Genomic DNA, 72,089 nt, shown 5'->3' on the forward strand with positions numbered 1-72,089 from the left:
CTTGTGACATCATCATGAAATCATGTACCCCTCGGTCAACGGTGTGACTGGCTCAAAGAGGACTTCAATGCAACTAATCCCTGAGTGTTCTGGGATGGTGAGGTCATAGATCCGCCCTTGTGACGTCATCATGATATCATCGGACCATATCTGAGTGCGGGAGACTAGGACTGCCAAGCCATCGTTTTCTTCATCCTGGGATTGTGATGTCATCAGTTCGACTTGGGACATCACAGTGGTTTTGTCAAACCAGATTTCACTGTAGAGGGTCTAGCACTCCGAGGCCATCGCTTCCCTCATTTCTGCGGATTGTGAGATCATTGATGTGCCTTGTGACATCATCGTGGAATAATGTACCACTCTGTCTACAGGTGTGATAGTCATAAAGCACGAAGGGTACTTCAATGCCACCGGTCACCATCCCGAATGGGATTTTGAGGTCATCAATTCTCCCTTGTGATGTCACCGTTATGTCATGACACGACATATGAGTGCAGAGGGGCCAGCACTGCGAGGCCATTGTCTTTCTTATCTGAGGATTGAGACATCATCGATTCGACTTATGACATCATCATGATGTCATCAGACCAGATTTGACTGAGGGGGGGCTAGCACTGGGAGGCCATCGGTTCCCTCATCTCCGCGGATTGTGATGTCATTGATGTGCCGTGCAACATCATCATGTAGTCATGTACCCCTCTGTCGACAATGTGACAGGTTCAAAAAACTTCAATGTCACCATCGCCGAGTGATATGGGATTGTGAGGTCATCGATCACTTCTTGTGATGTCACAGTGATGTTATTGGACCAAATCGGACTGCAGAGGGGCTAGCACTGCGAGGCCATCTTCTATCTCATCTGGGGATTGTGACCTCATCGATTCGACTTGTGACGTCATCGTGATTTTGTCGGACCAGAATTGACTGTGGAAAGGTTAGTATTGCAAGGCCTTCGCTTCCCTTATCTCCGCAGACAGCGATGTCATTGGTGTGCCATGTGACATCATCATGAAGTCATGTACATTGCTGTCTAAACGGGGGACTCGTATGAAGTGTTCTTCAATGCCACCATTCCCCAAGCTTACTGGGATTGTGAGGTTATCGGTTTCCTCCTTGTGACGTCACCGTGATGCCACCAAAACTAATCTGACTGCAGAGGAACTACCACTGCGTGGCCATCGCCTTCCTAATCCGGGGATTGTGAGGTCATCGATCCGCCCTAGTGACTTCACTGTGATGTCATCAGATCATATATGACAGCAGAGGGGCTAGCACTGCGTGGTCATCGCTTCCCTCTTCTCGCGGATTGGGACGTCATTGATGTCCCTTGTGACGTCATCATGAATACATGTACCCCTCTGTCGATGGTGTGACCCGCTCAAAGGGGACTAAACATCACTAATTCCCGAGTGGTTTGAGATTGTTTGGTCATCGATCCACCCTTGAGACGTCATCAAGAAGTCATGTACCCCTCTGTTGATAAGTGGGATGGGCACGAAAGGTTCTTCAGTGTCACCGGTCACCATGCTGACTGGGAATGTGAGGTTTTCGATCCCCCTCTTGTGATGTCACTATGAGGTCATCGGACCAAATCTGACTTCAGAGGGACTGTCACTGCGAAGCCAACGCCTTCCTAATCCAGGGATTGCGACATCATCGATTTGACTTTGTGACGTCACCATAATGTCATCGGACCAGATCTTACTGCGGGGCAACTAGCATTGCGAGGCCATCGCTTCCCTAATCTCTGCAGATTGTGACTTCATTATTGTGCCTTGTGACTCATCATGAAGTCATGTACCCTTTGTCAATGGTGTGATGGGCTCAAAGAGGACTTCAATGTCACTGATTTCCAAACGGTCTGAAATTGTGTGATCTTCGATCCGCCCTTGTGACATCATCATGATGTCATCGGACCACATTGTGTGCGGGCGTTGAGCATTGCGATGCCTTCACTTTCCTAATCTTTGAAAATTATGATATCATTGATGTGACTTGTGACCTCATCATGAAGTCATGTACCCCTCTGTTGACAAGGAGAATGGGCATGAAGTGTTCTTCAATGCCACAGGTCGCCATGCCGACTGGGATTGTGCGGTCATCGATTCCCCTCTTGTTACATCACCATGATGTCATCGGACCACATCTGACTACAGAGGGGCTAGCATTGAGAGGCCATCGCCTTTCTCAGCTGGGGATTGTGACATCATCGATTCGAATTTGTGACGTCATCATGATGTCGTCGGACCAGATCTGACTGCGGGGCGGCTAGCACTGTGAGGTCATCGCTTCCCTCATCTCCGCGGATTGTGATGTCATCATGTGCCTTGTGACATCATCATGAAATTATATACCCCTCTGTCGATGAGGGGGGATGGGCACGAAGGTTTCTTCAATGCCGCCAGTCACCATGATGACTGAGAATTTGGGAACATCGATCCTTCTCTTGTGACATCATCATGATGTCATCGGACCATATCTGACTTCAGAGGGGCTAGCACTGGGAGTCCACCTCCTTCCTAATCTGGGGGCGGTGACACCGTCGATTCAACTTTGTGAAGTTACCTTGATGTCATTGGACCAGATCTGACTGCAGAGAAGCTGGCAGTGCGAGGCCATCGTCTTTCTCATCTGGGGATTGTGACGTCATAGATTTGACTATGTGACGTCCAAGAAGTAGAAGAAAGCCATGGCCACCCATTGCTAACTTCCCCGCAGTCAGATCTGGTCCGACAACCTCACGATGACGTGACAAAAATCAAATCGATGATGTCATACTTTTCGGATAAGCTCGGTGATGGCCTTTCAGTGCTAGCCCCTCTGTAGTCAGATATGGTCCGATGACATCACGGTGAGATCACAAAGTTGAATCAATGACGTCATAATCCTCAGATGAGGAAGGCGATAGCCTCGCAGTGCTAGCCCCCTGCAGTCAGATCTGGTCCGATGACATCACAGTGACATCACAAGCGGGAAATCAATGACCTCACAATCCCAGTCGGCATGGCGATCGGAGACATTGAAGAACCCTTTGTGCCCATCTGTCCCATCAACAGAGGGGTGCTAGATTTCACGATGACATAACAACAGCAGATTGATGACTTCACAATCTTAAAACGCTTGAGAATTAGTGACTTTGAAGTCCCCTTTGAGCTTGTCACACCGTCGACAGAGTACATTAATTCATGATGACATCACAAGGCACATCAGTGATGTCACAATACGCGGAAATGGGGGAAGCGATGGCCTCGCAGTGCTAGCCCCTCTACAGTCAGATCAGGTCTGCTGACATCAGATGACATCACAAGGGGTTATTGATGACCTCACAAGGTCAGACAGCTTTGGAATTAGTGTATTGAAGTCCTCTTTGAGCCGTTCACACCATTGACAGAGGGTTACATGACTTCATGATGAAGTCAAAAGGCACATCAATGATGTCACAAATCGTGGAGATGAGGGAAGCGATGGCCTCGTAGTGCTGGCCTCCCCGCTGTTAGATCTGGTAAGACGACATCATGATGACGTCACAAAATTGAATCAATGACCTCACAATCCACGAATTAGGAAGGAGGTGGCCTCGTAGTGATAGCTCCTCTGCAGTCAGATGTGATCCGATGACATCACGGTGACGCCACAAGTGTGAAATCGATGTTCTCACGATCCCAGTCGTCATGGCGACGGGTGGCATTGAAGAACTCTTCGTACCCTACGCCCCATCTACAGAGGGTACATGACTTCATGATGACATCACAAGGCACATCAAAGATGTCACAAATGGCGGAGATGAGGAAAGTGAACAACTCACAGTGCTAGCCGTCCCGAGTCACATCTGGTCTGATGACATCAGGATGACATCACAAGTCAAATCAATGACATCACAATCCCTGTTTGAGAAAGGCGATATCCTCGCAGTGCTAGCACCACTGCGGTAAGATCTGGTCGGATTACATCATTGTGACCTCAGAAGAGGGGGATCGATGACATCACAATCCCACTCGGCACGGCGTTAGGTGGCATTAAAGAACTCTTTTTGCCCGTTTCCCCCGTCGACAGAGGCTACATGACTTCATGATGACGTCACAAGCACATAAATGACATCACAGTCCACGGAGTTGAGGGAAGCAATGACCGCCCATTGCTAGCCGCCTCACATACAGATGGTCCGACAAGATCACGATGACATCACAAAGTCAAATCAATGACGACACTATTCCCAAATGAGGAAGGCGATGGCCTGGCAGTGCTATCCTCTCTTCAGTCAGATGTTGTCCAATGGCATCACGGTGACATGGTGACGTCAAAAGGGGGGATTGATAACCTCACTATCCCAGTCAGGATGACAACCGGTGGCAATAAAGAACCCTTTATGACCATCGCCCCCATAAACCGAGGGGTCCATCACTCCACGATATCGTCACAATGCACAGCAATGTCGTCACAACCACGGAGGTGAGGGAAGCAATGGCCTCGCAGTGCTAGACCCTCTGCAGTCAGATCTAGTTTGTCGACATCACAATAACGTCACAAAGTCAAATCGATGACTTCACCATCTCCGGATGAGGAAAACAATGGCCTTTCAGTGCTAGACTTTCGCAGTCAGATCTGGTTCTATGGCATCAGGATGATGTCACAAGGACGGATTGATGACCTCACAATCCAGACCTCTCAGGGATTAGTAGCATTGAAGTCCTCTTTTAGCCAGTCTCACCATCAAAAGAGGGTACATGACTTCATGATGACATTACAAGACACATCAATGAAGTCAGACTCCGAAGATATGAGAATGGCGATGGCCTCTCAGTGCTAGCTTCTGTGCAGTCATATCTGGTCCAGTGACATTACTGTGATATCACAAGAAGTGATCTATGATTTTGGAATCCCAGACCACTTGATGATAGTGGCATTGAAGTCCTCTTTGAGCCAGTCACACTGTCGACAGAGGGATACATGACTTCATAATGATGTCACAAGACACATCAATGAAGTCAGAATCCGAAGATATGAGAAAGGCGATAGCATTGCAGTGCTAGCTTCTGCGCAGTCAGATGTGGTCCGACGACATCACGATGACGTCACAAAATCAAATCGATGATGTCACAATCCCCAGATGATAAAGGCGATGGCCTTGCAGTGGTAGCTCCTATGCAGTCAGTTCTGGTTCGATGACATCACGGTGATGTTACAAGGAAGAAATCGATGACCTCACAATCCCAGTCGGCTTGGTGATTGGTGGCATTGTAGAACCCTTCGTGCCTGTCCCCCCTTAAGACAGAGAAGTACATGACTTCATCATGACATCACATGGGACATCAATGACGTCACAATCTATGGATATGAGGGAAGCTATGTCCTCACAGTGCTAGCCTCTCCGCAGTCACATTTGGTCCGACAACATCACGATGATGTTACAAGTCGAATCTTGACGTCACTCTCCCTGGATTAGAAAGGCGATGTCCCCGCAGTGCTAACCACTCTTCAGTCAGATCTGGTCTGATGACATCACTGTGACATCACAGGAAGAGATCGATGACCTGACAATCCCTAATTTCTCAGCGATAGTGGCTTTGAAGTCCTCTTTGAGCCAGTCACACCGTCAACAGAGGGGTACATAACTTCATGGTGACATAACAAGGCACATCAATGATGTCACAATCCGCTGAGACGAGAAAATCGATGGCCTCACAGTGCTAGCCTCTCTGCAGTCAGATATGGTCCGATGACATGGTGATGTCACAAGAGGGTGATCGATGACCTTACAATCCCAGTCGGCATGGCGACCAGTGGCATGGAAGAGCTGTTTATGCCTGTCCCCCCCATGGAAAGAGGTGTACATCACTCCACGTCACAAGAAACATCAATGAAGTCACAATCCGCAGGGATTAGGGAAGCGATGGCCTTGAAGTTCTAGCTGCCCCACAGTCAGATCTGGTACAACAATCTCACGATGACGTCACAAAGTCAAATCAATGACATCACAATCCCCAGATGAGGAAAACAATGGCCTCGCAGTGCTAGACTCCCGCAGTCAGATCTGGTCCGATGACATCAAGATGACATCACAAGGGCTGATCGATGACCTCACAATCCCTGGATGAGAAAGGTAATGTCCTCATGGGGCTAGCCCTTCTGCAGTCAGATATGGTCCGATGACATCACTGTGACATCACAAGAAAGGATCGATGACCTCACAATTTCAGACGGCTCAGGGATTAGTGGCATTGAAGTCCTCTTTGAGCCCATCACACCATCGACAGAGGGGTACATTGTTTCTTGATGACGTCTCAAGGCACATCAATGAAATCATAATCCGCAGAGATTAGGGAGATGATGGCCTTGCAGTGCTAGCCGCCCCGCAGTCGGATCTGGTTCGACGACCTCACGATGATGTCACAAATTCAAATCGACGACGTCATAACTTTCTAATGAGCACAGTGGTGGTCTCGCAGTGTTAGCCCCTCTGCAGTCAAATGTGGTCCGATGAAATCACTGTGATGTCACAAAAGAAGTATAGATGACCCCACAATCACAGTCAACATGGCGAACGGTGGCATTGAAGAACCCTTCGTGCTTGTACACCCGTTGACAGAGAGATACATGACTTCATGATGACGTCACAAGGAACATCAAAGACATCACAAATGTCAAAAATAAGGGAAGTGAAGGTCTCACAGTGCTAGCCACCTCGCAGTCACATCTGGCCCAATGACATCTCAATGATGTCACAAAGTTTAATCGATGGCATCAAAATTCACGGATGAGGAAAACACTGGTCTGGCACTGCCAGCCCCTCTGAAGTCAGATCTGGTCCGACGACTTCACGACGATGTCACAAAGTCGAATCGATGACGTCATAACTTTCGGATGAGCACGGTGATGGCCTCGCAGTCCTAGCCCCTCTGCAGTCAGGTGTGGTCTGATGACATCATGGTGACGTCACAAGAGGGGATCGAAGACCTCCCAATTGCAGACCACTCAATGACTACTTGCATTGAAGTCCTTTCTGAGCCTGTCACACCATGGACAACTGAATACATGACTTCATGATGACGTCACAAGGCACATCAATTACGTCACAATTTGTGGAGGTGAGTGAAGTGATGGCTTCGCAGTGCTAGCTGCCCCGAGTCAGATCTGGTCCGATGACATACGGTGACGTTACAAGAGGGGGATCGATTACCTCACAATCCCAGTCGGTGTGGGGACCAGTGGCGTTGAAGAACTCTTCGTGCCCGTCCCCCCCGTAGACAGAGGGGTACGTGACTTCCTGATGACATCACAAGGCACATCAATTATGTCACCATCCGCGGAGATGAGGGAAACAATGGCCTTCCATTGCTAGCCACCCCGCAGTCAGGTCTGGTCCGACGACATCACGATGATGTCACAAAGTTGAAACGATGATGTCACTATTTCCGGATGAGGAAAGCGATGGCCTTGCAGTGCTAGCCTTCCCGCTGTCAGATATGGTTTAACGACATCATGATGATGTCAGAAAGTCAAATCGGTGACATCACAATCCCTGTATGAGGAAGGCAATGGCCTAGCAGTGCTAGCTTCTCTGGAGTCGGATCTGGTCCCATTACATCACGATGATGTCAAAAAGTAAATCGATGACGTCACAATCGCTGGATGAGGAAGGCAATGGCCTCGCACTGCCACCCTTCTGAAGTCATATTTGGTCCGATGACATCACAGTGACGTCACAAATAGGGTATAGATGACCTCACAATTCCGGTCTGTATCGCGACCGGTGGCATTGAAGAACCCTTCGTGCCCATCTCCCCTGTCGACAGAGGGGTACATGACTTTGATGATGTCACAAGGCACATAAAAGACGTCACAAATGACGGAGATACGGGAAGCGAAGGACTCGCAGTGCTAGCTGCCACGCAGTCACAACTAGTCCAATGACATCATGGTGATGTCACAAACTCGAATCGATGACATCACAATTTCGAGATGAAGAAGGCGATGGCCTCGCAGTGCTAGCCGCCCTGCAGTCAGATCTGGTTTGATGACCTCACGGTGATGTCACAAATTCGAGTCGATGACGTCACAACCCCCGGATGAGGAGGGCAATGTCCTCACTGTGCTAGCCACTTTTAAGTCAGATATGTTCTGATGAAATAACCGTGACGTCACAAATAGGGTATAGATGACCTCACAATTCTGGTCGGTATCACGACGATGACATCACAATTTCGAGATGAGGAAGGCGATGGTCTCGCAGAGCTAGCCCCTCTGTAGTCAGATCTGCTCCAACGACATCATGATGACATCACAAGTGGGGATCGATGACCTCATATACCAGACGGCTCGGCGATTAGTGACATTGAAATCCTCTTTGAGCCCATCACACCATCGACAGAGAGGTACATGAATTCATGACGACGTCACAAGGCACATCAATGATGTCAAAATTTCGGAGATGAGGGTAGCGATGGTCTCCCAGTGTTAGCCTTTCTGCAGTCAGATGTGATTCGATGACATCACGGTGACATCACGAAGGCGGATAGATGACCTCACAATCCCATACCGCTCAGGGATTAGTGGCATTGAAGTTCTCTTTGAGCCCGTCACACCGTTGATAGAGGGTTACAAGACTTCATGATGGCGTCACAGGCACATCAATGATGTCACAATCCGCGGAAATGAGGGAAGAGATGGCCTCGCAGTGCTAGCCTGCCCGCAGTCACATCTGGTCTAACGACATCATGATGACATCACAAGTCGAATCGATGAGGTTACAATCCCTGTATGAGAAAGGCGATGGCTTCGCAGTGTTAGCCCCCCTGCAGTCAGATCTGGTCTGAAGAAATCACGGTGACCTCACAAGAAGGGATCGATGACCTCAAATCCCATACCGCTCAGGGATTAGTGTCATTGAAGTCTTCTTTGATACCGTCCCCCCCCGTTGACAGAGGGGTACATGACTTCATGATGACATCACAAGGCACATCAAAGAATTCACAAATGGCGGAGATGTGGGAAGGGAAGTACTCGCAGTGCTAGCCGCTTCGCAGTCACTTCTGGTCCGACGACATCAAGATGACATCACAAAGTCTAATAGATAACATCACAATCCCCAAATGAAGAAGGCGATGGCCTCGCAGTGCTAACCCTTATGCACTCAGACCTGGTTCGATGACATCACAGTGATGTCAAAAGAAGGGATCCATGACATCACAATCCCAGACTGCTCGAGTATTAGTGGCTTTGAAGTCCTCTTTGAGCCCGTCACACCATACACAGAGGGGTACATAACTTCATGATGATGTCACAAGGCACATCAATGACATCACAATCCGTGGAGATATGGAAGCGATGTCCTTGCAGTGCTAGCTGCCCTGCCGTCAGATCAGGTCCGACGACATCACGATGACGCCACAAAGTCAAATTGATGACGTCACAATCCCCGAATGAGGACGGCGATGACCTCACTACCAGACTTTCTGCAGTAAGATCTGGTCCGATGACATCACGGTGATATCACAAGTAGGGATTGATGACCTCACAATCCCAGTCGGCATGGCGACTGGTGGCATTGAAGAACCCTTCATGCTCATCCCCCTCATCAACAGAGGGGTACATGACTTCATGATGATGTCACAATGGCGGTTCGATGACCTCACTATTTTAAACTGCGTGGCAATTAGTGACATTGAAGTCCCCTTTGAGTCCGTCACACCGTCGACAGAGGGGTACATGATTTCATGATGATGTCACAAGTCACATCAATGACGTCACAATCCTCGGACATGAGGGAAGCGATGGCCTCATCGTGCTAGCCACCCCGCAGTCAGATCTGGTCGATGACATCACGATGACATCACAAAGTCTAATAGATGTTGTCACAATCCCAGAATGAGGAAGGCGATGGCCTCGCATTGCTAGCCCCTCTGCAGTCAGATCTGGTCTGATGACATCACGATGATGTCACAAGAGGAGGATCGATGTCCTCAATATCCCAGTCGCAATGGCGACTGGTGGCATTGAAGAACCCTTCGTGCCCATCACCCCCGTCAACAGAGGGGTACATGACTTCATGATGATGTCACAAGGCACATTAATGACGTCACAATCCACGGAGATGAGGGAAGAGATGGCCTCGCAGTGCTAGCCTGCCCGCAGTCACATCTGGTCCAACAACATCATGATGACGTCACAAGTCGAATCGATGAGGTTAAAATCCCTGTATGAGAAAGGCGATGGCTTCGCAGTGTTAGCCCCTCTGCAGTCAGATCTGGTCTGAAGAAATCACGGTGACCTCACAAGAAGGGATCGATGACCTCACAATCTCATACCGCTCAGGGATTAGTGGCATTGAAGTCTTCTTTGATACCGTCTCTCCCGTCGACAGAGGCGTACATGACTTCATGATGACGTGACAAGGCACATCAAAGAATTCACAAATGGCAGAGGGCTGAGGAGGTTAGAAGGTAGAAAACAGATTGAGAAAGACTTTTTCAAGAATAAAAATACAGAGTAGAAAATAGCAAGACAGGAAGGGAGAGAGGAAAGAGAGAGAGAAAGTAGAGAAGAGAAGGGTAGGAAAGAGAACAAAAGAAGAAGGGGAGATAAAAGAGGGGGGACTAAATTAATATTTTAAAATATATATATTATTAAAAAATTAGATTAAAATGTGATATAAAATAGCAAGATAGAGAGAAAGAGAGAATATAGAGAGTGAGGAAAAAGAGATGGGGAAAGGAAGCAAGAATAATTGAATGGAGAGGGAGTGGGGGTCAGGATAAAGAAAAATATTAATAAAATTAAAAGTACTTAGAAAGAAATAAGGGAAGAAAGAAGAGGATGAGGGAGGGAAAGAACACAGGGGAGAGAAGGAAATCAAGAGGAAGAGGAGATATTAGGGAGAAAAAAATTGAAATTGAAGAGTTGACAAAAGATAGGATGAAGGAGAGAAATACAAGAGTGAGAGAAAGAAGAGAGGGGATGGGGAAGAAAGAGGAAAGGGGTAAGAAGGGGAGAGTGAAGGGGGAGGGGAATAGATTAGAATTAAAATTTAAGTATTAAAAGATTAGAATATAAAGTGGAATAGGGAGAAAGAAAGAAAGAGAGACAGAATATTTATAGGGAGAGAAGAAAAATAAGGGAAAGGGAAGAAAGAAAAACGAATGGAGACTGAAGGGGGACAAAATAAAAAAGAAATTTAATAAAATTGAAAGTGTTTAGTGAAGAGAAAGGAGAGAGAGAGAAAGGAAACGGAGGGAAGACAAGGAGAAGGGGGAGGGAAGGGGATTAGAAGAAGGGAATAGGAAGGAAAGGGAGAGAACTTAAAATTAAAAAATTAACAAAGAATAGGATGAAGGGGAGACATGCTAAAGGGAGAGAAGGAAGGGAAGAGGATGGGAGAAAAGGAGAGAGAATAAGAAAGGACGGTAGGGGCAGTTAGAGAGAGAGTGAGAAATAGAAGAATGATAAAATTTTAACTCAATTTAACTTTTAGGCACAGTCTCTAGGTATTTTTGGTTTGTTTGTTTTTTGTTTTTCCTTCCTTCCTTCCTGCGTCCACCCTATTCAAAATTCCATGGGTTTCAAATCTTTTCTGGTTGGGTGGCTGGTTGTGGGAAGATCCTGCTTGATTCTGGGATTGCTAGTCTTTTATTCCTGGGCGTACCGCTGCTCTGCTGTGAGCTGCGTATAGTTGTCCGCTCCTGTGGCACCCTCAGCCCTCCTCAGGCTTGTCCAGCTACTCCTTCCCACTTTTGGTCCAGCCGGTGCCTGCCAGCAATCCCTGCCCTGCCTCCAGTCATGTCTCTATTCCCAGGCTACAGCTTCTGCTCTCTTCCATGTCTATATGCCTGTGCACCCTACCTCTCACCCTGTCTCAAGACCATCCCTTTGTTCTGAAGGACTCTGGCACAGTGGGTTAAAGCGCCGTGCTCAGTGGCACTCTCCTGCCCAGGACCTCTCCCCTAGTCTGGAGCTCTGCAGCGGCTTTCCCACGTGGGCTCTTCTCCTTGCCCTAAAACCGTCTTCACAAACCAGAACCACAGCCTTTGCTCTCTTCCCTGCTTACACGCCCTGTGCACCCTATTTCTCTCCTAGCCGCAAACCTGCCTTTTGTTTTGTGGGATTCTAGTGCGATCGCTCAAAGCTTCAGGGGCATGCACTGCTCTCTTGCTCAGGAGCTCTCCCCCAGTCCGGAGTTCCACAGCAGCTTTTCTGTGCAGCCTGGCTCATTGCCCCAAAACTGTCCCTTTGTTCTGTAGGGCCCTAGCTCTAGTGCTGCGTGCGCCCCGGAATGCCGAGCTTTTGGTCAGAGGTTGCAGCTGAGGAGGTTTCTCTCTAGACTCAGATCACACAGTTTCTCCCAGTCCTGGTTGTTCACTGTCCTCTCACTCCTCTGGTTTTTTCAGCCGAATCCTCTCCCTAATTCCCTACAAGAATTCACTTATCAGTGTGCTCCTAGCAGGGGGAGCCTCCAAGCAGCTCTCAGCTAGTGAGCTCTCCAGCTTGGTACTGCAGATGCACCGGGTCCCAGAATGACTCAGCCTGCAGTGTGTGGCAAACCCCTCCACCCACCTCCACGCTGCTCCCACACTCTCCTCCCTGTTCACGCTATCAGTGATCCACACTCACTCAGTCACTCCTCTCCGCATTCTTTCCTGGAGTCTCTCCTTAACAGGAGTGAGCAGAGAACACTACCCCTATTCGGCCGCCATATTCCCCTCTCTCCTGGTTAGAGTATTCTTGGTTATCGCGTTTTGCTTTTCATTACTTGAAATGTTTTTGACCATTCCTTTCTGGCTTGTAATGTTCCTTTTGTGAAATCGGTCGATAGCCTTATCAGAGCCCCCATGTATGTTACTTGCTGTTTTTATCTTGCTGCTTTTAGAATTCTCTCTTTGTCTTTGAATGTTGCCACTTTAATTATGATGTGCTTTGGAGTGGGTTTGGGGGGGCTGTTCTTCATTGGGACTCTCTGTGTTTCTTGAACTTGCATAACATTTTTTCTCATCAGGTTGGGAAAATTTTTCTGTTATTATTTCTCCTATCAGATTTTCTATTCCTTGCTCTTCTTCTTTTCCCTCTTTTATTCCAATGATCTTGATATTATTTTTTCTCATGCTATCCTGTAATTCCCTTACATCTTGTTCATATTTTTTCAATCTTTTTTCATTTTGTTGAATTGTCTGGGAATTTTTTTCTATATTGTCCTCTAACTCACTGATCCAATCCTCTGCTTTGTTTAGCGTGCTTTTGATTGATTCTAATGTGTTTTTCAGTTCAGGGATTGTATTCTTCACTTCTTCCTGGTTGTTATTAATAGTTTCTATGTCCCTTTTTATGCTGGTGTAGTTCCCTGTAAGCTCCTGGTAATTTTCTGGGAGCTGTTGGTAACTTACTTGGAGGTTGTCATAGTTGTTTTTGAGGTTGTCGAGTATATTGAGCTTCTTCACCACCATTGTTTTGAATTCCATGTCTGACATTTGGGCTATGTCTATTTTATCTACCTCTCTTTCTGGGGATTCCTGTTTTCTTTTTATTGAGATGTTGTGACTGCGTCTTACCATGTTAGATTCTTCTTGTTTGTTTTTGCTTTTTGGATTTGTCTTTTTTGACTTCCCACCTTTGTGGGATGATACTTTTTATAGGAGATCTGGGTGTTTCAGTGGTGCAGTCTCTTTGATTGCCTGAGCCTCAAGTTCTTGGGATACCCTTTATGCCATTTGTTTATGCTGTCTGGTTATATTTCAGATGCTCTTTGGTAGGATCTTGCCTCTGGCTAGTTGATTGAGAGTCACTTTGTCCACTTTGTCTTGAATTCTTTTGAGGAGATGGTGTTAAAAACATAAGCACACAGCCCAGGCAGGAAACCCACACATTCAAAAATATCCCCCACCCTCTATCCCGCTAACATCAGCAAATGAGCGAGTATTATTATAAATGTAGTGAGATTAGGGCTCTTTTACAATAATAAGAATAGATAAGAGTTGTTTTCAAAGGGATAAATATTATTTTTTAGAGAGGAGTTGATAGATTAATAATAGTAGCAAATAGTGTCGAGACTATGAGAGACAGAAGGTAATATTTACATTGTATGTTAATAATAATAAAAGAAAAAGAGGTAAGAGTGCAGAATATAGTAAGAAAGTGGGATTGTATAGTATTAGATTTGTATACTAGTTATAATCTATTTATTTAGTGTAAGAGAGGCTAAACTAGACAGACAAACAAATAAACAAATTAATGAAGAAAAATGAAAAGGAGAGATGGTATAAAACAAATTAAAGAGACAGTTTAAAAAAATTAAAAATAAATAAATAAGAATAAAAATTAAATTTAAAATTAAAATTAAAAATAAGAAATTTTAAAAAATTAAAAATAATTGAAGTACAAGTATAAAAACTAAAATAGAAATAAATTTTTTAAAAAAATACAAAAAGAAAGTTTGTACTTAGTTCAGCCTTTGTGTGTCATCTTCTTTTTCTGGATCCACAGCTGGTCTAGTGAGGCGGACCAGTTTCCTGTTCCTGACAGCAGCGATGTGCGCCCGTGGTGGCCGGCCAGAGTGCTTGTGCATGTGCACACGTGCGTGCACTCAATGGCTTTCACGCTAGCCTCAGGCCTGCCAAGCGACACCCCGAGTGTTGGTCTCTCACCCCTTGGGGTGGTGCCCCAAACACTTGTGTACAGTGGAAGCGAGTGTCTGTGAGTTGCCGCCATCCATTGTTTCCCCACTGCAGCCGCCCGCCATTCCCAAGCTCGCATGGGTGGGCACAAGCAGAGCCCGTGCAAGTGATCTGTGCTCTGGCGTGGCACCCCCTGGGGCTGGCCACGGATGTCTGCGCACGGTCTTCTGCTTGCCCAGTGAGTCCTCCCTGCACCCGTTGCAGCACCGATCTTATGTCTCTTGAGGTGTGTCTGAGGGGCACCTGGATGCGCGGCCCCACGCACCTGGGCCAGTGAATGAGGGCTTTTTGCTTTTCGCCTCTTTGCAACCCGAAAGGATCGCTGTGGATTGGGCAAGTGCATTTCCGCACCTGTGCTCCTGAAGAAAGTCCATCACTCCCAATATTTCCTCCACTCTCCGCGGTACACAAGAGAAAAATATAAAGGGAAATCACGTTCTCACATGCACAGCAGTATGCTGTTTCTTGTCTTTCAGCATCAGATGCCATCTGGCCCATTCCTGTCTCTTACAGTGGGCAGAGATTTGCTCTCCTCTGGATTCCTCTCTGGGGAAGCCTGTGGTCACCAAGAAGCCTTTGTGTATGTGCAGCTGCAGCTCAGGGAGCCACCCCAGTCAGAAATGCCATTTGGTCCCTTTTTCCTCCGCTATCCCCACCAAACAGGTCATTCCCAGATGATTTTCTCTAATCCATCAGTGCCAAGGCTCGACTCCTGCCAGTGTCCAGCTGCTCACTGAGATGTTCTGTCTGCAATTAGTCCAAACTACAGACGAGTCTCGGGAGCCAGAAAGCGCAACCTTCCCTCACTCCTCCCCCATCTTCTCTCTGTTCTGCTTTTAGCATCACTTCTTTGTATTTGAGCCCAGACACTTTATTTCAATGTGTCTTGGAGAAGTTGGTTTTCATAGCATTCACACCTATTAGTTTCATTATTTTTTATGTCCAAATATCTCCCTGTATTTGAGAACATTTTAGCCGTTATATTCTCCAAGTTAGAGTTCTGTTCACGTGACTTCTTTTTCTTGGATTCTAATGATTTTTAGCTTGATTTCCCTAATGGCATTCCATAGCTCACATATGGCTGTTTTACATTTTAATAATTTTTAATCAATTAGGTAATTTTAAATTCTGTGTCTTTAAAATGATGTTCTCTCTTTTATTTTTAAACTTTCATTCATTGTATTTTCAGCACCAAAATTTTTATTTGAACATATGTTTCATGATTTTACCTCTCTGCTAATCTTTTTTTATGTATATATTTTTGTTTTGATTTTGATGACCTCTCCTTATGTTGTTGTTATTGTTGCTGCTGTTGCTGTTGCTGCTGCTGCTGTTGTTTTTTAGATGATTGAGCTTCATTAAAACAGCTATTTTAATATTTTTAATGTGCAGGTTATAGAAATCTATCTCTTTGGGTTTGGCAAGTGGAAAATGATCAAATTTCTTATATGGGGTCATGTCTCCTTCTTTATTTTTCTCATGTTCTACGAAGTCTGTAATTGTTGTCTTCAGAGTTGAAGAATTTGTCTCCTGCAGCCTTTACAAAATTTATTCAAGAGAGGAGTGCCTTCTATCAGCACTGCTGATAGGGGTTTCTTAGATGTTTCTATTGGATACGCCTGTTCCACGTTTTTACTTTTCTCGGGCGACAGAATTTCAGCTTGTATGACTTCTCTAGATTTCACAAAGCTTGTTTGATGCTGATAGCCTTCCTTTTGTTTTCCTTGAGGCAGTGCTGAATGTTACAGTACATGTTTTTTCCCAGTTCACAGATCAGGCCATCTTCCTGCATGTGTTTACAAGCTGTTGCAAACTCAGGCATGATGCCATCAGGAGCACACTGAGAACTGGCACACAGTGAGGGGTGAGGCATGCACAATGCTGCAAGTGTCCTTGCGCATTTGGTCAGCCATCCCCAGTGGCTTATGTGCAGACCTCCCCATGATGTCCATAATGCAGTTAGTAACATGTGTCTCCGGTAAGTGTTCAAGCCTCGCTGCTGTTCTTTCAGGCACTCTCCACTGCCTGGGAAGCATTTGCTCTGTCCCGTTCACCCTCAAAACAAATCTTGGGCTAAGAAGGGCTCCCATGACACCAAGCCATGCCACATTGTGGGAGAAGTCACACTGTTTCTCTCCCCCTCTTCAAAGTTTCTAATCTCAGATTTTTTTCTTGACCCAACAATAGGTTGAAACATGTTTCCTTAACTCTTGGGCTTATACAGAGGGTATCTTGTCTATGGGTGTTTGTCCAAAATTTTTTTTTGTTTTGTATTCATTGGAGGAAAAGATGTTAAAAAAGAAATTCCTATGTTGCCATAGGATTGCATCGCTTTTTGTTTTTGTTTTTTTAAACCCCAATAATACTCCTTTTCCTGTATACAGCACATCTTTTTCATCTATTTATTTGTTGTTGGACTCTTCTGTTCTTCTGTTGATATTGAGTACAATGCTGCGAGAAAATTGGGATGCAGATAGTTCTTCAAGAACCCGAATGTAATTCTTTTGAATTTGTGAATGCAAGTGGGAAGAACTGGGATGTATGCCTCCCCTAAATGGACACACCATTCTCAGTATGAGCTCATCTGTGCCATGTCTAGATGGAAACCATTGACATTTATATTCATGTGTCACTCCATTCCTGAGTTTAGGAAACAATTAAAGCACACCTCTCAATTCTGTGTCCCCAAGTCTCACAACGCCCCAGCTGGCATGCTCATTTTAATTCAATGAGGACCTTTTGTACGGTTTTTCATTGCAGTTGTACAAATCTTCATTCCCACAAGCAGTGTACATGAGTTCCATTATCTTCACATCTTCATTGTACTTTATTGGCTCATAGATAATGACCTCAAGAGAACCACTGGTGTTACCTCAAGACCTAAATATCGCTGTCTACTTTTGTGAAACAGGTCTATGACTCATTTGACAAATTTGACTTTAAATAGATGGACAATCATGGCATGCTGGGGTTTACCATACAAGATCAATAATAATATGAAAAAATACAACTACTAATATTTTTAGCCATATTTTAGGTGGTTAGTTGCATTTAAAATTCAGTTTGTCACCCTGGGTGGTGGGGCTCTGTGGGTTGAGCATTGGAATGAGAATGGAAGGGTTACCAACTTGATTCCCAATCAGGTCAAAAGCCTGGGCTTCAAGCCCGGTCCCAGGTTTTGGGTACACTAGGGGAAACCAGTTGGTGTTTCCCTCACGCATCAGTGTTTGTTTCCCTGTGTTTGAAAACCTATAAGAAATGGACAAATTTCTAGAAACATATAACCTTCTAAAACTGAACCAAGAAGAAGTAGAAAGTCTCAACAAAACAATAACAAAGAAGGAAATTGAAACAGTAATCAAAAATCTCCCTGCACACAAAAGCCCTGGCCGGACAAAAGCCCTGGCCGGATGGCTTCACAGGTCAATTTTACAGAACATTTAGGGAAGAACTAACTCCTACCATTCTCAAACTATTCCAAAGAAAATCCAAGAACAGAAAAACAGCCCAAACTCTTTCTATGAATTCTGTATTACCCTAATCCCAAAACCAGGTCAAGACACAACAAAGAAAGAAAACTACAGGTCAATATCGACAATAAATGTAGATGTTAAAATCCTCAACAAAATATTGGCAAACTGGATTTAGCAATACATCATAAAGATCATACACCACAATCAAGTGGGATTCATCCCAAGGATGCAAGGATGGTTTAATATTCACAAATCAATAAATATAATACATCACCTAAACAAAATGAAAGGCAAAAATCACATGATCATATCAATAGATGCAGATAAAGCATTGGATAAAGGACAACACGCGTTCATAATGAAACCACTCAGCAAAATGGGAATTGAGGGAGCATACCTTAACATAATTAAGGCTATATATGAGAAGCCTGAGGCCAACATCATACTCAATGGACAAAAACTGAAATTATTCCCCCTGAAATCAGGAACTAGACAAGGCTGTCCACTCTCTCCTCGCCTATTCAACATAGTGTTGAAAGTCCTGGCCACAGCAACCCAAAAAGACAAAAAAAAAAAGGCATCCAAATTGGGAAAGAACTAAAACTATCATTATATGCAGATGACATCATAGTATACATAGAAAATCTTAAAAACTCCACTAAAAGACTACTCAATATAATAAGTTAATTGGGCAAAATAGCAGGGTACAAAATAAATATATAGCAATCTAAGGCATTCTGTACGCCAACAATAAAATAGCAGAGACAGAGACAAAAAAGAAAATACCATTTACTATAGCAACAAGAAAAATTAAGTACCTAGGAGTAATCTAAAACAAAGAGAGAAAAGACCTGCACTCTGAAAATTATGTAACATTGAAGAAAGAAATTAAGGAAGATACAAATAAATAGAAGCAAATACCATGTTCTTGGATGGGAAGGATGAACATCATCAAAATGGCCATACTACCCAAAGCAATTTACAGATTCAATGCAATCCCTATTAAAATACCAATGACATATTTCACAGACCTAGAACAAATACTCCATAAATTCATATGGAACCAAAAAAGACCCCGAATAGCAAAAGGAATCTTGAGACAGAAGAACACAGCAGGAGGAATCACAATACCAGACATTAAACAATACTACAAAGCCACTGTGATCAAAACATTCTGGTACTAGCATAAGAACATACACATAGATCAGTGGAACAGAATAGAGACCCCAGAAATAAACCGAGGCCTCTATGGTCAACTAATATTTGATAAATGAGGAAGGAACATAAAATGGAGTGAGAAAAGCCTCTTTAACAAATGGTGCTGGGAGAACTGGACAGGAACGTGCAAAAAAATGAAACTAGACCACCAACTTACACCACACACGAGAAGAAACTGGAGATGGATCAAAGACTTAAACGTAAATCGTGACACCATAAAGGTCCTATAGGAAAACATAGGCAGAAAATTTTCATATATCTCTCATAACAATATATTCAGAGATACATATCTGAAGAGAAATATATAAAAAAATATACAAATGGGACTACATCAAGCTAAAGAGTTTCTGTTCAGCAAAAGAAAACATCAGCAAGACAAAAAGTAAACCAAACATACGGGAAAACATATTTGCCAATGACATCACAGACAGGGGACTGATCTCCAAAATATATAAAGAGCTTACATGACTCAACATAGAGAACAAAAACAACCCAATTAAAAAATGGCCAAGAACCTGAATAAACACTTCTCCAAAGAGGACATACAGAATGTCCATGGACACATGAAATAATGCTCAACATCACTAGCCATCAGAGAGATGAAAATAAAAACCACCATGAGATACTACTTTGCGCCAGTCAGAATGGCCATCATCAACAAATCAACAAACAACAAGTGTTAGAGAGGATGTGGAGAAACCCTACTACATTGTCAGTGGGAACGCAAACTGGTGAATCCACTATGGAAAACAATATGGAATTACCTCAAAAAACTAAAAATGGAACCACTACTAGGATTATACCCGAAAACTCCTAAAATCCTTATTCTAAAGACATTATGCACCCCTTTGTTCATAGCAGCACTGTTTACGATAGCTAAGTGCTGGAAACAGCCTAAGTGCCGATCTGTAGATGACTGGATCAAAAAACAGGGATACATTTACACAAGGCAATACTATGCAGCAGAAATAAATAATGGACTCCTGCCATTTGAGACAACATGAATGGAACTAGAGAGAATTATGTTTAGTGAAATAAGCCAGGCTAAGAAAGGAAAATACCATATGATATCACCTAATACAGAAAACTAAAGAACAACATAAACAAACAAACTAAATAGGACAAGGAGCAGAATAGTCGTCAATAGGTGGAAGTGGGGAGGAAGAGAAGGGGGATCAGTAAGAGAAGAGTTTAGTCAAGGAATGTGTATAAATGACTCACGGACATGGACAACGAGAAGGAATATAATTGTGGGAGAAGGGGTGGGCTGGGTGAGGGAGACCAATGAGGGAAAGATGGGACAACTGTAATTGGAAAACAAAAAAATAAAATAAAAAATATTAAAAATATAATAAACAAACAAACAAATAAATAAATAATAGACGTTGCCTAAAAAAATCCTATTGGTGTACTAAGGACAGAGAGTACTTTCTGATCTGCTAATGGGTCTACTACAAACTCACAATAAACAATGTACAGTTGACCCTTCAAGAACACACAGGTGAACAGTGTGGGTTCATCTACATGTTTTCAATAAATACATACAGTACTGTAAGTGTTCTCTTATGATTTTCTTGATACTTGCTTTTCTTTAGCTTATGTTATCATAAGAATACAGTATATATTACTTAAAACATACAAAATATGTTTATGCAGACAACCTATAAGTTAAATTTCAGGAGGAAGAGTCAAAACTTTTGACTGTGCAGTGTGTGTGTATCCCTATCTCACCAACCTACTCTTGGCTTAGTTCATGGATCAACTGTTGTTATAAGTAAAAGCTTAAAAGGTCCATTAAAATTAGGAAGAGAAGCTGAAGGACCTTTGAATCTCATTACTGCACATATAATGAAAGCTCCAGCTATTTCAAAGAAACAAGGAAAATATAAGAAAAACTAAAACACACACTTGTCATCTGCAGATTGGGTGCGATCCTCCCTACTTAGCTCAAGAGAATCTACAACCAATTAGAATTAATGCCCTCCTTACTATAAGTACTTTTAGGCAAGTAAGCGCTGCCAACACTTTCATAAAAATATGATTAAATTTAAAAAAAACACAAATGGAACAGGTATGCAGTCACTTACTAGATGTAGATACCACAGCCTTGATACCCAAAGGAGAAAGGACGATTAATAGCTACTGTTCCTCAAGAATATGTGTATAAAACGATTAAACAACATATGATATTATAACTTTGAAAATAAATTTAAAATGACCAAATTGAATTATAAGCCAACACTGAAAGGACTGCTATTAGAAAATTATCATAATTCCTATGAATGGTGGGAAAAATTATGACAATTTTTGCACACGTAGGAAAAAACAAGTGATCAACTATTGTTCAAAATGCTGCTAACCAGAAGAAAGCTATATCCTGAGGCAAAGTCACACTAAACCTTAGTCTCAAACACTTCACTCATGATAATGACAAACATGCTACTCTTGTGACTTTTATTCACCATAGCACTGGAAGTTCGATCAAGTGAGAAATCAATAGGACAAAAAATAAAATAAAATAAAATCAGGCATCCAAATCAGGAAGAAAAAGTGAAGTTAATTCTGTTTGCACATGACATGATTTTATTTGTAGAAAATTCCAAAGATGCCACACACAGAAATACTGTTAGAAGAAAATTAAGGAATTCATCAATATTGCCAGATGCAAAATTAATATACAAAATCAGATGATCTCTGTAAACTAAGAAAAAACAACCTGAACAAAAAATTACGAAAACAATTTCTTTTACAATAGCCCCCAAATAGAATGCTTAGACATAAACTTAACCATTGAGGAAAAATATTTATGGATAGAATATACTGCAAAATATAGGTGGAAAAATTAAAGATAACGTAAACAAGTAGGAAGCAATACCATGATTTTAGGCTGACAAACAATATCAATATTATTGAAAGTGACCTATAGATTTAACACAATTCTGTAAAAATAGGAATGGCATTTTTATTTCAGAATTTAAACATTGCATCCTAAAATCTACATGTAATGTCAATATCTGATATATCTTGAAAACATAAGAAGAAAGCTAGCAGTATCCTCTTTTGGACTTCAAATGACATTATATAAGCTTTAGTATGGTGATTTCTCTGGGAGGGGAGCATAAAAGAACTAATGGAAAGAATACAACGAGGATTAAAAGAAAATTAAAAGAAAAATAGGAAATCAAAAAGTACGGATAGGTCTACTCCCAATTGTTTATTGAGGAGACTCCATACCATTTCCCATAGTGGCTCTACCAGTTTACATTCTCAGAAGCTGCAAATGAGGGTTCCTTTTGTTCTACATTACAATGGAATGCTAACAGACATAAAGATAAAAGCTGTTATTTGCAACAACATGAGTGAATCTTGAGGATAACTGTTATGTGAAATAAGTCACAGAACAAGCCAAGAACCATATGACTTGAATAATATGGGAGATATAAAACTGTAGGAAAAACAAACAAACAAGAAAAAACTCATAGACATAGGCAACACGTGATTCTCTGTTGGAAATCAGTAAAGGGTAAAAAAGGTCAAATATTGGGTGACAGGAGATTTAATTTTAGATGGTAGGCACAAAGCACAGTGTACATAGGATGGTTCATATAATTGTATACTGGAAACCTATATAATTTTATTAACCACTGATACCCAAATAAATTTAAATTAAAAAAGAATGTGGAATAAAAACAGAGAGATAGACCAATGGGATAGATTAAAGACTCCAGAAATAAACTCTTATTCAAAAGACATATGGTAAAACATGTTTGATAACAGTGCCGAGACTACTCATCAGGGAAAAGATAATTTCTACAACAAATGCTGTTGGGAAGAGTGCTATCCAAATACAAAAAAAAAGAAAAAAGAAAAACAACAACTCAGCTCCAGGCAGGTTTACTTTGCATTCAGTGAGACCAAAAAATGACAGTGGATTAATGAATAGGGAATTCATTCCAAGTTTATTCTCATGGTGACAGGCTAGACCCAAACACAGGGTCCACCTTTACTTGTTCTTTGTGGTGTCAAATGAGACGGAACCGCAAAGTCCACTTTTGTCTCATGGCAGGAGGTGAGGGTAGCAAGTCATCTGGACTTTCTGAACAACAGGAGCTCATATATATGTATAAAATTAAACAAATGTGGTACACACGCCAGCCAGGATCTTGATATAGCATGAGCCTTGCACACTAAGGCACTCTCTTAGTAAGGGTGACCTGGGAAAATACATGCATGTGGGGGAAGTGGTTCTGACTAAGGTCACCCTGACATGACATTCAACCTACGCAGGACTCTAACCTCATAATCTATGTGACAGTGTCCTTCCACATGGGGCCCTGTGTAAGAAAATGGGAGCAAGCATCCAAAGCCCATGGCAGCAATATGAGCTGAAACAAGAGAAGATAATACCAACTACAATGCATAGAGCTGTAATACAGACTGTATACATTCCAGAAGTTACTGAGGCCCCCCAAGCCCTCAGTAGCTCATGGGCGACTTTGGGTATACCCGCCATCTCATTCTGTAACTCTTGTCAAGCAAGAGAATTTTGTTGCATATCATGGGTATATACATAGCTTTCTGTGTGAAGCAACACACATACCCCTCCATGTGCCACCACATTGTCCAGCTGCCCAACCACCTCACTGAGAAGGAACAGGAAAAATGAGTCACATTAAAGGCCATTGCTGTATGCTTGGCCAAGGCGGTTACCTCTTCCTCTGTGACTAAGCTTGCACCTCGGGGGAAGAATATAGCTAATGGATAGAAACAACAAGGGGTTTTTTGGTGCTCGTGCCTAGCCTTGAAAATTTTGCAGTTGGTAGTCACCTGCTCCTTTGTAGATAAAATTGACCCGGAACATATGGTAGCCCCTATGTGCAGTGCCCTGTCCAATTATAGGGGAAGTGAGGCTGTTCATGGGTCCTGCACACCCACAGGGTCCCCAAGGTACTGGGAATGCACCAAGTTGTGCATTGTCATGTTTTCCCCAGTGGTATGCACTGGAGACATAATGGATTTTGTGGCACAGGAATGTGGGCAACCACCCAACACCTACAGGGATCTTGGGCATGGTGCCATTTCAGCATTCTAGACAGAGGTATGCTAACTTCCCCATCACCACCATTTACCAGACTAGCCCAGTTCTGAGTGAGTTCCCTACTAGGGGCCTGGAGTGATTCACTTGGCTGCACACTGAGTCCTTAACTTCAGTCTATGCGGTCAGCATCAGTCTAATGGTGCAGCCACTACCATGCAGAGCTGTTGACAGGTTGCACTCTCCACAGTAAGCCAGTGGTAATGTCACCTGGGCTCTCTGTGGATACCCAGCATGCCAAGGCATTTGCCGCATCCATGAAAGTGTATGCCCAATCCACATAACATTGATATAGACCTGTGGTTCTCAACCTTCCTAATGCTGTGACCCATTAATGCAGTTCCTCATGTTGTGGCGATCCCCAACCATAAAATTATTTTCATTGCTACTTCATAACTGTAATTTTGCTACTTTTATGAATCATAATGTAAATATCTGATATGCAGGATGTATTTCCATTGTTACAAATTGAACATAATTAAAACATAGTGAATAATCACAAAAACAATATGTAATTACATATGTGTTTTCCAATGGCCTTAGGCGACGCCTGTGAAAGGGTCATTCGACCCTCAAAGTGGTTGTGGCCCACAGGTTGAGAACCGCTGCTATAGAGCAACCATCATTGCGAGAAAACAAAAGAAAAGAAAAATATGTTTCATTGGTACTAGCAACAGTAGGTCCTTCCTGTCCAGTAGAATGCATGCCAAGGAAGAATCTTGAGATAACACAGTAACAGGTACAGGATCCCTCCACAGTTTTGTTTACCACAGCTTTACTTCCCTCCCCAAGAGTTACTGCAGGGGAAATATCTCAGACTACTGGAGAGGCATGCATTGGCCATAATGAAAGAACAAAACTTCCCTGCAAGATGCTCATGATTTACACACACTTCAGGTATAGCTCCGTGACCCTGTTGGCTTGAATACTTTGGCCACATGTGGTCGGAAAAGCTAACCATCTTTACCAACGTGGCAAATTTTCCAAGGATAGTTAAAGTGCACCATCTCATCTAGATTCAAGGCTGTTGTTGTGGGCAAAAGAATGTTATTCTGTCTTTCAAAACCAGGCTTCAACGCATCATCTTTGGTGCAAACTTGTGGTTGTATGGGGGTCATGGCCACTTGGAACTGAGTCAATAGAGGAGAGCACTCCTCTCCTTGGCCACTCATTGAGTCTGCATAACACAATCCATATTAACAGACCACTATGCCCTTCAGTGATGCCAGCCCCCTAAATATTATACAGGACATGAAGCTTTTATTGGATGTCCGCATTCGTTTTCAGACTTGTAATCACTTTCCAGTGAAATGAGTTCTTAGGTTGCTCTCTATGGTTACGTGCAGCCATAGATGGCCTACTGTTTTTTCTAAGGTCTTCTTGTTGGTCTGCCGATCAGCTTTCCTGTCGGGGAATGCCACCAACAGACTTGACCACACCAGACAAAGCATATCAGTAACCTTCTGAAATTGGTAAGGGACCAATGTAAGCCACTTGGCATCTAACCACTGGCACCTAGAGCTATGTATCCTCCTTCTTAGTGAAACACCCATCATTGGCATTTGGATCAGACCATACCCTTTTGGTATGCCTTTACCACCACATCAAAGTTCAATAGCAATCACCATCGTTTCACTTCTGTACATATAATGCACTGACCTGCATGAGGTAGTCATCTGTGTAGCCAGGCTACCATGTCTGAGTCCAGAGCTTCTTCTAGTCACTGAACAAATGCAAGTGTATCTGCCTTCTTCATTTCCAGGTGAGACCAATTTGGCACGCCTCGTAGCATAGTCTGCTGTCCTAATGCTCGTAAGTATTGTCACATGGTGTTGCACCTTAAGGGCCTGTGAGCCACCACCCATCTTTATTCCACCGCACATGCAAACTGAAAGACAAACCATGATATGTAGCCTGGCTGTTGGTGCTGATGATGAGAGGGGAGGGTTCTTTGGTAACGAGCCCCTATACAGCTCTTAACTTTGCCCATTGACTACTCTGTCCAGTTCCATGTTTGATCCATATGTGCCTATGTCAAGATGGAAAGCAAAGGTGTTCCATGTGTTGGGCTTCCCCTGGCTTGACCCATCTGTATGCCACACACTTTCGAGTATCACTGGGTAGCCTTCTTTATAGAGGTTACCAAGGGAAATCAGCTGAGGCATTGCCCCTTCATTTTCTTGTGTCCCAAGGTATAGTACAGGTCCCAGGATTGTTGCAGCTCCCAACTCAGGGGGCTGAAGGACAGGGTACATCACTGTTTCAAATAAGCACCTTCCTATGCAGTGTGGGGAACTGTGATTTTTCATTCAGGCACACACCCAGCCTACGACAGGATAGGTTGAGGTCACCTTTTAATGGGGCAACACATGTAAGAGGCTCTGTACCTAGCAAAGCATAAGAGGTGGTGATTAGTGCTTTTAAATTTAGGGAGTAATGAGCCTAAATCCCTTCCAAAGTTGTTACCAAAATGCAGTTGGATTTGTCTTGCCATTGCCATAGACCCCAACCATTACCTTCTGGGGGTGACATGGACCACCAACTCACAAGGTCGTGTTGGAACCAAAACACTCGAGGCCTTTACTGTTTATTTGGCCTGTTTAGGTGCATCAAAAGCCATGTCATGTTTGTGTTCCCAGTCTCATCTGACTCCTTTATGTACCAAGCACTATCCAGGTTTCAGAACTTGTGTCAAATGTGGAATAAAGACCCTCCAATAACCCAACACACCCAAGAATTCCTGTAACTGCTTGACCATTTGGGGGATGGAAATGCCTTCACCTTATCAATTATTGCCTCCTGTCTCACCCAAAGAGACAACCAACCATCAAGAACTTGACAGGTAAACCATGTCTCTGTATCATATTTGTGTTTACTGTCCATCCTCACTGCTGCAAATGCTTCAGCAAGGCAGGCACAGTAGTTTCTACACCCATAAAAGAGCCAGAATTCAGCATGATATTGTCAAATGTAATGGTAGGTTTGCACTGCTTGGAGCTTTTGCCAAATGGCAACACCCTGTGCCACAAGCTCATAGCACAGTGTTGAACTGTGGAGATATCCCTGTGATAACAGTGAAGGTCCATTTCCAGCCATCCCAGCTGAAGGTAAATTGGCCTTGACACACAGCTGCTAAATCAATGGAGAAAAATGTATTAGCCAGGTCAAGAACATGATTGATAGGTTACAAAGTCATTTCTCAATTTATATATTGAATTGGCTATGGAGGTCATGGCAGCATGTAATCGATGGATTACCTTATTTAATTCCCAGTAATCTTTTTTTCAGTTTCCATGGGCATCTGGTTTTCTCACAGGTCACACAGGGGAGTTATAATGGCAACGTGCTGGATGAACTACTTGGACATTGCACAGTCCCTTGACAGTTTCTCTTGATGACCTCCATGGAGGAGGTATTGCTTGGTATTTGGTCACTCACCATGGTTCTGGCAAAACCAGTGAAGGAGTTTTGACTTGACTCCTAACAACAGCCTTCACAACTTGAACACAAAGGCCAAATTCTGCAGCAGTAGAATTCTGCAGAAGAACCATGGCAGTAGTAGTGAGCCACAGCCATTGTAAAACAATTCCTAAGAAGTACCTGGGTATTGGGGAGACATCAGCCACATATTCCTGGGGTGGCAGGGGCCCAATCCCCAAGGCAAGGGACACATGCCTCACCCATTTGGCAGTACCCCCATATCCTTCTATGTGTTCTCCCATGCCAGGGAGGTGATTGATGTTTTCTTGAGAAATGGAAAATACACTGTCGTGTCTGTCTGTTGTACATTTGGGGGAACAATAAGCAGTAAGCTGTACATGTGGCCTCCTGGTTTTCAGTTCGTCCTGTTAGGCAGGTCCCTATGCCTTGTCCTCAGTCAAAGTGGAAAGTACAATGTGATCATCAGGTGAATCCTCAGCCATATTGGAAGACTTCCCCAAGTAATTTTGCAATACATTCACAGCCTGCAGTAGGGGTGAAAATTCCCTCTTATCACTTGCTCTGGAGCTCCCTCTCTTTCTTTGTAGTGGGCGAAACTCTTGCTCTGGTTTTCAACTTTGCCGCAGCTCCAAGACAGCCTTGTTAGGATTTCCATTTAATTTCTCCCTGTTGGCTCCCGCCTACACAGATCAACCCACATCTGGGTTAGTGACATTAACAGGTCCCTTTACTCTCCTTACAGATCCTACTGCCCACACTTGTTTTCTCTTCTGAACATCGTTCCCCTCCCCTAGGACAGCTATAATTGGGGTCACCACATTGATGGCATGGCCTACATAAGGGGCAAGAATAGCTTCTAAGGCTCTTAATAACAGTGGTGGTGCATTTTATTAGACAACATCCTTCAGTGCAATGTGAAAACTTCTTCTTCAAGTCCATGAGTATCTATATAAGAATAACAATCCTCACTTATGGTTCTCACAATACCTGTTGTAACTCAGAATATGACTTCCACCTATTGGTCATAGATGGCAAATCTTTTGTGTTTGCCCTCATAATGAGAGTGACTGCCATGATCCAGTCTGGTGTGCATTCTGAAGCTGCTATCTCAGTGCCATGTGCAGGGACTGGTGCAAGCTAACTGATTTCCTGGCCAGAAAGCAAAATGTCACCCATCCCTATATCTCATAATGTGAGCAACCAAGTCGCTAAATATTCTGATGCTTTTGCTGGTATTTGCTCCCCAAATCCTTCATCTGCCCTTTCAAGAAATGTCTCATGGTGGAGAGCTTTGTAACTTGTGGAGGCGCTGGCCCTTGGTCCTGGGCCATTTATCTTCAGTGTTACAAGCAGTCTTGCCTGAAACAGGGCAGGGTCTGGCCCGCCCTATGATCCTTATCCTCAGAGGAGTCTATGAACTGAACTTCTGATCCTGTCATGGAAACCGTCTCAACCTGGGCTCTCATGACAACTACTTCCACCTCTAACACCACCCATGTTTTCTCCCAGGCGGTTCTCATTTCATGCGTCCTGGTCATGTCCTCTCAGCTCTAAGATTGGTCTCCAATACGTGTCTTCCAGTCTTCTTTATGCGTAACAATGAGAACTAGCCATCCTTCAAGCACCAGTCCTCTCCCTGGCATTTCTTTTCTCTAGAGAGCCCCCTTTCTCTAGCAGGGTCTCACTATTGACTTAGGGGTCATTAATACACCTTCTCAAATTAGTGGGCATGCCCAGACCACCAGTATGGCAGAGACGGCAATTAATTCACTCACATGGCCTGTACAACAGGGGCTCCTATATATATGAAATTAGACAAAAGTGGCATGGGGCCAATCACTCTGAGAGAGCATGACTCTTGTGCACTAAGGAACTCTCTCTTAGATAAGGTTGACTTGGGGGAATAAATGCACACAGAGGCTTGGGCCCTGCCTACGGTCACTCTGACAAATAATGTAGGCCCTCATTTGATTTACCCTGGACTATTTCACAATTCTCTAAAATTCAGCGTCTCCATCTTTCGCTTTTTTTCTTTTTGTTTACTTTCATTTTCTTTTTAAACAGTTATCACATATAATTTACTTAGAGTTGGGTATGTTAAGTATCCTTGTTTAATGAGCAAAAACACAGATTAAAAACTATTAAATATGCTACCAGGGAAATAAAGCATCGATTTACTCTTAACTGCTTCAAAAATAAGGACAATGAAACTATAACTGTGAGTCTCCAAATTTATTTTTCTAAAAGTGAATTGCATACATTTTTATGATATATGTCAACATAAGATCTAATTTTTGCTTTTGGTAGTTCTTTGGTAGATCAGTTGTAATTACAATGATGTGCATATAATGAAGGTGCTTGAGTAGCTGACCTTGAAAGAGAGGCAGCAGATGTATCAGCTCTCATTGGCATTGGGAACCATGGGTTGCCTGCTGGTTGCAGGTTAGTAGGAAGACTATCACTGATAAGTGAATGAAGATATGTGTTTTCGAGAGAGGGAGGCTCTACCATTTTTTCAAGAGATAACTTCTCCATGAGGGAGAAATATTGTGGTTCTGAGAAACAGTTGTGGTTGTAATGGAATTCAAATTGTGGGTATCTTCCTGAATGGAGCTGCTATGTGAACACACAGGAAAAGTGGTCAATTGATTTGAAATAGCACATTGATTCATTACAATTTGTTCTGATGATCTAACTAAACTAAATGGTAGAGCATCAAAATCACTTCTGATTGGTAAGTTGTCTTAGCAATTAATTGGCTGGTAGAAGGATTTCTTAGTAGAGGCTCACTTAAATTAGTGGAATGTGGAAATACACTCAGTCCACTCATTCCAGCAACAAAACCAGAATTATGATTATCCACATGATCTTCTGCTCCACAAGGCTTCTTGTTGAAATATTGAACTAATGAATCTGAGGAAGCATTTCTAATTCCAACTCTTCTTTTCTTTCTTACCAAACGTTGGGGACAGCCTCGTTTAAAATTGGGATTATGATAGAACTGTAACTAAAACCAAAGGAGAAACTTAATTACCGACATTTCAAACCAAGATACAAGGCTGATAAACCTAGTCAATACAACATAATTTCAGTTTCATCACATAACGTTAATGTGATCAAACAATACATGGCCAGGGTTTCCTACCCCCTGACTTCTATGGGTACACCCATCACCTGTTAGGAATCAGGCTACACAACAGGAGGTACTGTCTGAGCTCCACACCCTGACTCTTCCACCACACGCCCACCCCACAATCCCCGAAACTACCTATCTATGGAAAAGTTTGCTTCCAAGAAACTGGCCCCGGGTGCAAAAAGCGTCGGCGATTGCGAGGTACACTCCTGATATATGTAAATGTTTCTTATCAAGCACAGACATTTAGTTATGCATCACATGTGAAATGTGGCATGTATTTCCAGTAACTGAGACTATCACCTCTATTGGTTCAAAGAACTTTATTTAAATAGAGTTCATTGGGAAGGTTCAAAGTTATGAGAAAATTTTCTTATAAGCTTGATTGTTGATTCCCAAACAGTCTGAAAGTTAGAAAACTATGTTAACAGTGGTCTATAGAATTTTAAAAATATAGCTTTAGCTCATATAAATGAACATTTTTGTGTAAAATGAAAATGTACATATTTCCTATGTAAGTTGTGTCTGTAAATTTCTAAATACCTTGTTTAACACTGAGACTCCTTTTCCTTCTGCCAGAAAATCAGCTAGAGAAGCAGATCTTTGAAAATAATGTCGCTCTTTATGAAATCCATAAAGGTTCAGCTGTCAAACTAAACTTTTCATGTTATGAGTCTTAAATATTTTGAAAGGAGTTTCCTTCCAAAACTTCTTTCTTAAAGAATTCTTCATTAATTACTATGCAAGTTCCCTTTTCATCCCAACAGATAGACTTACATTGGTCACTTTCAGCTATTTTCTACAGTTTTCTGGGAAAGGTAATAGAGTGAAAATCATTGTCTTCATCTGGTTTGGAGAAACACAATGTGGAATGGGGTATTTTCATCAAGGTTTCTTCACACAAAGCCTGAAAAACAATTTCTTCAATCAGAGACCTCAAGTCCAAGTCCCCAGGGTATGTGTGGTCTAATGGAGGTTTCTGAGTCAGTTGATCCTTCTTTAGGGGAAACATCTTGAAATTCTGAAGAAATGTGTGCCATCTCAAATAACTTTGCCTTTACCTGTTCTCCACATTGACATTATTTTGAACACTGCCGTTTTAAAGGCTGTGTTGGCAGGCCTACACAGATAAACTGCTCAAACCATAGTGGGTCTGAACGTGAGTAACTGTGATATCACAAAATGACTAGTCTCCTAGCAACTAAATGTAACATTCAGCTAGTGTTCCTTCTCACTCCATAAATTTTATTCAGTTAATATTTAATATAGGCCAGTTCCATATTTAGTAGCCAAAAAATGAGATCTGCAGAATCTCGCTGCTATAGATTTTTTAGAAATAAAACATAAATACATAAACCTTATTGGTCCCTAAACTAAAAGTAATTTCCTCCCATCTATATACATAGTCTTACTAAATTAGTTCAGAGAAGGAAAACTCTGACTCCAAAAAACCTCCGCTGCCTTGCGGCATACCTCTTCAGGGGAAAGGCTAAGGGAGTAAACCCTGACAGAAAATCCGGAGCCGGAGTCCCTAAGGCGGTTTGACGTTGTAGTCAACACCGGCAACTCCTGCGGCGCACCTGAAGCCAAGCTGTATTGACTCCGTCTTTCCCTTGGACCCTTCAGCTGCGAAGAGAGGGGGGGTCTGCTGCATGGGCAACAGCGGACCCTCCATATTACCCTGCCCAGGCTCTGTAGCTTCAGCGTCATCGCAAGATGTCGATTCAACACGGGAGGAGACAGATACTACCATGTCACTCCCGAGTCGGACTGCACAGCCATTCTCGGCGGTGCAGATGGACTCTTAAGAAGCTACACCATCGTCTCTCGAGACGGACGGCTGCCGACGACGACGACGACGACTAAATTAGTGCAATAACATAAGACCAGTAAGTGAACAAGTAAGTTATTAAAACAAAACAAAGGTTTCATTAAGCTCTGTCAGTTAGAACTGAAAAATGTGGATAATCTGTATATGAAAAAGGGGTCATAGCCATAGAGACAGGAAGGAGATCTGTGACAATGAGGGGAGGCGATGGGGGGGAAATGTAAAACACAGTTTAAACACTATGGGGCCTCCTTTAAAGATACAAAAATATGGAGGGATTTGAGAGCTGATGGTGTATATTACCCAGATTCTAAAGCCACTAAATTATATAGTTTAAAATGTTTATTTGTCTAGCCTATTTTACCTCAATTTTTAAAATGCCATTCTTCTGTTACTACTGACTAAAATATAACATACTTAATTTCAAAATATAAAATCAGTTTTCTATTCCTTATGCAAGTTGTCTCTGTTTTAAACAGTACTTAAGCATTTTTATAGCAATGTAATTGGAATAAATCCAACTCTATGTCTTTAAATAGCTGATAAACATTCACTTATGAAAGATTTCAAGAGAAAGCAAGAGGTTTTAAAAAGTGAGAGATAAGTAATAATACATTGCTATAAATACAATTTGTAAGTGTGTCCAAAAATTGACTTTACTGCGAGTCATTGTATTAAAATAAAAAGATTGTGTGCAAAAATATTTTGTCCAATAACATAGAGGTTTCACTATAAACAGCACATATTTGTAGAGCAATCTTAGAATTGCATAAAAATTACCTTTGTTTGAAAAATAGCATATTTTATTTAGAATAAGAAGGTCTATATGATCATGGCTGCCACAGCATCATAATATTGCAACTATTCTCATTTTGGAAAGTTTAATATGTGCAGGAGAAATTAGTAATTATTTAGATATTCTTGATATTTTAGGAGACACTTTATCTTTTACTTTATTAAACCTGAAGTGTAATTGATACATTGTATTACTACAGGTGTACAATGTAATGATTTATTATTTGTCTATGTTTTGAAACAATCAACAAGTTATTGATCTATTCATGTGTTCTTTTTTTAATTTTATTTTTTGGTTTTTTAATTACAGTTGTCCCATTTTCCCCCCATTTCTCCTCCCCACCCAGCCCACCCCTTCTCTCACAATCATATTCCTCCCCGTTGTTCATGTCCATGAGTCATTTATACACGTTCCTTGAGTAAACCCTTCCCATACTTATCTCTCTTCTTACTCACCCCCTACCCCCTATTGACAGCTCTTCCGCTCCTTGTCTGTTTCATTTGTTTGTTTCTGTTGTTTTTTAGTTTCCTGTATTAGGTGATATACTATGGTATTTTTCTTTCTTTATCTGGACTATATCATTAAGCATAATTCTCTCTAGTTCCATCCATGTTGTCTCAAATGGCAGGAGTTCCTTCTTTCTCTCTGCTGCATATTATTCCATTGTGTAAATGTACCACAGTTTTTAAATCCATTCCTCTACAGATGGGCACTAAGTCATTTCCAGCACTTAGCTATTGTAAACAATGCTGCTATGAACATAGGGATGTATAAATTCTTCTGAATTAGGGTTTTTGGGGTTTTTGGGTAGAATCCTAGCAGAGGTATCGCTGGTTCAAAAGGCAATTTTATTTTTAGTTTTTAAAGTAAATTCCATACTGTTTTACATGGTGGCTGCACCAGACTGCATTTCCACCAACAGTGCAGTAGGGTTCCCGTTTATCCACATTTTTGCTAGCATATGTTGCTTGTTGATTTCTTGGTGATGGCCATTCTGATCGGTGTAAAGTGGTATCTCATTGTGGTTTTATTTGCATCTGTCTGATGGCTAGTGATGTTGAGCATTATTTCATGTGTCTATGGACCTTCTGTATGTCCTCTTTGGAGAAGTGTTTGTTCAGATCCTTTGTCCATTTTTTAATTGGGTCGTTTGTTTTCTTAATGTTGAGTCATATAAGCTCTTTATATATTTTGGAGTTCAGTATCTCATCTGAGATATCATTGGCAATTATATATTCCCATCTGGTTTGTTTGCTTTTCATCTTGCTGATGTTTTCTTTTGCTGAGCAGAAACTCTTTAGTTTGATGTAGTCCCATTTTTTTATATTTTTCTTATTTATCTTGCCTTAGGAAATGTATTTGTGAAAATACTGTTACGTGGGATATCCGAAATTTTCCTGGCTATATTTTCCTCTAAAACTTTTATGGTCTCACGGCTTACATTAAAGTCTTCGATCCAGCTTCAGTTTATTCTTGTGTATGGTGTAAGTTGGTAGTCTAGTTTTGTTTTTTTGCACGTCCCTGTCCAGTTCTTTCAGCACCATTTTTTGAAGAGGCTCTTCTCACTCTATTTTATATTCTTCCCCCTTTATCAAATATTAGTTGGTTGTATAGTCCTGGGTTTATTTCTGGGCTCTCTATTCTGTTCCATTGATCTATACATCTGTTCTTATCCAGTACCAGACTGTTATGATTACCGTGGCCTTATAGGACAGTTTGATATCATGTATTATGATTCTTCCTACTGTGTTATTCTTCCTCAAAATTGCTGTGGCTGTACGGCTTGTTTCTCTCCTTCTTTTTTTTTTTTTTTTTTGGTTCTATATAAATTTTAAAATATTTTTATAGGTATGTAAAAAAGTCATTGTTATTTTAATAGGGATTGCATTGAATCTATAAATTGCTTTGGGTATTATGTACATTTTAATGATGTTGATTCTTCCCATCCATGAACATGGTATATGCTTTTATTTATTTTTATTTTCCTTAATTTCTTTCTTCAGTGTTATGTAGTTTTCTGAGTACAGGTCTCTTACCTCCTTGGTTAAATTTATTCCTAGGTACTTTATTTTTCTTGTTGCTATTGTAAATAAAATTTTCTTTTTGTTTCTGTCTCAGAGAATTTAGTGCTGGTGCACAAATATACCTTCGATATCTGAATATTGATTTTTGTACCCTATTTTGCTGAATTCAGTTATTAGGTCGAGTAGTTTTTTTGTGGAGTCTATAGAGTTTTTTATGTACACTATCAGTCATTTGCAAATAATGACAGTTTTACTTCCTTATTTCCAATTTGGATGTCTTTTATTTATTTTTCTTGTCTGATTACTGTGGCTAGGACTTCCAACACTATGTTCAATAGGAGTGGAGAGAGTGGACAGCCTTCTCTTGTTCCTCATCTCAGGGGGAATGCTCTCAGGTTTTGCCCATAGATTATCACGATGGCTTCTGGTTTCTCATATATGGTCTTTATTAAGTTGAGTTATGCTCCCTCTATTCCCATTTTGTTGAGAGTTTTCATCATAAACAAGTGTTGTACTTTATCAAATCCTTTTTCTGCATCTACTGATATGATCAGGTGGTTTTTGTCTTTCATTTTGTTTAGATGGTGTATTACATTTATTGATTTACGAATATTAAACTATCCTTGCATCCTTGGAATGAATCCCTCTTGATTGTGGTGTATTATCTTTCTAATGTGTTGCTGGATCCAATTTGCCAATATTTTGTTGAGGAATCTAGCATCTATGTTCATTAGCGATATTGGCCTTTAGTTTTCTTTCTTTGTTGTGTCTTGACCTGGTTTTGGAATTAGGGTAATACTGGCTCACAGAATGAGTTTGGGGTTTATCGCTCTTCTTGTATCTTTTGGAATAGTCTGAGGAGAATAGGAGTTAGTTCTTTGTAAATGTTTTGTAGATTCCACCTGTGAAGCTATCTGCTTCCTGCCTTTTTTTGTTTGCCAGGAGTTTTCTGATTACTGCTTCAATTTTACTGGTTGTTATCGGTCTATTAAGGCTTTCTGCTTCTTTTTGATTCACTTTTGGCAGATTAGATGTTTCCAGGAATTTGTCAATTTCATCCAGGTCATCGTATTTCTTGCCATACAGTTGTTCATAATAAATTTTTACAATCCTTTGTATTTCTGTTGTATCGGTCGTGATTTCTCCTCTTTTGTTTCTGATTTTATTTATTTGGGTCCTCTCTCTCTTTTTCTTGACGAACCTGGTTAAAGGCTTGTCAATTTTGTTTATTTATTCAAAGAACCAGCTCCTAGTTTTGTTGATCTTTTGAATTGTTTGTTTAGTCTCTATGTCATTTAATTTTGCTCTGATCTTGATGATTTCCTTCCTTCCATACACTCTGGGCTTTGCTTGTTTTCCTTCCTCTAGTTCTGGTAGCTGTATGGTTAAATTTTTCATTAGAGACTCTTCTATCTTTTTTAGGTAGGCCTGTATTGCTATGAACTTTCCTCTCAGGACTGTTTTCACTGTATCCCATAGGTTTTGGGTTGTTGTGTGTTCATTATCATTAATTTCCTGAGACTTTTTCATTTCTTCCTTGATGTCATTGTTAACCCATTCGTTATTTAATAGCATGTTATTCATTCTCTATGAGTTTAAATGTTTTTGAGTTTTTTTTTTTTTTTTGAGGTTGATTTCCAATTTTAAGCCATTGTGGTCTGAGAAGATGCTTGATACTATTTCATTTTCTTAAATTGTTTAGGCTTGTTTTGTGTCCTATCATGGGGTCTATCTTTGAAAATGTTCCATGTGCATTTGAGAAGAATATATACTTGGCTTCTTTGAAGAGAAGGGTTCTATATATATTGACTAAATTCATTTGATCTAGAGTATTGTTCAATGCCTGAATATCTTTGGTGCTTCTTTGCTTTGAAAATCTGTTAATGTCGACATTGGGGTGTTAACGTCCCCTACTATGACTGTGTTGCTGTCTATATATTTCCTGTAGTCTTTCAATATTTTCTTACATATTTGGGTGCTCCTAAGTTGGATGTATATATATTTATCAGTGTTATATCTTCTTGGTGAAATTTTTCGTTAAGTATTATGAAATGTCCTTCTTTGTCTCTTTTATTGGCCTTTGCTGTAAAATCTGTTTTGGCTTATGTAAGTATTGGTATCCCAGGGTTTTTTTTCAAGTCCATTTGCTTGAAATACTTTTTTCTATCTTTTCACTTTCACTTTTGTTTTAATGTGGTTCTCTTGTAGAAAGCATATATGTGGGTCATGCTTTATAATCCATTCAGCTACTTCATGCTTTTTGATTGGAGCATTTAATCCATTTACATTTAAGGTTATTACTGATAGGTACTTATTCATTTTCATTTTCCTCCTCTGCACTTGTGTTCCTCTTTGTCTCTCTGTTTCTTCATCTTTTAAAGCAGACCCTTTAGCGTCTCTTGCAATTCTGGTTTGGTGGAGATGTATACTTTTAGCTTTCTTTTGTCTTGGAAACTCATTATTTCACCTTCCATTTTGAATGAGAACCTTGCTGGGTGGAGTATTCTTGGTTGTAGGCCTTTTTGATTGCTTGGAATATTTTTTGCCATTCCCTTCTGGCTTGTAGTGTTTCTGCTGAGAAACTTAATGATAGCCTTATTGGAGCTTCTTTGTATATTATTAGTTGTTTATCTTTTGCTTCTTTTAGAATTCTCTCTTTGTCTTTCAATGTTGACAGTTTAATTATGGTGTGTCTTGAAGTGGGCCTGTTGGGGTTCATCTTCATTGGGACCCTCTGTGCCTCTTGGACTTGTGTGACTCTTTCTCTCCTCAGGTTAGATAAGTTTTCTGTCATTAGTGTTTCAAAGAGGTTTTCTATCCCTTGCTCTTCTTCTTCCCCTTCTGTAATTTTTGATACAGATATTATTGTGTTTCATGTTATCCTGCAGCTGTCATAGAACCTCTTCATTCTTGTTCAGTCTTTTTTCATTTTGTTGCACTGTCTGGGAGTTTTTGTCTATGTTGTCCTCCAGCTCACTGATAGCTTCTATGTCCCTTTTTATGCTGGTGTAGTTCTCAGTCAATTCCTTATTTTTTCTAGAGTTTTTTGTAGTTTCCCTGGAGTTCTTTGCACTTTCTGTTGAGCTCAACAAGCTTCTCCATAATCCATGTTTTGAATTCCATATCTGATAGTTTGCTCCCCTCTCTTTCATTTAGCACTCTTTCTTGGGATTTCTCCTTTCCTTTCGATGAGGAGTTGTTTCTCTGTCTCCCAATTTTTGTGACTCTTATTGTTTGCTGCAGCTTCTTAGATTGATCTGCATTACCTGGATCTGCCCCTGGTGGCATCAAATCGTGGACCAGTCTGGCTCTAGGCAGCCTGTTGGAGAATTCCAGGGATCTACTGCCTTTGTCTGTCTTCTTTAGTTTTTAAGGTATAAAATCTGTGATTAGTTTTCAGGCTTAGGGACCGAGGGTGTGGCAGCTTAATTTCTGTAGGCAGGGCTTTTCCTTCCCATCAGGCTGATGCCTCTCAGAAGGGAATGATCTGCCTGCAGTTCTGGGGATGAGTCAGCACTGGGACCCGGTCGACTGCTCTCCCAGTTTTCCCCTCAAAGCCATCGTGCCAAACTCTGCCCAAGCAACTCTAGTCCTCTCTGCCTTCCCTCTGCTTGAGCCCAGGGTAAGTGGAAACGAAAATATTTTTGTACATGACCCACTTAAGAGCTTTTTTTCTCCAGTTGTTTCTCTCTGGCTAGCTAGAAACCCTGTGGCTTTTCGCTTTTCACAGCTGGGTACTATTTTACTTTCCACTCTGTTGCTGTAGGCTGGGAAGCCCAGCTGGCGGTATAGACCCTGCCAGCTGCTAAACTGTTTCTCAGTCCCTTCAGCTGCCAGCCATGGGACACCAACCAGCCCTTCCATGTCTCCGCACTCCCTACCCGTCACGTTCTGATGTAGCAACCTTTATTGTCTCTTCATGGTTATAAGACTTCTTTCCAGCTAGTGTTTGGTTGGTTATTCCAGATGACTTCTCCAAAATTAAGCTGTAAATCCAGACTGGTTTTGGGAGAAGGTTAGTGTAGCTTCTTCTTACTCCTCCACCATCCTGGATCCCTCCTCTTTTTTTTTTTTTTTTTTCATCAGCCTGACTAAAGGCTTGTCAATTTTGTTTGTTTTTTCAAAGAACCAGCTCCTAGTTTTCTTAATCTTTTGAATTGTTTGTTTAGTCTCTATGTCACTTAATTCTGCTCTGATCTTGATGATTTCCTTTCTTCTCCTTGCCCTAGGCTTTATTTGTTGTTTTTCTTCTAGTTCTTGTAGCTTTAGTGTTAGATTTTTTATTTGAGATTCTTCTATTCATGTCATATATGCCCGTATTGCTACGACCTTCCCTCTCAGGACTGCTTTTGCATTGTCCCATAGCTTTTGAGCTGGCGTGAGTTTATTATCATTAATTTCCAACAATTTCCTGATTTCTTTTTTCATGTCGTTGTTAACCCACTCATTATATAATAGCATGTTATTCATTCTTTATGAGTTTGGGTGTCTTTGATATTTTTTTCTCTTTGAGGTTGTTTTCAAGTTTCAAGGCATTATGGTCTGAAAAGATGCTTGATATGATTTGTTTTCTTGTATTTGTTGAGGTTTTTATTGTGTCTTATCATGTGTTCTATCTTTGAAAATGTGCCATGTGCATTGTAAAAGAATGTATATTTTGCTTCTTTGGGGTGGAAAGTTCTATATATATATCAGGTAAGTCCATGTGGTTTAGTGTGTTGTTCAATGTCTGTATATACTTGGTGTTTCTTTGCTTTGAAGACCTGTCTATTGTTGAGAATGGAGTGTTTAAGTTCCCTACTATGAGTGTGTTCCTGTTAATATCCTTTTTGTGGTCTTCTAGTATTTTCTTTATGTATTGATTCCTCCTATGTTGCGTGCATATATGTTTATCAGTGTTATATCTTCTTGATGGATTGTTCTTTTAAGTACTATGAAATGTTCTTCTTTGTCTGATTTTATGTCCCTTACTTTGACAATGTTTTTTCTGATATTAGTATTGTTACCCCAACTTTTTTTTCATGTCCGTTTGCTGGGAATACTATTTTATATCCCTTCGCTTTCAGTCTGTGGAAGTCTTTTGTTTTTAGGTGTGTTTCTTGTAGACAGGAAATATGTGAGTCCTGTTTTTGTATCCATTCTGCTACCCTATGTCTTTTAATTGAAGCATTTAATTTATTTACATTCAAGGTTATTATTGACATGTATTTATTCATTTCCCTTAGTACTGTGTTTCTTTCACTCATTTTTTTCTTCTTAGATCATTCCTTTTAGCATCTCTTGAAATGCTGGTTTGGTGGAGATGTATTCTTTTGTCTTCCTTTGTCTGGGAAACTTCTTATTTCACCTTCCATTTTGAGTGAGAGCCTTGCTGGGTAGAGTATTCTTGATTGTATGCCTTTGTTTTTCATTGCTTGAAATATTTTTGACCATTCCCTTCTGGCTTGTAGTGTTTCTGGAGCTCCCTTGTATATTATTTTATATTTTTTTCTTGCTGCTTTTAGGATTCTCTTTTGTGTTTGAATGTTGCCTTGGAGTAGACGTTTTTGGATTCATTTTCATTGAGACCCTCTGTGCTTTCTGGACTTGCATGATGTTTTCTCTCATCAAGTTAGGAAAATTTTCTGTCATGAGCTTTTCAATCAAGATTTCTCTCCCTTGTTTTTCTTCTTCTTCTTTTATTCCTATGCTCCAGATATTACTTTGTCTCGTGTTGTCCTGTAATTTCCTCAGACCTCTTCATACTTTTTAATCTTTTTTTACATTGTTGCATTTTCTGGGAATTTTTTCTACATTATCCTCTAACTCACTAATTCAATTCTCTACTGCGTTTAGCCTGCTCTTGATTGATTCTTCCGTGTTTTTCATTTTAGAGATTGTATTCTTCATTTCTTCCTGGTACTTATTAATAGTTTTTATGTCCTTTTTTATGCTGGTGTAGTTCTCTGTAAGTTCCCTGTAATTTTCTTGGAGCTGTTGTTAATTTCATTGGAGATTGTCATAGTTATCTTTGAGGTTCTCAAGTGTATTGAGCTTCTTCATCACCATTATTTTGAACCCCATGTCTGACATTTGGCTTTTGTCTATTCCTTCCAGTTCTCTTTCTGGGGATTCCTCTTTTCCTTTCATTGAGGGGTTGTTTCTGCGTCTTCCCATGTTGGATTCTTACTGTTTGTTTTTGGTTTTTTTGGATTTGTATGCTCTGATTTCCCGCCTTTGTGGTATGAGATTCTTTATAGGAGATCTGGGGGTTTCAGTGGTGCAGTCTCTTTGATGTCCTGAGCCTTATGTTCTTGGGGTACCCTTTATGCCATTTGTTTATGCTGTCTGGTTATATTTCAGATGTTCTTTGGTAGGATCTTCACTATGGCAGTTGATTGAAAGTCACTCTGCCAACCTTGTCTTGAGTTCTTTTGTAGAGATGCTGTTCAAAACAAACATACAGCCCAGGCAGGAAACCCACACCCTCAAAAATATCCCCCACCCTCTATTCCACTATTGACAGCAAATGAGCAAGTATGAATATAAATGTAGAGAGGTTAGGTCTATTATACTATATGGGAAATAGATAAGAGTTGTTTTAAGTGCACAAAAAGATGATTTTCGAGAGGGGGTATGATAGAGTAACAGTAGCAAGTAGTGTTATGACTATGCAAGACAGTAAGTAATATTTACATTGTATGTTAATACAAAAAAAGAGAGAGGGAAGAATGCAGGATAAAGTGAGAAAGTGGTAGTGTATAGTATTAGATTTATATAGTATTTATATGTTATATATTTAGTGTGAAATGAAGTCTAAAAAAACAGTAAAAGGAATAAACCAAAATTAAAGATGAAGGATGAGAGGAATAGATGGTATGAAATGAATTAAAGAGGTAATTTAAAGAAAAAACCTTTATAAAAAATTTAAAATTAAAAAGAAAATTTTTACTCAGTTCAGCCTTTGTGTGCAGTCTTCTTTTCCTGGATCCACACGTGGTCAAAATTCCATGAGTTTCAAATTTTTTCCTTGTTGGTTGGCTGTGAGGAGCTCTGGCGAGTTTCTGTGGATGCTTTTCTCTCACTTAGGGGCCTGCGGTAATTATCTGCTGTGAGCTATAGAGTTGGGTCGCTCCGCACTTGTCCTGCGGCACCCTCCAGCAGTCCTCAATCTTCTCTAGTAGCGCTGTTCTGTTGGCAAGCCAATGCACATGATCCTAGTCCCGATCCAGCCTTGGATCCTGCCTTCGCTTCTCCTCCCTAGAAGTCTCTGTGTTCCAAGCTGCAGCAACGGGCTCTATCACTGACTGACAGTGCCTGCACACTCTGCCTACCCGCTTTGGGCCCTGACCAAGACCATTTTTTTTAATGTGTTTTATTGATTATAATTTTACATTTGTCCCAATTTCCCTTCCCTCTTCTCCCCTCCACCTGGTGGCCCCCTTCCCTCCAGTTGTCTCCCCCTTTTGACCATGTCCATTAGTTTGCATATAGTTCTTCTCAACCTCTCTCTGCCTATTCCATCACCTCCTACCATGCTCCTTAATTCCTATATCATCTCCCTCCCTCTTCTCCTTCCCCCTCCCTGCTGACCTCCCCCCAATATGCTCCCCATACCTATAGTTCTTTTTCCACTCTCGTTGCCTGTTTAGTTTGCCTTTGTTTCAATTCCCTAGCTTCTGTTGTTGTTTCTTGTGATGCAGTTTTCATTTTAGTGTTCATAGTTTTGATCCTCCTTTTTCTAAACCAGTCCCTTTAACATCTCATATAACAGTGGTTTGGATCTAATGAACTCTTTCAGTTTTATTTTGTCCTGGAAACACTTTCTCTGCCCTTCTATTCTGAATGACAATTTCACTGGATAGAGTATTCGTGGTTGTAGGTTTTGGATTTTCATTACTTTGAATATTTCTTGTCAGTCCCTTCTTGCCTACAGGGTCTCCCTTGAGAAGTCAGCTGATAGTCTAATTGGGACCCCTTTGTACATGATTCTTTTCTTCTCTCTTGAAGCTTTTAAGATTCTCTCTTTATCTTTAACTTTTGACATTTTGATTAAAATGGGTCTTGGAGTGGTTCTCCCTGGGTCCAGTTTTTTTGGAATTCTCTGTGCTTCCTGGACCTGTAAGTCTATTTCCTTCCCCAAGTTTGGGAAGTTCTGCTTTATTATATTTTCACTTAATTTTTCAATTTCTAGTTCATCTTCTTCGCCCTCTGGCAAACCAGTGATTCTTATGTTGGGCATTTTATAGCTGTCCCAGAGGTTTCTGATCCTCTCATCATTTTCCTTGCTTCCCGTTTTTTTTCTCTGCACTGGTTGACTGTTTGTTCCTTCTTTGTGTTCTGGATTGTTGATTTGAACTCTGGATTTTATTTCCTCACCGTCTGTCTCGTATGTGGTTTTCTTCCTTTCAGTATGAGTGTTTTTTGATTCTTTCTCATCTTTTTCCTGATCTTTTGTTAATTCTGTAAGCCACATGATAACAATGGCCCTGAACTGAGCCTCTGACAGGTTTCTTATTTGTTCATCTGTCAAATTCTTCATCTGTTGCCTGGTGAGCTGCACCACCGGGATTTCTATAGTTGTCTGCCTCATTTTTACAGATGCGTTTTGTTTTCTTGGGCCGGCTATAGGGGGCAGTGCCTGTATACTCGTCACAACCCAGCGACCGGCACCGACCCGCAACCTTTCTCGCTGGCACTTTGTCGTCACTGCCCAGCGACCGGTGGCAATCCGCAACCTATTTCGTAGCCCTGTGGCAGTTTGTGTGGGGGCGGGGGTCCAAGATGGATTCACACAGTTATTCCGCTAGGAAACCGGAATCCGTCCCCCTCGCCCCCCCTGGGCCTCACTGTTCGAGGTGATGTGGTGGCTGCTTCTCCCAGCGTTGGGGTCGTGAGCTGCTGGGGTTTTACTGCAGCCGGGATTGTCCTACCGGCTGCTGGGATAGTTCTCCCTGCGGCTGTCCCTGGTGCGACCGCAAACAGCACCCCCAACTTTCACTCTTCCTACCTGCCCAAAGGGGGCCGCTGGTTTATAACTTCATATGTTGGGCTTCCGTGTAGTTTTATGTTCTGGAATTTCTAGTTATCTTTTGTTTTTTTGTTTTTTTTTTAATGTTTTCATTGATTATATTGTTACAACAGTTCCAATTTTCTCCCCCTTGTTCCCTTCCACCCAGCACCCCCTCACCCAGCAATCCCCCCCAAGTCCATACCCCTGCTTCGTAAAAATTAACTATCCCCACCCCCTCTCAAATATTAGGACCCTTTGTAATCTTGTAAAGGACAATGGGCGAAGGTCTCAAGCTCCTCTACCTGTTTCAAGCTGGACGTGGTCATCGTCCTACCTACCCTTGGGTCCAGAAAACCCTAATAAGAGTGGGGGTGTGGAGGGGAGGGTGGCCTTCCCACATGGGGAAGGATCGTGCAGACTCCAGGTCAGTTGGCTGCCTCCGGTCAATGGCGTGCTTGGTTTAACAGGCTGGTGTCCTTGTTGTGTTCTGAGGGCAACAGATTTGGCGAAAAGGGTTAAAAGACATCATTCAATCCATAACTCCTAGATGACAAAAGGCAGGGATTAATTTTTCAATGTTCCATATTAGGGGGAAAAGAAAAAAGGGCTTCTTTGTAAGAAGGTGTGATAGGCACATCTCGCCTGTCCAAAACCCTTTTGCTCATTATACTTAGTTTGGGCTGAGGGAAATAGTTTAGGTTTTTCCCCCTCTCAGACCTCTGGGCCTTTTCTGTCCAAGCCATTAGGATAGAAAAGAGAAACCCGTTTTAAAGTGAAGCCCACAGACCACCCCATTCTTCCCCAACCCAGCCATTTAGTTCAGCCAAACCGTTGAGTCTCAGGAGGCAGCGCTGCAGAGAGGATTAAGTGAGGCTTATGCGTACAGATAATCACTCAGGTAATGCGATCATAGGCTTATGTCCTTTGAAAACAAAAAACACGTGTTAATTTATGTAACATAACCCTCAAACAAGTCTTTAAATCTGGAGAAGAAACTTTTAAGATGGTTAGTTGCCCTGTTTTATACTCTACTACTGATCATTGTGATTTTCCTTGAATAATAATTTTTCTCCCTAAGGTTACCTTCCTTGTCTTTAAAGCGACTACATTAAGTCCATTTTTAATTTATCCTGTTCGTTTGCATAAACATAACAAGAGCAGCAAATGATCACTTATGATCTTTAGTTCTGCTTTGCTGGAACTTAACCCAAGGAATATTTGGGGTGACCTTCAGTCTGTTCTTCAGGGCACAGAAGCTGAGCCACATATCTGGCATTCATCCTTGCCTGTACACACCTGTTTTTTCCAAGTCTTTCTGGTCTTTCCTTGTGCCTTAACGTCCCTTCTAGCCATCTTTCAGGAAAACAACCTTCGTTCCTTCCCTGGAAAGATTGCTGTGGACCGCACAACCAAACATGGTACCAGGCCTTTTATCTCATGGGCTTTTATTACCTTTGAAAGTCATTCCCAGTCGCTCAGGGCTTTCTGGTAACAATCTGAGCCCAAGTATGTTTCCTTTAGGCTTGACATTCCAGTCAAAGACTTGGTCAAAAAAAAAAAAAAAAAAAAGAACCTCTGTTGACAACCGGTCTTATTAGTTCTATGCAAAGGAACTTATGTCATTACTTACTTGTTTAGAATGCCAAACTCTGGAGGGATCAAATAGGGAGAAAAATATACAACGTGAAGGAAAATCTTTGTCCTAATATTCACTGAACTGGCATTTCCATTCTTCATATTTTCATTTTCCCCCACTAAAAAAATTTTGGTTTGTTTTTCCATTACAGTTGTCTCACTTTTTTAGTCCTATTGTTTCCCTGCACCCTGTCCCTCCCCTCCCCCACCTTTAGTCCCCACTCAGTTGCACCTGTCTGTGGGTCATTCATATATATATATATTTTTTTAACTTGACCCATCCCCTTTCACCTTTCTTTTCCTTCCCCCCCGCCCCCCTTGTTACTGTTAGTCTACTTCTTGTTTACATACCTCTGGTTCAATTTTGCTCATTTGTTTGTGTTGTTCATTAGTTTCCTGTAATAGGTGACAGCATAAGGTATTTTTCTTTTGTTGCCTGGCTTATTTCACTAAGCATAATTTTCTCTACTTCCATCCATGTTGTTGCAAATGGTAGAAGTTCCTTCTTTCTTTCTGCTACATAGAATTCCATTGTGTAAATGTATCACAGTTTTTTGATCCACTCATCTACAGATGGGCATTTAGGTTGTTTCCAGCACTTGGCTATTGTAAATAGTGCTGCTATGAACATTGGAGTGCATAGGTTCTTTTGAATTGGTGTTTCGGGATTTTTTGGATATAATCCTAGCAATGGAATTGCTGGTTCAAAAGGCAGTTCCATTTTTAGTTTTTTAAGGAAATTCCAAACTGTTTTCCACAGTGGCTGCACCAATCTGCATTCCCACCAGCAATGCACCAGGGTTCCCGTTTCTCCGCATCCTCTCCAGCACAAGTTGTTTGTTGATTTGTTGATGATTGCCATTTTGACTGGTGTGAGGTGGTATCTCATTGTGGTTTTAATTTGCATCTCTCTGATGGCTAGTGAGCCTACTTGAGCATACTTTCATATGTCTATGGGCCCTCTGTATGTCTTCTTTGGAGAAGTGTTTGTTCAGGTCCTTTGCCCATTTTTTAATTGGGTTGTCTGTCTTCTTGGTGTTGAGTCGTATGAGTTCTTTATATATTTTGGAGATCAATCCCTTGTCTGAGATGTCATTGGCGAATATATTTTCCCATATGGTTGGTTTCCTTTGCATCTTGCTGATGTTTTCTTTAGCTGAGCAGAAACTTTTTAGTTTGATGTAGTCCCATTTGTTTATTCTTTCCTTTATTTCCCTTGCCTTAGGAGATATATCAGTGAAAATGTTGCTACGTGGGATATCTGAAATTTTCCTGCCTATTTTTTCCTCTAGGACTTTTATGGTGTCACGGCTTACATTTAAGTCTTTGATCCATTTTGAGTTTATTCTGATGTATGGTGTGAGCTGGTGGTCTATTTTCATTTTTTTGCATGTCCCTGTCCAGTTCTCCCAACACCATTTGTTGAAGAGGCTCTTTTCATTCCATTTGATGTTCTTTCCCCCTTTGTCAAATATTAGTTGACCATATGAAACTGGGCTTATTTCTGGGCTCTCTATTCTGTTCCATTGATCTATATGTCTGTTTTTATGCCAGTACCAGACTGTTTTGATTACCGTGGCCTTGTAGTATAGTTTGATATCGGGTATTGTGATTCGTCCTACTGTGTTCTGCCTCAAAATTGCTGTGGCTATTCGGGCTCTTTTTTGGTTCCATATAAATTTTTGAAGTATTTGTTCTAGGTCTGTGAGATATGTTGCTGGTATTTTAATAGGGATTGCATTGAATCTATAAATTGCTTTGGGTAGTATGGACATTTTAATGATGTTGATTCTTCCCATCCATGAGCATGGTATACGCTTCCATTTATTTGTATCTTCTTTAATTTCTTTCTTAAGTGTTATGTAGTTTTCTGTGTACAGGTCTTTTACCTCTTTGGTTAAGATTATTCCTAGGTATTTTATTTTTCTTGTTGCTATGGTAAATGGGATTTTTCTTTCAGTTTCTATCTCTGAGATTTTATTGTTGGTGTATAAAAATGCCTTCGATTTCTTGATATTGACTTTGTATCCTGCTATTTTGCCGAATTCACTTATTACATTGAGTAGTTTTTTTGTGGAGTCTAAAGGATTTTCTATGTACACTATCATGTCATCTGCAAATAATGACAGTTTTGCTTCCTCTTTTCCAATTTGGATGCCTTTTATTTCTCTTTCTTGTCTGATTGCTGTGGCTAGAACTTCCAAGACTATGTTGAATAAGAGTGGAGAGAGCGGACATCCTTGTCTTGTTCCTGATCTCAGGGGGAATGCTCTCAGTTTTTGCCCATTGAGTATGATGTTGGCTTCAGGTTTCTCATATATGGCCTTTATTATGTTGAGGTATGCTCCCTCTATTCCCATTTTGCTGAATGTTTTTATCATAAATGGGTGTTGTACTTTATCAAATGCTTTTTCCACATCTATTGATATGATCATGTGGTTTTTCTCTTTCATTTTGTTTATGTGGTGTATCACGTTTATTGATTTGCGAATATTAAACCATCCTTGCATCCCTGGGATGAATCCTACTTGATCGTGGTGTATGATCTTTCTAATGTGTTGCTGGATCCGGTTTGCCAATATTTTGTTGAGGATTTTAGCATCTATGTTCATCAGCGATATTGGTCTGTAGTTTTCTTTCTTTGTTGTGTCTTGACCTGGTTTTGGAATGAGGGTTATACTGGCTTCATAGAACGAGTTTGGGAGTCTTCCCTCTTCTTGTATCTTTTGGAATAGTCTGAGGAGGATAGGAGTTAAGTCTTTCCTAAATGTTTTGTAGAATTCACTTGTGAAGCCATCTGGTCCTGGGCTTTTGTGTGCTGGGAGTTTTTTGATTACTGCTTCAATTTCGCTAGCTGTTATTGGTCTATTCAGACTTTCTGCTTCTTCTTGATTCAGTTTGGGCAGACTATAGTTTTCCAGGAATCTGTCCATTTCCTCTAGGTTGTCAAATTTCTTACCATACTGTTGTTCGTAATAATTTCTTATAATTCTTTGTATTTCTGTTGTATCAGTTGTGATTTCTTCTCTTTCGTTTCTGATTTTATTTATTTGGGTTCTCTCTCTTTTTTTCTTGATGAGCCTGGCTAAAGGCTTGTCAATTTTGTTTATCTTTTCAAAGAACCAGCTCCTACTTTTGTTGATCTTTTGAATTGTTACTTTAGACTCTATGTCATTTAATTGTGCTCTGATCTTGATGTTTTCCTTCCTTCTACTTGATCTGGGTTTAGCTTGTTGTTCTTCCTCTAGTTCTTGTAGCTGTAGGGTTAAATTTTTTATTAGAGATTCTTCTAGCTTTTTTAGATAGGCTTGCACTGCTATGAACTTTCCTCTTAAGACTGCTTTCGCTGTATCCCATAGGTTTTGGGTTGTTGTGTGTTCATTATCATTGGTTTCCAGGAACTTTTTGATTTCTTCCTTGATGTCATTGTTAACCCATTCATTATTTAACAGCATGTTATTCATTCTCCATGAGTTTGAATGTTTTTGAGTTTTTTCCTTGAGGTTGATTTCCAATTTTAAGGCATTGTGATCTGAGGAGATGCTTGATATCATTTCAATTTTCTTGAATTTATTGAGGCTTGTTTTGTGTCCTACCATGTGGTCTATCTTTGAAAATGTTCCATGTGCACTTGAGAAATATGTATATTTTGCTTCTTTGGGGTATAAACTTCTATATATATAGACTAAGTCCATTTGATCTAAAGTGTTGTTCAGTGCCTCAATATCTTTGGTGTTTCTTTGCTTTTAAGATCTGTCCATTGTTGACAATGGGGTGTTAAAGTCCCCTACGATGAGTGTGTTGCTGCCTATATCTTTCTTGGAATCTTTCAAAATTTTCCTTACATATTTGGGTGCTCCTAAGTTGGGTGCATGTATATTTATAAGGGTTATATCTTCTTGATGGATTTTTCCCTTAAGTATTATGAAATGCCCTTCTTTGTCTCTTTTTATGGACTTTGCTGTGAAATCTGTTTCGTCTGATATAAGTATTGCTACCTCGGCTTTTTTTTCATGTCCATTTGCTTGGAATACGTTTTTCCATCCCTTTACTTTCAGTCTGTGTAGATCTTTTGTTCTAAGGTGGGTCTCTTGTAGACAGCATATATGTGGGTCATTCTTTCTAATCCATTCAGCTACCCTATGTCTTTTAATTGGAGCGTTTAATCCATTTACATTTAAGGTTATTACTGATAAGTACTTATTCATTGTCATTTTCCCCCTTTGTACTCGTGTTCTTCTCTGTTTCTCTCTGTTTCTTTATCTTTTTAGAGCAGACCCTTTAGCATCTCTTGCATTGCTGGTTTGGTGGAGATGTGTTCTTTTAGTCTTCCTTTGTCTGAGAAACTCCTTATTTCGCCTTCCATTTTGAATGAGAGCCTTGCTGGGTAGAGTATTCTTGGTTGTAGGCCTTTGTTTTTCATTGCTTGGAATATTTTTTGCCATTCCCTTCTTGCTTGTAGTGTTTCTGCTGAGAAATCTGAGGATAGCCTTATTGGAGCTCCCTTGTATGTTATTAGTTGTTTCCCTCTTGCTGCTTTTAGGATTCTCTCTTTGTCTTTGGATGTTGCCATTTTAATTATGATGTGTCTTGAAGTGGGCCTGTTGGGGTTCATCTTCATTGGGACCCTCTGTGCCTCCTGGATTTCCATGACTCTTTCTCTCCTCATGTGAGGGAAGTTTTCTGTCATTAGTTTTTCAAAGAGGTTTTCTATCCCTTGCTCTTCTTCTTCTCCTTCTGGAATTCCTATGATACGGATATTGTTACGTTTCATGTTGTCCTGCAGCTGTCTTAGAACCTCTTCAGTCTTGTTCAGTCTTTTTTCATTTTGTTGCATTGTCTGGGAGTTTTTGTGTACGTTGTCCTCCAGCTCGCTGATCCGATCTTCTGCTTCCTCTAGCCTGCTTTTAATTCCTTCTACTGTGTTCTTCAATTCAGAGATCGTATTCTTCATTTCCTCCTGGCTCTTATTGATAGCTTCCATGTCCTTTTTGATGCTGGTATAATTCTCAGTAAGTTCCTTATAGTTCTTCTGGAGTTCACTGTAGTTTTTCTGGAGTTCTTTGTAGTTTCCGCTGAGCTCATTTAGCTTCTCCATAATCCATGTTTTAAATTCTGTATCTGATATTTTGCTCCCCTGTATTTCATTTAGCACTCTTTCTGGGGATTCTACCTTTCCTTTTGATGGAGGGTTGTTTCTCTGTCTCCCCATTTTTGTGATTCCTTTTATTTGTTGGTGCTTCTTAGAATGATCAGTTCTTCCTGGATCTGCCTCTGGTAGCGTCAGATCATGTACCAGACTGGCCCTAGGCAGCCTGTTGGAGACTTCCAGGGATCTACTGCCTTTGTCTCTCTTCTTTAGTTGTTACTATACTCAATCTGTTATCAGCCGTCAGGCTTAAGGACCGTGGGTGTGGCAACTTAATTCCTGTAGGCAGGGCTTTTATATCCCCTTAGTATGACACCACTTGGAGGGGGATGGTCTGTCTGCTGTACTGGGGCTGAGTCAGCACTGGCTGGTCCTGGGAGCGGGTTAGTGTAGCTTCCACTTACTCCTCCGCCCTCCTGGATCTCCGTCTGTGTTGTCCTTGATGATATTTCTTTAATCTGTCTGGTTGTATTTCAGCTACTTTTTGGTGGATCTTTTTCTCTGGTTAGTTGATTGAGAGTCACTCTGCCCACCTTGTCTTGAGATCTTTTGTGAAGGTGCTGCTAAAACATAATTACACAACCCAGGCAAGAAACCCACACCCTCCAATGTCTCCCCCAAATACTATCCCACTATAGGCTGCAAATGAGCCCGTGTTAATATACTTGTGGAGATACTGGGACTCTTATTTCGTAGGAGAAACAGAAAGGAATTGTTTTAAATGAAGGAAGGGTAATTTTTTAGGTGGAAGTTGATAGAGTATTAATATTAGCAATTGGGATCAAGGTTATCTAAGAGAGCAATTAACACTTACACTGTCTGTTTGAAAAGGAGGGGAGGGTTACAGTGTGGAGAGAGAAAGTGGAAGTGTATAGTATTAGGATTATATAATCGGTATATACTATATGATTTGCGTGGGAGGTAGGGTAGACACAACAGACATCCAGGTAGACAGACAGCCAGAAATTGAAAGAGAGGGCTGGGGAGGTTAAAAGGTAGGAAATAGATTGAGAGAGAATTTTTTAAGGATAAAAATACAGAGTAGAAAATAGCAAGACAGGAAGTGAGAGAGGAAAGAGAGAGAGAAAGTAGAGAAGAGAAGGGTAGGAGAGAGAAGAAAAGAAGAAGGGGAGGTAGAAGAGAGGGGACTGGATTAAAATTCTTTTTTAAATTATATGCTATAAAAAAGATTAGGAGATTAAACATGATATAAAGTTGCAAGATAGAGAGAAAAGGTGAATAGAGAGAGAGAGGAATAGGAGATAGGAAAGCAAGAGGATTTGGGAGGAAAAGAGCTCAGAGGAGGGAAGGAAATCAGGAGGAAGAGAAGATATTAGGGAGGGGAGGATTGAAATTGAAGAGTTGGCAAAAGATAGGATGAAGGAAAGAAATACAAGAGGTAGGGAAAGAAGTGGGGGGGATGGGGTAGAAAAAGAGAAGGGGTAAAAATGGGAGAGTAAAGGGAGAGGGGGATAGATTAGAATTATAATTTGAATATTAAGAGATTAGAATATAAAGTGTAATAGGGAGAGAGAGAGATTATGTATAGGGAGAGAAGGAAAATAAGGACAAGAGATGAAAGAAAAATGAATGTAGACTGAAGGGGGACAAAATAAATAAAGAAATTTAGTAAAGTTGCAGGTGCGTAGCGCAGAGAAAGGAGAGGGTGAGAAAGGGAGAGAACTTAAAATTATAAAATTAACTGAGAATAGGATGCAGGGGAGAATGCTAAGAGGAGAGAAGGGAGGGAAGGGGAGGGGAGAAAAGGAGCGAGAATAAGAAGGGACTGACGGTAGGGGTAGTTAGAGAGAGAGTGAGAGATAAAAGAATGAGGATTTTAACTCAATTCAACTTTTATGCACAGTCTCTGGGTGTTTTTGGTTTGTTTGTTTTTTGGTTTTTCCTTGCTTCCTTCCTGAGTCTGCTCCTATTCAAAATTCCATGAGTTTCAAATCTTTTCTGGTTGGTTGGCTGGCTGTGGGAGGGTTCTGCTTGATTCTGGGGTTTCTCGTCTTTTTTTTTCGTGGGCCTACCACTGCTCTGCTGTGAGCTGCCTTTAGTAGTCCCCTCCTGAGGCAGCCTCAGCCCTCCTCAGGCTTGTCCAGCTACTCCTTCCCTCTGTTGGTCCAGCCTGTGCCTGCCAGCAATCCCCGCCCTGCCTCCAGTCCTGTCTCTATTCCCAGGCTACAGCTTCTGCTCTCTTTCCTGTCTATATGCCTGCGCACCCCACCTCTCTCCCTGTCTCAAGATCATCCTTTTGTTCTGCAGGACTCTGGCACAGTCGGTCAAAGTGCCAGGCCCAGTGGCCCTTTCCTGCCCAGGGCCTCTCCCCTAGTCTGGAGCTTTGCAGTGGGTTTCCTGCCTGTGCTCTTCTCCTTGCCCCAAAACTTTCTCTATTCCGAGCTACCCCTTCCGCTGGCTTCCCTGTCTATCGGCCTGCTCACTCTATCTTTCTTCCCGCCACAGCACCGTCCCTTTGTTCTGTGGGACTCTAGTGTGGTCGGTCAGCGCAGCACTCTCCTACCCCGGGGCTCTCTGCCGGTCTGGAGCTCCGCAGCAGCCCTTCCCTGCGGGCCCTTCTCCTTGCCCTAAAACCGTCTCCCCTCCAGAACCTCTGCCTCCGCTCTCTTCCCTACTTACACACCCTGCACGTCCTATTTCTCTCTTAGCCCCAAACCTGCCTTTTATTCTGTGGGATTCTAGCGCGACTAAAGAGCAAACACTGATTTCAAGAACACAGTTCTCTCCCGGTCCGGAGTTCCGCCGCAGATTTTCTGTGCGGCCCGTCTCCTTGCCCCAAAACTGCTCCTTTGTTCTGTAGGGCCCTAGCGCAAGTGCTGGGCGCGCCCGGGATGCCGAGCTTTCCGTCGGAGGTTGCAGCTGAGGATGTTTCTCTCTAGACTCAGGTCACACAGTTTCTCCCAGTCCTGGTTGTTCACTGTTCTCTCCCTCCTCTGACTTTTTCGGCCAAATCCTCTCCCTAGCTCCCTACAATAATTCACTCCCAGCTAGTGAGCTCTCCGGCTTGATACTGCAAACGCACGGAGTCTCAGAATGACTCAGCTTGTAGGTTGTGATAAACCCCTCCACCCGCCTCCACGCTGCTCCCACGATCTCCTCCCCGTTCACGTTATCAGATATTCCCACTCACTCAGTCATTCCTCCCCGAGTTTGTTCCTCCTGGATTGTCTCCTTAACAGGAGCGAGCTGAGAACACTGTTCCTACTCCGCGGCCATCTTGGTCCCCCCCTAGTTATCTTTTGTTTTGACGTAGTTGTATTCCTCTCTAGTTCTAGAGGGAGGCCGAGCATGTCCGTCTAAGCCTCCATCTTGACCAGAAGTAAGACCATGTTTCTAATGCAGTTTTCCCGGCCCTATTCCACTTTTTGCTGATCAGTGGCACTGCGATGTGTGCGCGCGCCCGGTTTGTGGTGCCACCAGCACCATACTAAGTTCACACAGCTTCCCATATTCTGATTCACTCACCATCTCACTATTCGCCTGCGCGTCCTGACCACCTGTCTGGAGCTGTGACCAAGATCTTGTTTCTAATGCATCTCTCTCGGCCCACTTCAGCTCCTCTCTTTTAAGTGGCACCGGGATCCGCGCACCTGGGGCATGGGGTTGCTATCCCAGACCTGCCTGTTCAGGGGATCTCCACTCAGATTCAGGTCATACAGCTTCCCACAGTCTGGACTGCTTGCCGTATCCCCACACCCTGGCCGCTTTATGGAAACCTTTCCATTGTTTCCCTACAAGACTCTACTGTTCCTCACACCCACAGTAGGCAGCATTCTCCAAGCAGATTCCAGGCTGTGAGCCATTCTGCAGCTGTCCGTCCCTCTGGTGTGTGATCTGGTAGGAGAGCGGGTCTGGGTGGGTCCAGCGACTCCTCCTGAGAGCGCTGGCGAGCCTTCTGCCCTTTCCCATTCCACTCTCACTCTCCCTTCCCCACTCGAGCTGTCCATAGTTTGTCGTCACTCACTCGTCTCTCCATCTCTATCTCAAGCTTTCCATGATAGGAGCAAGCAGACAACACTGTTACTTACTCTGCCACCATCTTCCTCCTCCCTAGGTATTTTATTAAAGTCCTATATATTTCTCTAATGTGTGTTGCTACTTCATCCCTTTCATCTCTGACTGTACTCATTTGGATCTCCGTATTTTGTACTCTTTTAAAAATTGTTTTTCTTTTTTTTAATAATTTCATTTATTTTTTGGTTTTTAAATTGCAGTTGTCCCATTTTTCCCCCATTGTTCCCCCCACACAGCCCGTCCCTTCTCTCACAATCATATCCTTCCCCATTGTCCATGTCCATGAGTCATTTATATATTTTCCTTGAATAGACCCTTCCCTTACTTAGCCCCCTTCTCTCCCTCCCCACTCCCCCCTACTGACTACTGTTCCAGTCTTTGCCTATTTAGTTCATTTGTTTGTGTTGCTTTTTAATTTCCTGTATTATGTGATATCATATGGTATTTTGCTTTCTTTGCCTGGCTTAATTCACGAAGCATGATTCTCTCTAGTTCCATACATGTTATCGCAAATGGCAGGACTTCCTTCTTTCTCTCTGCTACATAGTATTCCATTGTGTAAATGTACCACAGTTTTTTGATACACTCATCTACAGATGGGCAGTTAGGCTGTTTCCAGCACTTAGCTATTGTAAACAGGGCTGCTATCAACATATGGATGCATAAGTTCTTTTGAATTAGGTTTTAGGGTTTTTCGGGTATAATCCTAGCAGTTGAATCGCTTGTTCAAAAGCCAGCTCCATTTTTAGTTTTTTGAGGTAATTCCATACTGTTTTGCATAGTGGCTGAACTAGTCTGCATTCCCACCAACAGTGCAGTAGGGTTCCTGTTTCTGCACATCCTCGACAGAATTTCTTGTTTGTTGATTTGTTGATGATGGCCATTTTGACAGGTGTAAGGTGGTACCTCATTGTGGTTTTTACTTGCATCTCTCTGATGGTCAATGATGTTGAGCATTTTTTCATGTGACTATGGACCTTCTGTATGTCCTCTTCGGAGAAGTGTTTGTTCAGGTCCTTTGCCCATTTTTTTCATTGGGTTGTTTGTTTCCTTGATGTTGAGTCATATAAGCTTTATATATATTTTGGAGATCAGTCCCCTGTCTGTGATATCATTGGCAAATATGTTTTCCCATATGGCTGGTTTCCTTTTCATCTTGCTGATGTTTTCTTTTGCTGAGCAGAAACTCTTTAGTTTGATGTAGTCCCATTTGTTAATTTTTTCCTTTTTTTCTCTTGCCTTAGGAGATTTATCCGTGAAGATATTGTTACGTGGGATATCTGAAATTTTCCTGCCTATGTTTTTCTCTAGGACTTTTATGGTGTCACAACTTTCAATTAAGTCTTTGATCCATCTTGAGTTTATTCTTCTTTGTGGTGTAAGTTGGTGATCTAGTTTCATTTTTTTGCATGTCCCAGTCCAGTTCTCCCAGCACCATTTGTTAAAGAGGCTCTTCTCACTCCATTTTATGTTCCTTCCTCATTTATCAAATATTAGTTGACCATAGAGGCCTCGGTTTATTTCTGAGGTCTCTAATCTGTTCCACTGATCTATATGTCTGTTCTTATGGCAGTACCAGAATGTTTTGATCACCGTGCTTTGTAGTATTGTTTGATGTCTGGTATAGTGATTCCTCCTGCTGTGTTCTTCTGTCTCAAGATTACTTTTGCTATTTGGGGTCTTTTTTGGTTCCATATGAATTTTTAAAGTATTTGTTCTAGGTCAGTGAAATATGTCATTGGTATTTTAATAGGGATTGCATTGAATCTATAAATTGCTTTGGGTAGTATGGCCATTTTGATGATGTTAATTGTTCCCATCCAAGAACATTGTATTTGCTTCCATTTAGTTGTATCTTCCTTAACTTCTTTCTTCATTCTTGCATAATTTTCAGTTACAGGTTTTTTATCTCTTTGGTTAAGTTTCTTCCTAGGTATTTTATTTTTCTTGTTGCTATAGAAAATGGTATTTTCTTTTTTGCATCTCTTTCTGATATTTTATTGTTGGTGTACAGAAATGCCTTAGATTTATGTATATTTATTTTCTACCCTACGATTTTGCCAAATTCACTTATTATATCGAGTAGTCTTTAGTGGAATTTATAGGGTTTCCTAGGTATACTATCATGTGGTCTGCAAATACTGATAGTTTTACTTCTTCTTTCCCAATTTGGATGCCTTTTATTTCTTTGTCTTGTCTGATTGCTGTGGCTAGAACTTCCAACACTATGTTCAATAGGAGTGGAGAGAGTGGACAGCCTTGTCTAGTTCCTGATTTCAGGGGGAATACTTTCAGTTTTTGTCCATTGAGTATCATGCTGGCTTCGGGCTTCTCATATATAGCTATAATTATGTGAAGGTATGCTCCCTCATACCTCAACATAATAAAGGCCATATATGAGAAACCTGAAGCCAACATCATACTCAACGGGCAAAAACTGAGAGCATTCCCCCTGAAATCAGGAACAACACAAGGATGTCCGCTCTCTCCACTCCTATTCAACATAGTCTTGGAAGTTCTAGCCACAGCTATCAGACAAGAAAGAGAAATAAAATGCATCCAAATTGGAAAAGAGGAAGTAAAACTGTCATTATTTGCAGATGACATGATAGTGTACATAGAAAATCCTTTAGACTCCACAAAAAAACTACTCAATGTAATAAGTGAATTCGGCAAAATAGCAGGATAGAAAGTCAATATTAAGAAATCGAAGGCATTTTTATACACCAACAATAAAAACTCAGAGATAGAAACTGAAAGAAAAATCCCATTTACCATAGCAACAAGAAAAATAAAATACCTAGGAATAAACTTAACCAAAGAGGTAAAAGACCTGTACACAGAAAACTACATAACACTGAAGAAAGAAATTAAAGAAGATACAAATAAATGGAAGCGTATACCATGCTCATGGATGGGAAGAATCAACATCATTAAAATGTCCATACTACCCAAAGCAATTTATAGATTCAATGCAATCCCTATTAAAATACCAGCAACATATCTCACAGACCTAGAACAAATACTTCAAAAATTTATATGGAACCAAAAAAGAGCCCGAATAGCCACAACAATTTTGAGGCAGAACACAGTAGGAGGAATCACAATACCCGATATCAAACTATACTACAAGGCCACGGTAATCAAAACAGTCTGGTACTGGCATAAAAACAGACATATAGATCAATGGAACAGAATAGAGAGCCCAGAAATAAGCCCAGGTTCATATGGTCAACTAATATTTGACAAAGGGGGAAAGAACATCAAATGGAATGAAAAGAGCCTCTTCAACAAATGGTGTTGGGAGAACTGGACAGGGACATGCAAAAAAATGAAACTAGACCACCAGCTCACACCATACACCAGAATAAACTCAAAATGGATCAAAGACTTAAATGTAAGCCGTGACACCATAAAAGTCCTAGAGGAAAAAATAGGCAGGAAAATTTCAGATATCCCACGTAGCAACATTTTCACTGATATATCTCCTAAGGCAAGGGAAATAAAGGAAAGAATAAACAAATGGGACTACATCAAACTAAAAAGTTTCTGCTCAGCTAAAGAAAACATCAGCAAGATGCAAAGGAAACCAACCATATGGGAAAATATATTCGCCAATGACATCTCAGACAAGGGATTGATCTCCAAAATATATAAAGAACTCATACGACTCAACACCAAGAAGACAGACAACCCAATTAAAAAATGGGCAAAGGACCTGAACAAACACTTCTCCAAAGAAGACATACAGAGGGCCCATAGACATATGAAAGTATGCTCAACATCACTAGCCATCAGAGAGATGCAAATTAAAACCACAATGAGATACCACCTCACACCAGTCAAAATGGCAATCATCAACAAATCAACAAACAACTTGTGCTGGAGAGGATGCGGAGAAACGGGAACCCTGGTGCATTGCTGGTGGGAATGCAGATTGGTGCAGCCACTGTGGAAAACAGTTTGGAATTTCCTTAAAAAACTAAAAATGGAACTGCCTTTTGAACCAGCAATTCCATTGCTAGGATTATATCCAAAAAATCCAGAAACACCAATTCAAAAGAACCTATGCACTCCAATGTTCCTAGCAGCACTATTTACAATAGCCAAGTGCTGGAAACAACCTAAGTGCCCATCTGTAGATGAGTGGATCAAAAAACTGTGGTACATTTACACAATGGAATTCTATGTAGCAGAAAGAAAGAAGGAACTTCTACCATTTGCAACAACATGGATGGAAGTAGAGAAAATTATGCTTAGTGAAATAAGCCAGGCAACAAAAGAAAAATACCTTATGCTGTCACCTATTACAGGAAACTAATGAACAACACAAACAAATGAGCAAAATTGAACCAGAGGTATGTAAACAAGAAGTAGACTAACAGTAACAGGGGGGGCGGGGGGGAGGAAAAGAAAGGTGTAAGGGGATGGGTCAAGTTAAAAAAATATATATATATATGAATGACCCACAGACAGGTGCAACTGAGTGGGGACTAAATGTGGGGGAGGGGAGGGACAGGGTGCAGGGAAACAAGAGGGCTAAAAAAGTGAGACAACTGTAATGGAAAAACAAACCAAAATTTTTTAGTGGGGGAAAAATGAAAATATGAAGAATGGAAATGCCAGTTCAGTGAATATTAGGACAAAGATTTTCCTTCACGTTGTATATTTTTCTCCCTATTTGATCCCTCCAGAGTTTGGCATTCTAAACAAGTAAATAATGACATAAGTTCCTTTGCATAGAACTAATAAGACCAGTTGTCAACAGAGGTTCTTTTTTTTTTGACCAAGTCTTTGACTGGAATGTCAAGCCTAAAGGAAACATACTTGGGCTCAGATTGTTACCAGAAAGCCCTGAGGGACTGGGAATGACTTTCAAAGGTAATAAAAGCCCGTGAGATAAAAGGCCTGGTACCATGGTTGGTTGTGCGGTCCACAGCAATCTTTCCAGGGAAGGAACGAAGGTTGTTTTCCTGAATGATGGCTAGAAGGGACCTTAAGGCACAAGGAAAGACCAGAAAGACTTGGAAAAAACAGGTGTGTACAGGCAAGGATGAATGCCAGATATGTGGCACAGCTTCTGTGCCCTGAAGAACAGACTGAAGGTCACCCCAAATATTCCTTGGGTCGTCGTCGTCGTCGTCGTCGTCGTCGGCAGCCGTCCGTCTCGAGAGACGATGGTGTAGCTTCTTAAGAGTCTATCTGCACCGCCGAGAATGGCTGTGCAGTCCGACTCGGGAGTGACACGGTATCTGTCTCCTCCCGTGTTGAATCGACATCTTGTGATGACGCTGGAGTGTCCTTTCCAGTGAAGCTGAAGCTACAGAGCCTGGGCAGGGTGATATGGAGGGTCTGCTGTTGCCCATGCAGCAGACCCCCCCTCTCTTTGCAGCTGAAGGGTCCAAGGGAAAGACGGAGTCAATACAGCTTGGCTTCAGGTGCGCCGCAGGAGTTGCCGGTGTTGACTACAACGTCAAACCGCCTTAGGGACTCCGGCTCCGGATTTTCTGTCGGGGTTTACTCCCTTAGCCTTTCCCCTGAAGAGGTATGCCGCAAGGCAGCGGAGGTTTTTTGGAGTCAGAGTTTTCCTTCTCTGATGTGCCCTGACTGGAAGATCGAACCAGCGACACTTAGCTCGCAGGCCGATGCTCAATCCACTGAGCCAAAGCAGCCAGGGTAAGTTCCAGCAAAGCAGAACTAAAGATCATAAGTGATCATTTGCTGCTCTTGTTATGTTTATGCAAACGAACAGGATAAATTAAAAATGGACTTAATGTAGTCCCTTTAAAGACAAGGAGGGTAACCTTAGGGAGAAAAATTATTATTCAAGGAAAATCACAATGATCAGTAGTAGAGTATAAAACAGGGCAACTAACCGTCTTAAAAGTTTCTTCTCCAGATTTAGAGACTTGTTTGCGGGTTATGTTACATAAATTAACACGTGTTTTTTGTTTTCAAAGGACATAAGCCTATGATCGCATTACCTGAGTGATTGTCTGTACGCATAAGCCTCACTTAATCCTCTCTGCAGCGCTGCCTCCTGAGACTCAACGGTTTGGCTGAACTAAATGGCTGGGTTGGGGAAGAATGGGGTGGTCTGTGGGCTTCACTTTAAAACGGGTTTCTCTTTTCTATCCTAATGGCTTGGACAGAAAAGACCCAGAGGTCTGAAAGGGGGAAAAACCTAAACTATTTACCTCAGCCCAAACTAAGTATAATGGGCAAAAGGGTTTTGGACAGGCGAGATGTGCCTAGCACACCTTCTTACAAAGAAACTTTTTTTTTTTTTCCCCTAATATGGAACATTGAAAAATTAATCCCTGTCTTTTGTCATCTAGTAGTTATGGATTGAATGATGTCTTTTAACCCTTTTCGCCAAATCTGTTGCCCTCAGAACACAACAAGGACACCAGCCTGTTGAACCAAGCACGCCGTTGACCGGAGGCAGCCAACTGACCTGGAGTCTGCACGATCCTTCCCCATGTGGGAAGGCCACCCTCCCCTCCACACCCCCACTCTTATTAGGGTTTTCTGGACCCAAGGGTAGGTAGGACGACGACCATGTCCAGCTTGAAGCAGCTAGAGGAGCTTGAGACCTTCGCCCATTGTCCTTTACAAGATTACAAAGGGTCCTAATATTTGAGAGGGGGGGGATAGTTAATTTTTACGAACCAAGGGTATGGACTTGGGGGTATTGCTGGGGGAGGGGGGAGCTGGGGTGAGGGGAACAGGGGGGAGAGGATTGGAACTGTTGTAACTATATGATCAATAAAAAACATTAAAAAAATGATTATAATTTAAAAAAGAAAAAAAAAAGGTATGCTCCCTCTATTCCCATTTTTCTGAGTGTTTTCATCATAATGAGTGTTGTATTTTATCAAATGCTTTTTCGGCATCTATAGATATGATCATGTGATTTTTGTCTTTCATTCTGTTTAGGTGATGTATTATATTTATTGATTTGCGATTATTAAACCATCTTTGCATCCCTGGGATGAATCCCACTTGATCGTGGTGTATGACTTTTTGATGTATTGCTGGATCCTGTTTGCAAAATTTTATTGAGGATTTTAGCATCTATGTTCATCAGTGATATTGGCCTTTAGTTTTCTTTCTTTGTTGTGTCTTGACCTGGTTTTGACATTAGGGTAATACAGAATTCATAGAAAGAGTTTGGGATTTTTCCCTCTTCTTTGATTTTTTGGAATAGTCTGAGGAGGGAAGGAGTTATTTCTTCCCTAAATGTTTTGTAAAATGCACCTGTGAAACCATCCGGTACAGGGCTTTTGTGTGCAGGGAGATTTTTGATTACTGTTTCAATTTCCTTCTTTGTTATTGGTCTGTTGAGACTTTTTCCTTCTTCTTGATTCAGTTTTGGAACGTTGTATGTTTCTAGAAATTTGTCCATTTCTTCTAGGTTGTCAAATTTCTTGCCATACAGTTTTTTTGTAGTAATTTCTTACAATTGTTTTTATTTCTGAGGTATCAGTCATGATTTCTCCTTTTTCATTTCTGATTTTGGTTATTTGGGTTTTCTCTCTTTTTTCTTGATGAACCTGGCTAGAGGCTTGTCGATTTTGTTTATTTTTTCAAACAACCAGCTCCTAGATTTGTTGATTTATTGGATTATTTGTTTAGAGTCTATGTCGTTTAATTCTGCTTTGATCTTGATGATTTTCTTTCTTCTCTTGAGCTAGGCTTTGTTTGTTATTGTTGTTCTAGTTCTTGTAGCTTTAGGATTAGATTTTTTATGTGAGCTCCTTCTGTCCTTTTTAGATATGCCTGTTGCTATGAACTTTCCTCTTAGGACTGCTTTTGCTGTGTCCCATAGGTTTTGGGCTGTTGTGTGTTCATTGTCATTAGCTTCTAGAAATTTCTTGATTTCCTCTGTGATGTCATTGTTTACCCATTCATTATTTAATAGCTTGTTATTCATTCTCCATGAGTTTGGGTGTCTTTGATTTTTTTCTCTGAGGTTGATTTTTAGTTTCAAGGCATTGTGGTCTGAAAAGATGCTTGATATGATTTCAATTTTCTTGAACTAGTTGAGGCTTGTTTTGTGTCCTATTATGTGTTCTATCTTTGAAAATGTCCCGTGCACCTTTGAAAAAAATGTATATTTTGCTTCTTTAATGTGAAAAGTTCTATATATATCAGTTAAGTCCATGTGGTTTAGTGTGTTGTTCAATGCCTGTATATCCTTGGTGTTTCTTTGCTTGGATGATCTGTCTATTGTTGATAATGGAGTGTTGAAGTCCCCTACTATTAGGGTGTTGCTGATAATATCCTTCTTGTGGTCTTCTAGTATTTGCTTTATGTATTTGGGTGCTCCTATGTTGGGTGCATATATGTTTATCAGTGTTATATCTTCTTGATGGATTGTTCCTTTAAGTATTATGAAATGTTCTTCTTTGTCTCTTTTTATTGCCCTTGCTTTGAAATCCGTTTTGTCTGATATGGGGACTGCTACACCAGCTTTTTTTTCCAGTTTGTTTGCTTAAAGTATTTTTTTATATCTTTTTACTTTCAGCCTATGTAAATCTTTTGTTTTGAGGTGTGTTTCTTGTAGACAGCAAATATGTGGGTCCTGTTTTCTGATTCATTCCGTTACCCTATGTCTTTTAATGGGAGCATTTAATCCATTTACATTTAACGTTATTATTGACATGTATTTATTCATTTCCCTTTGTATCTCTGGTCCTCTATTCTTTTTTTTCTTTTTCTCTCTCTTTTTTTTTTTTTTCCTTAGAATATTCCCTTTAGCATCTCTTGCAATGCTGGTTTGGTGGAGATGTATTCTTTTAGTCTTCCTTTGTCTGAGAAACTCCTTATTTCACCTTCCATTTTGAATGAGAGTCTTGCTGGGTAGAGTATTCTTGGTTGTAGAACTTTGTTTTTCATTGCTTGAAATATTTTTGACCATTCCCTTCTGGCTTTTAATGTTTCTCTTGAGAATTCGGTCGATAGCCTTATTGGAGCTCCCTTGTAAGTTATTTGCTGTTTTTTTTTTTTTGCTGCTTTTAGGATTCTCTCTTTGTCTTGGAATGTTGCCATTTTAACTATGATGTGCCTTGGAGTGGGTTTTTGGGGATTCGTCTTCATTGGAACTCTCTTTGCTTCCTGGACTTGCATAACTTTTTCTCTCATCAGATTGGGAAAATTTTCTGTCAGTATTTCTCCTATCAGCTTTTCTATTCCTTGTTCTTCTGATCCTTCTTTAACTCCTGTTACTCATATTGTTCTTCCTTATGCTATCCTGTAATTCTCTTACCTCTTCATACTTTTTCAATCCTTTTTCATTTTGCTGTATCATCTGAGAATTTTTTTCTACATTATCTTCTAACTCACTAATCCAATCCTCTGCTTCGTTTGGTCTGCTTTTGACTGATTCTACTACGTTGTTCCATTCAGAGATTGCATTCTTCATTTCTTCCTGTTTTTGTTGATAGTTTCTGTCTCTTTTTATGCTGGTGTAGTTCTCTACAAGTTCCTTATAATTTTCTTGGAGCTGTTGGTAGCTTCCTTGTAGGTTGTCATAGTTGTTTTTAAGGTTGTCGAGTATATTGAGCTTCTTCACCACCATTGTTTTGAATTCCATGTCTGACATTTGGGCTATGTCTATTCTACCTACCTCTCTTTCTGGGGATTCCTCTTTTCCTTTCATTGAGAGGTTATTTCTGCGTCTTACCATGTTGGATTATTCTTGTTTGTTTTTGTTATTAGGATTTATCTGCTCTGACTTTCCACCTTTGTGTTATGGGGTTATATATTGGAGACCTGGGGGTTTCAGTTCTGCAGTGTCTTTTTATCTCCTGAGCCTGATGTTCTTGAGATACCCCTTATGTCGTTTGTTAATGCTGTCTGGTTATATTTCAGATGCTCTTTGTTAGGATCTTCCTTCTGGCTAGTTGATTGAGAGTCACTCTGTCCACTTTGTCTTGAGTTCTTTTGTGGAGATGTTGTTAAAAACATAAACACACAGCCCTGGCAGGAGACCCGCACCCTCAAAAATATCCCCCACCCTCTATCCTGCTATCATCAGCCAACGAGCCAGTATTAATATAGATGTAGAGAGAATAGAGCTTTTACACTATAGGAAGAATAGATAAGAGTTGTTTTAGGGGAGGAAAAATATGATTTTTGAGAGGGGATAATAGGGTAATAATAGTTGAGACTGTGCAAGACAGTAGGTAATATTTATGGTTATGTTAATAACTATAGAAGAAAAAAAGAGGAAGAGTGCAGAATATAGTAGAAAAGTGGAATTATATAGTATATGGATTTATATAGTAGTTATATTCTATTTAGTTAGAGTGAAAGGGAGGCTAAACTAGGCCCATAAACTAATAAACAACAATTAAAGAAGAAGGATAAGAAGGAAAGATTATATAAAACAGATTAGAGATATAGTTTGTTTTTTCCTCCTTCCTTCCCCTCCTCCCTCCTCCCCTCCTCTTTCAGGAAGAAAAGAAAAAGGAAAAAGGGAAAAAGAAAAAAACAAATAAAAAAAGGAATTTTTTACTCAGTTCAGCCTTCTTGTGTCGTCTTCTTTTTTTGCGTCCACAGCTGGTCTAATCTGATGGGTCAGAGATTCCTATTCCTTGCAGCAGTGGTGTGTGCGAGGTGGCCAGCAGGGCGCTATGCAAGGCAGCCAAGAGCCCACCTCAGGTCTGCCACGTCACGCTCCAGGGAAGCCGGCGAGGTTTTTTTTCGCTGGAGCGTCAGTGCGCGCCCAAGGTGGCCGCGGAAGTAAGCTCAGGCCTGCCGCGCCACGCTCTGAGAAAGCCAGCCATGCCACACTCCAGGAAAGCCCTCGAGGGGTTTTTTGGCTCGAGCGTCAGTGCATGCCCAAGGCGGCTGGGGAAGTAAGCTCAGGCCTGCCGCGCCTTGCTGTGAGAAAGCTGGCCGCGCCACGCTCCGGGAAAGCCGGTGAGATGTTTTTTTGCCCGAGTGCCGGTGTGCACCCAAGGCGGCTGGGGAGCTAGCCTCAGGCCTGCATCGCCGTGTTCCGGGAGTTGGTCTCTCACCTCTTAGGGCAGGGCCACAGACATTTGTGCTCAGTAGAACTGAGTGTCTGTGAGTCGCTTAAAAATTGTTTTTCTATTACAGTTATCAGACTTTTCCCCTCATTGCTACCGCCTACCCTGCCCACCACTTCTCCCACAATCAATTCCCACCCCAATGTCATATCTATGGCTCACTTATACTAGTTCCTTGACTGGGTCCTGATCCTTCTTAACCCCGTTCTCACCCTTCCCCCTCATCGCTGGTCTCTGATAGTCTGCTCTTTCATGACATGCCTCTGGTTCAGTTTTGCTCATTTGTTTGTGTTGTTCATTAATGTCCTGTATTAGGTGATATCATATGGTATTTGTCTTAGCATAATTCTCTCTAGTTCCATTCACATTGTCACAAATAGCAGGAGTGCCTTCTTACTTGCTGTTGCATTGTATTCCATTGTGTAAATGTACCAGTTTTTGATTCACTCATCTACAGATGGGCACTTAGGCTGTTTCCAGCACTTGGCTTCTATAAATAGTGCTTCTATGAACATAGGGCTGCATAGGTTCTTCTGAATTGGTGTTTCAGGATTCTTTGGGTATAATCTTAGCAATGGTTTGCTGGATCAAAAGGCAGTTCCATTTTTAGTTTTTTTGAGAAAACTCCATACTGTTTTCCAATAGTGACTGCACAGTCTGCATTCCCACCAACAGTGCACCAGGGTTCCCTTTTCTTCACATCCTTGTCAGCACTTATTGTTTGTTGATTTGTTGATGAAGACCATTAGGACTGATGTGAAGTGGTATCTCATTGTGGTTTATACTTACATCTCTATGATGGTTAGTGATGTTGAGCACTCTTTCATATGCCTATAAACCCTCTGTATATCCTCTTTGGAGAATTGTTTATTCAGATCCTTTGTCCATTTTTAAAAATTGAGTTGTCTTTCTTCTTGCTGTTGAGTTATACAAGTTATTTACCTATTCTTGAGATCAATCCCTTGTCTGAGGTATCACTGGCAAATATGTTTTTTTCACATGGTTGGTTCCCTCTTCATCTCAACGATGTTTTCTTTTGATAATCAGAAGATACTCTTTAGTTTGATGTAGTTCCACTTGTTTATTTTTTTTCTTTATTTCACCTGCTCTAGGAGATGTACCGGTGAGAATATTGCTGTGTGGAATATCTGAAATTTTTCTGCCTCTGTTTTCCTCTAGGACTTTTATGGTGTTGCAGCTTACATTTAAGACTATTATCCATCTTCAGTTTATTCTGCTGTATGGTGTAAGTTGATGGTCTAGTTTCTTTTTTTTTTTTTTTCCATGTCCCTGTCCACTTCTTCCAGTGCCATTTGCTAAAAAGGTTCTTTCCACTCCATTTTATGTTCCTTGCCCCTTTGTCAAATCATAGCTGGCTGTATTGACTGGGTTCTCTATTTCTAGTCCATTGATCTATATGTCTGTTCTTATGCTAGTACCATACTGTTTTCATTACAGTGGCTTTGTAGTATAGTTTGATGTCAGGTATTGGGATTTCTTCTATGTGTTCTTCTTCCTCAAGATTTCTGTGACTATTTGGGGTATTTTTTAGTTCCATTTAAAGTTTTGAAATATTTGTTCTGGGATGTGAAATATGTCATTGGTATTTTAATAGGGGTTGTGTTAAATCTATAAGTTGCTTTGGGTAGTATGGACATTTTAATGATGTTAATCTTCCCATCCATGAACATGGTATATGGTTTCATTTATTTGTATCTTTCTTAATATCTTTCTTCAGTGTTCTGTAGTTATCCAAGTACAAGTTTTTGCCTTCCTCGTTAAGTTTATTTCTAACTACTTTGCTTTTTGTTGCTATAGTAAAATTTTCTAGTTTCTATCTCTGTATATATTTTATAGTTTCTATCTCTGGTATTTCATTATTGGTGTACAGAAATACCTTCTATATCTGAATATTGACTTTGTATCCTGCTATTTTGCCTATAAAGTTTCTATGTACACTATCATGTCATTTGCAAATAAAGACATTTTTCTCCTCTCTTCCAATTTGGACGCTTTTTATTTCTTTTTCTTGTCTGATAGCTGGGGCTAGAACTTTAATAAACTATGTTGAATAGGAGTTGAGAGGGTAGACATCTTTTTCTTCTTTCCGACCTTAGGCAGAATGCTTCTTGTTTCTACCCATTGAGTATGATATTGGTTCTAGGTTCTCATGCATGATCTTTATTATGTTGAGGTATGCTCCCTCTATTCCTATTTTGCTGCTGAGTGTTTTCATCATTAATGAATGGGTGTTGCACTTTACCAAATGCTTTTTCAGCATTTATTGGTATGATCATGTGACTTTTGTCCCTCCTTTTATTTATGTGTTGCATTATGTTAATTGATTTGTGAATATTAAACCATCCTTGCATCCCTGGGATGAATCTCACTTGACTGTGGTGTATGATTTTTTTAAATATTTTGCTGGGAAGAGAGGTAAGATGGCGGAGGAGTGAGGAGAGGCTGCGGCAGGCTCCTGAGACCTGTCTGTAGTTTGGACTAATTGCAGACAGAACATCTCAGTGAGCAGCTGGACACTGGCAGGAGTTGAGCCAAGGCACTGCTGGATTAGAGAAAATCCATCTGGGAACAACCTGTTTAGTGAGGATAGCGGAGGAAAAGGGGACAAAACGGGATTCCTGACTGGGGCGGCTGCCCGAGCTGTGGCGGGAAGCACACAAAGGATTTTTGGCGAACACAGGCTGCCCTGGAGAGGAGTCAGGAGGAGAGCGGATCTCTGCCAGCTGGCAGAGACTGGACTCGACCAAGTGCCATTGGCGCTGAAGGACAGGAGACAGCGTGCTGCCGGGCAAGTGAGAACATAACTCTCCTTTATATTTTTCTCTAGTGGACGGTGGAGAGGGGAGGAAAGTTTTTTGGGGGGGTAGGCCATTCTTGAGGAGCCTAGGCGCAGAGGTGTGCTCATCCACTCCCCAACCCTACCCTTGGGTCGCTGGGGCGCACATAGGGAAGTGCTCTCACTCACTGGCCCAGGTGAGCAGGGCCGCGAGTCCAGGCATCCCTCGGACACTCTCCAACGGACATAAGATCAGTGCCCCAACGGGCACAAGGAGGGCCCACTGAACAGGCAGAGGACCGTGCGCAGATACCCCTAGACAGCTCCCGTGGGTGCAGGGCCCCAGTCTGGAAAGCAGACCACTAGCGCAGGCTCTGTTCGTGCAGCCCAGACGGGTGAGGGAAGGAGGGTGGCTGCAGCAGGGGAACAGCAGGTGGGACTCACAGGCGCTCATTTCCACTGAACACAAGTGTCCGCGGCCCTGCCCTAAGAGGCAGGAGACCAACTCCTGGAGCTCAGCTCAGCGGGACTAAGGGCAAGGGCGGCGTGCGAGCGTGAAAACACCTCAGCCCGGGGTCAGTGGGCGCGAATCCCGGGGCAAGCTCTCGGGCAGCCTGCGAGTGCAGGGACACGCGCAGGTTACCTCGGCGTGAACGCGGAACCACCGCGGACCGGCAACAATAGGCTCTAACCGCGGGTCAAACTCTCGGGCCACCCGAGCGCGCAGCGGCTCACGCGCAAGGGCACCTCAACTGGCTCCAGCAGGCAGCAAGGAAGCGCGCCGTGCCGGCAACAGCGGGCGCGCGCCATTGCGGCAACCGTGGGCGCACACCAGTGCTGCAAGAAACAAGAACCTCTGACCTGCCACACCAGACCAGCAGCGGACACAGAAAAGGAAGGCAACACTCCAAGGCTAAAATGGAGTAAAAACATCGCTTTTGTTTTTTTCTTTTTCCAATTTTTTTTTCCAATTTTTTTCTCCCTTTTTCTTTCTTTCTTCTTAAGTCTTTCTTTCCTTTCTTTCCTTCTTTAGTCTTTTCTTGGGCTTTTTTGGAGGGATTTTGGGGGGTATAATTTTTTTTCCAATTTTTTTCTCCCTTTTTCTTTCTTTCTTCTTAAGTCTTTCTTTCCTTTATTTCTTTCTATATTCTTTTCTTGGGCTTTTTGGGGGGGGGGAGTATAATTTTTTTTTCTTTTTTTTTCCTCAATTTTTTTTCTCTCTTCTTTCTTTCTTTCTTCTTTATTCTTTTTTTTATATCTTTCTTTGTTCCTTTCTTTCTTCCCTTTTGGGTTTTTTTTGGGGGGTTCTTTAGTGGTTATTTTTTCCCTCTCTCCCTTTCTCCTTTCTTTCTTCTATATTCTTTCCTTTCTTTCTTTCTTTTTTCTTTTCTTTCTTCTATTTTCTTGGGATTTTTTGGGGGGGTGATATTTTTATTTCTTTTTTCTCCCCTTCCAAAAAGAATAACAACTTTATCTCTAACGGGTTGCATATAACCTCTCTTTCTCATCCTTTCCCTTTAATTATTGTTTATTCATTTGTGTATCTAGGTTAGCCCCCCTATCATTCTAAATAATAGAATATAATTATTATATAAACCCAATACAATACAATCCCACTTTCTTACTATATTATGCATTTTTCTATCCTTTTCTTCTATTTTTATTAACATACAATGTAAATATTACCTACTGGCTTGCACAGTCTCAACTATTATTAATCTATCACCCCCTCTATCAAAAATTATATTTTTCATCCCCCAAAACAACTCTTATCGATTCTTCTTATAGTATAAAAGCTCTAATCTCTTTAAATTTATATTAATACGGGCTCGTTGGCTGACGATAGCAGGACAGAGTGGGGGATATTTGTTGAGGGTGTGGGTCTCATGCCTGAGCTGTATGTTTATGTTTTTAACAGCATATCCACAAAATAACTCAAGACAAAGCAGATAGAGTGACTCTCAACCAACTAGCCAGAAGGAAGATCCTATCAAAGAACATCTGAAATATAACCAAACAGCATAAACAAACGACATAAAGGGTAACTCAAGAACATCAGGCTGAGTATATCAAAGAGACTGTACCACTGAAACCCCCAGATCTCCGATACAGAATCTTACACCAGAAAGGAGGGAAGTCAAGGCAGACTACCACCCCCCCAAAAAAAATAAATAAAAACAAACAAAAAGAACCCAACATGGTAAGATGCAAAAATAACCCCTCAATGAAAGGAAAAGAGGAATCCTCAGAAAGAGAGATAGATGAAATAGACATAGCCCAAATGTCAGAGATGGAATTCAAAACAATGGTGGTAAAGAAGCTCAATATACTTGACATCCTTAAAATCAACTATGACAACCTTCAAGGAAGTTACCAGGAGCTCCAAGAAAATTACAGGGAACTTGCAGAGAACTATACCAGCATAAAAAAAGACATAGAAACTGTTAACCAGGAAGAACTTAAGAATGCAATCTCTGAACTGAAAAACACAGTAGAATTAGTCAAAAGCAGACTAAATGAAGCAGAGGATTGAATTAGTGAGTTAGAAGACAATGTAGAGAAAAACTCCCAGACAATACAGCAAAATGAAAAAAGATTGAAAAAATATTAACAAGATATAAGGGAATTACAGGATATCATGAAAAGGAATAATATCAGGATGATAGGAATTAGAGAGGGAGAAGAAAAGGACCATGGAATAGAAAAACTGATAGGAGAAATAGTGACAGAAAATTTTCCGAACCTGATGAGAGAAAAAGTTCTACAAGTTCAGGAAG

The 72,089-nt window shown here is 41.3% G+C and overlaps 1 pseudogene; it reads right to left on the reverse strand.

Annotated features, from left to right (window-relative positions):
- Positions 1–10,237: 10,237 nt before the first annotated feature.
- On the reverse strand, positions 10,238–32,057 carry LOC149990274 (heat shock transcription factor, Y-linked-like; annotated as a pseudogene).
- Between the last annotated feature and the right edge of the window lie 40,032 nt (positions 32,058–72,089).

The sequence above is a fragment of the Furipterus horrens genome, unplaced genomic scaffold, assembly GCF_987537825.1.
Source record: "Furipterus horrens unplaced genomic scaffold, mFurHor1.1.pri manual_scaffold_19, whole genome shotgun sequence".
NCBI lineage: Eukaryota > Metazoa > Chordata > Mammalia > Chiroptera > Furipteridae > Furipterus > Furipterus horrens.